We start from the raw sequence: 55,956 nt of genomic DNA, 5'->3' as shown, positions 1-55,956 counted from the left end.
ACACGCTGGGTGCAATCTAATCCATCCAATACAAGCGAGTCATAGATGGATTTGGCAATTTTAAGTTTCAATGTCTAAACACTGAGTTTTTGGGTTATTGGGATATTGGAAGCTTGGGGGATCGCTCATCGCCTCCCCTGAACCGCTCCTGTTTAAGCAATACCCATGTTGATTCTTTTCCCTCCGTGAATACCAAAAGGACCTTTTAATCATACCCATCATGGAGGAAATTGGACGGTGAAGGACGGTTCTAATCGGCCATGAAAAATTCCTGAGATTGTTCTTTCAAATTCGACCCCGGTTCCTCAGAGTGATAAAGTAACTCCTTAACCTCCTTATCAGGTCATCTAGTTTTTAGTCCTTCAGAAACTTACTCATATTTAATGATTTTTAAGATCAAGATAACTCTCCAGTGCCTGGAGGATCCGGATTCTAATTCTGATGTTTCATGATAAATTGGGTCAATTCTACGTTCTCCATCTTTTCTTCATATTTGATTTCATAGAGAATCAAATATATCCAAAAATATGTATTATTTCTACACCAATTAATTGGAGTAAGTGTTTCTGTATTAAAAAGTCACGTCAGTCTGCAACATCTTTAAACACGTGATTGCATCAAATGTAGCAAAACGATAAGCAATATCCAATGTCTATTAAAATTAATTAACTTAATGCATTTTGAAAATTGAGAATGTGCATAGCGTTTTTACGAAAATTCATCAGATTAAATTTAAAAATATAAAGGCTTCAACATGTGTATTGTTTCATAAGAATTTGAATAGTTCGAAACTTAGAATCAGCAATTCAGTTAATGTTCATTATAATAATGATCGGTATCACTGAATGGCCGATTTTGTTTCGAGGCATTTATTTCATAATGAACGTTATCAGCCTCTGAAAGATAAGCTGATGTCTATTTATGAACGAACCAGGATTGAATCTGGGCAGACTGAAAATCCCCAGTTTTTCAGGATGGTGTATCCTAGATATGTCACGCCCTGTTCCTCACTATCCATTGTGGACCTGGCCAAACCCACCATAGGCTTGAGAAAAAAGCCTTCTTGGTGTTCACAGAGTAGAAAGAGCAAGGAACAAAATAAACGACTTCCAACCATCAGCAAGAATATCTGGAAGAACATGCAGGAAAATTAAATGTGCAGAGAATAGATATACAGCATACATGACTACTTTTTATATTTATTAAAAATAAGAGTGGATCTGACTGATGCAAATCAACTATTTTTCTAAATAGTATAGATACAATGTGTTCATATTATTAACTGAATATTGTGTTCTTGTGTACACAATAATTATTATTAATTGTATCATATTAGATGATAATATTAAACTTACTAAACTTTGTGACATTTCAAGTTTTTCTATTACCATAGTAACGCAAGTCTCAATGTATCTAGATAATGTGACTGATAGTGATTCACTCCACACTCATTCTAGTCTTATAGCCAATCATTTACTTTGGTTCTACTGACACTTACTCTGATAACTTATCATTCACTCCTTGTCATAACTTGAAATTAATTTTAGTATTAAGCTTCACTTCACTCACTACTGTAAGGCCACAAAGTTTGCATAATTCACAATTTATGAAGTACTATGACCATTTTCATTGTGAAATCAGATAACTGATCTGACAAATTTATTCTTGCAGCCATTATTAATTTGTTATGGAATAGAAACCAATAGACTGATAATAAAATGGCTGACAACTTTCAAAAATTATTGCTGACAGTGTTATTTGATATAGAATACACATTAAAATATGTGACCTTTGATAAAGTAAACTGATATCCTTAAGGAATAATACATGAAACTACTGTCATGATTAGTTCTAAAATTGGTTTTATACTAAAGTTACAGAAAATTTTGGTTACAAGTTGTCATTTCAGTTTGTGGTTATTGATAATGAATACTAATTTATATAAATTATTCAAGCAATGAATACAAGAGTTTTTTCACTAAGATATTTACTCAGCATTACATATTGAAAAATATTTTATAAACCGAAGAGACAAAGTAATCATGTTTTTAAAAATTGTTCAATAAAAGCAGCCTACAACAAAAGGATTCTACATACTTAAGAATGAGTACAAAGCATTTTAACAAAAGTCAAATATGAAGTCAGAAAAAGAAAAAATCAATTATTATTATTATAATATGACTATATTGAACTTTTTATAATGGAGGAAAAATTGTGTAAAAATTAAGAATTTAAATTAATATACTGTATTTTTATGGATATAACCTGCAAAGATTTAATAGAACAAAAATAAAACCTTTACACAACCCATCCCATCATATACTTCTTGTCCAGGAGATTAGTCATTGCTCTATAGATGCAAGTTCTTGATTACCATTTAAAATTGACATATAACCTACATCATCTTTCAAATTGATTAGAAATGAATATAAGGAGTGAGTTATACAGTAATTTAAGTTCATTCTCATCTAACAACAGATTGCAATGTTTTGTGCAGCATGTTACATTTGCCATTTTCCACATCCATTACACACAGGGTGTCAAGAGGGAGTAGCTGGGGAATTTTTTTAACCCAGAAAGCCCTATAAAAGTAATGTTATTTTTATTAGCCAAAATAAAATCTTTGATCTTTTTTTATTAATAAAGCATTTATTTCATTAGTTCCAAAACAAAAGGCTAAATGGACTCACTAAGAGGTAAAAGGAACCCACTATACCCCCAGGCTCCAAAAAAGGTTGACTGCACTGATCACATATTTTCTTCCATCCTCTCCTCTTTGGTTATCATCAGCTTGTCATTGTTTCTTGTACTGGTTGTTCCCATATTACTAACAGCACAAAACCTTTCTCACTAATTTCTAGCCTTATTAACTGAAATTAGTGAGAAAGGTTTTGTGCTGTTAGTCTTAGAAATAGTTCTAGCTACATATGCATAGTAGTGTTCCCATATTCTTTCTGACCGCCATCTTTTTCCACAGTTCAGATTGACCTTTCCTAAAACTATTGTTTTTGCTCTTTTCTATAAGAAAAACTACTGTAAGATTAGTATTTGTATGAGTTTATAATATAGGCACATATTGCTACATTATTTTGTTTTGATTTGCATATTATAATTAAAAACATTAGGAATGTTATTAATATATATCATCATAATTAAACTGAATACAGTGAAACCTGCTAATGTGACCACTAAAGGGACCAGTTCAAAGTGGTCATATTAGCAGGTTTCATTGTACATTGCTTCAGTCAAACTTTCATTATCTTAATTCTGCTTATTTGGCTTGTAAAGTCACCCAGCAGAGACAGATGTGGAAGATAACATTCTAATCTTGCTATAAAAATTAGAAATATTTAAAAAAAGTCTTATCAGAGAACTCCACTTGTGCCCAGTTTCTGTTGTGAGCTAAGCTATACCACACAGTTTTAATGAACCTGATCATTTGATATTAAAATAATTTATCACAGGATCAAACAATAATTTCAACATTATAGCAGCATTAATACTTCAAAAAATACATCTAGTTGTAAGCTTCTTTCCTCTAATGAATTAAATAATTATCTCAAACTACCAATTGGTGATGTATGAGGCTTATCAAACTATTGGAGCTTTATTAGAAAAAAATTGAGATCATACTTTAGTAAATAAGTTAAAATATTACAGGTATCAATATTTATGTAATAATGGCTGAAGAGAGCCTAGTGAAGACCAAAATGCATCCAACTAATAAAGGTAGTCTTTTATTGATGTGATCTTGATTTTCTAATTCTCCAATAGTTTGATAAGCCTCATACATCACCGTTACCATAGTCTGATATAGTTATTTAATGTATACATCTTGTAATACAGAAACAATCATATATTTTTAACTTTGAAAACAGTCATTTAGAGCATCCTGCTTAAAACTGTTTTTAAGCTGATTATTTGTGTAAACATTTAAATTAAGGAAAATTAACTTAAAACAGTTCTATAGATTAAATATTCCTCATTATGAAAGAATATGTTATCCAACAAAATACAGATAATTAGTTTGTTTTTAGAATCACTTAAAAGATTTATATATCATCTTCAAAACAGAATATTTAAATATGAAAGTAATGCATTGTCTATATGGTTAGCCAGTCTCAAAGCTGTTTTACATTCGATTGTTATAAAACAGGATAAAAGAGTATACGACATATTTTCCTTTTTGCATAATTACAATAAAAATACCAATTAAACTTTTCCTGAAGCAATTTAAGTCCAAAATATGGCACAGGTATGCATTTTCTTAAATAAATTATTTCAATGCATTTTCTGTGTATATGTAAAAATAAAATTTTAACTTCTAGATAGTTTATGCAACACATTACATATGAAGCAACTAAAATCAAATCTTGGCAAATTATTCCAACATTGTGGGGGGGAAGTTGTCTTGCCTTTTAAACAAGTTAATTCCTTAAAAGATAAATTTAATATAAAACTGGACAAAGATTCATAACTGTTTAAATTAGAATAGCAATTGTGTGTTATACAGAAATTTTAGAAGTATAGTACATAAACTAGGATAGAAGAGTGCATAAACATGAAATGAACACTATCAAATGCCCAAAAGGACTTACACAGTAGCAGGTGGCTGCATGCTATATATTACATTAACTTTGTAGAGAAATTTGTTATTTATTTAAATATTTTTAAAAACTTAGAATAATTGAAATTGATCTTTCTAAATAAATTTAGAACATTAACCTGGCGACGATAGTTAAGTAACCAAAAACATTGGTTAATTAAATGAATTACACTAAGACACACACCTGATTTCTATTTGCTGAGTTTTTCCTTTATTCTGAACGTTTTCAACCTATTTGGATAGGCCATCTTCAGGCTTTACAATCATCGTTCCAATTTTGGAACGATGATTGTAAAGCCTGATTGAAAAAATTTTAGATCTTAGAATAATTATCCGAAGATTTGTAAGAGATTTTCATTTCTTTAGCTACATTCAATAGCCTAAGGATAGAAATCTATCATTTCACACACTGAAATGTCAAAGGAAAAATTCATGCAGAATATAACAATGCTAATTTGAACAGAAATGTATCACCATATCAGCTTCATTATAGCATTTTATATATTTCTTTAACAAGAATACAACACAAGATGTAACATTCTATATGGAAAAAATTTGAATCCTTTATATCGTTATTTAAAAGATGTGTTTTTCTATAACTATTTTAATGAAAGCTTTCTAGTTGACATTTACCCCACTGTCCATCACTTTTTAATAATTTTGCTGGAATTAATGTGGTTTTTATTTTATTTCCCAAAAACATTCAAATTATGCAACTTGTATGTTAAAAATAATTTACTGTAATTAGCAGCTCTCGTAAGTCTTTGTTGGAGTTAGGTATCTCAATTTATTCTATCAAGTATTTTTTTAACAAGTTTTTATAAGACCATTTTGGATTCAGCTAGATTAAAACAGGGACAACAGATGGCATCCCCACACAAATCTAGGTTTTTGAATCCCAATTTCGGCTTCCATATATTTGGAGCAGCAACATCTCTGCATAATGTATCGCACGTCTAACATTCGACCGAGTAGTTTTAAATGAAAATATAGCAAGAAAACAAATTAATTCCCAATCAACATTTTATTCTCATCCAAAGATGCTCTAATTGATACAGATTTAATCATCAGAGATATCAGTTTTCTCAGAAACATAAATACCATCTAAAAACTTTCTGATATCTTTCCTCTTCACTAACGTCGACTGTTGAATCCTTGCAGCGGAACGAGAAACCAATTCGATATCATTCCCACTGATGATCAATTCATCCTTTTGAGTTGAATTCTTACATGTGACTCCCGGTTGCATACCAACACGTCTGACGTACTTCTCTCCCAAGAAATTTCTGATTTCTACCACTTTGTTGTTATCCGTAGTGGTAACGTTAATGGGAAAATGAGCGTATACCGAACGCATTTTGTATTGGAACCCATTAGTTACACCTCTGATCATATTTTCGATGTGTGAACAAACGGTGCGAACCGTAGCCAACTCCTTTCGGTTACCGAACCATTTCTGAACTCGCAATTTATCTTTAGTAATGACTTCCATATCGACTTGAACGTGATGAAAGTCGCGACGTAGACGTCCACGCGGACCTTTCACGGTTACCTTTCGTGACTTCACTTTAACTTCTACACCTTTCGGTATTTTCACCGTCTGACTGGCAATTATAGTTTTCATCTTTCTTGATAAAAATGTTCGTTATAGTGTCGATGCACACAGATTGTTAAACGTCTACCGACACCTTCCGATCTCCTAACAAGATGGAGGATAACGCAAAATGTCGGATTGCTTCGAAAGAGGGCGACAAATACAGCCAAAAAATAGCACAAATATTTAAAAATTATCATTTACTATTTATACTTTATTAATTTTGAAAATAATTTTTTTTATCATTAAGCAATTTATTTCAAAATAATTTTAAATTTTCATAATGTGAGAATTCGGACTTAAGTGTGAATTTTCACACGTTGGTATAGTTTATTTTTATCACCCCGAGCGAACCGATGAGAAAGTCGATTTAAATGACCAAATAAGGCAATGATTTTTTCTGAGGGGTGAGATGTAGTCTGACATGAGTCACTCACGTCCATAAATCAGGTAGTTTGACAAATTTATGATGGGAAGATGTCAATTATTGGAAGGAAAGGATGGCGATAACATAAATACAGCTATACGCAAGTGGAGCTGGCGATTGCATCAGATTTTCTTCCCCCATGATTCCCCCTCCGAGATGAGTATAAAAAGGGATCGAACTTACACCTCCGGCGGACAACCGAAAAGGACCCCGCCAAATCAACACCCTCGGCGGACAGCCGAAGAGGACACCGCCAGGTAGCCACTCTCAGCGGACATCTCCATGCAGACCTCTACAGTCGGAGATCAACGGAGCGTACACCCACGTCGGATATAGCCGAGCGGACAGCAAGGGACGCCAGCTCCATACCGCCATACCGTCCATCGCTCCATATCGCCATCCACGGGAAACTACGATTAGGAACCTCCGATCCCAGTGCGTCCTACCAACGCCCTATACAACGAGATCGAACCCTTGACCGAAATTTGTCTATCACTCCAATACGTCTCTCTCATTCTTTAGTTTAGGATAGAACGTAGATAGAGAATAGAAACCTTTTATTATTTATACGTGTGTCATTTATGCTGTTTCCTTTGATATGTATAATCTCTTACAAGTTAGTTGTTTATTAAATGTGTTATTGTTGTTCAACCTGTGTAGTTATTCGGACACCTCGTCACGACATCACTACCCCTCCCACTCGATTTGCCCTCCTAAGCCATCCGACAAACCGAGAGCGGGTTTCACCAACCAGTGCAGAGTAAGTGGTCATTAGGGATCATCCCAGTAGTCCTCTGCTACCTTACAATAAGTTTCAAATCAAAATATTTTGTCTTCTAAAGGGTTAATTCTAAAGGGTTGAAGTAGTTGGAGTCTCAGAATGAGTAAATCTGCGAAGAAAAATTAAATTAATGATAAACTATATTTTAAAAATCAGAATAAGAATCAATAAACAACATATGAGTAAACCATGGTAATGGTTCTTGTATTTAACAATATAAAATTTATTTCATATCACATCGCACTTCGACATCATATTGTGGCCAAGCGATTCCGTTTCCTGAACACTGGTAATTCGGTCGTGGGTTCGTACCTCGCCAGGACGGGCTAGCCACGTTGGAGTTTTCCGAGTTTTCTGCACATCTCTAACGCCTAAATAGGGGCCAATTTCCCTTAGTACCCTTAAAAGATCTCTCGGAAAACATTTTCCTGGATCTTCGCGAGTAATTTCGTATGGTCAAGCAAAACACTTCGGCCGGCTCTTCGGAGGTTAACCTCCGAAGAGCTCGAAGGGCTCCGAAGAGTTATTAACCCCGACCATATTAACCCCGAAGAGAGACAGAGTTTGTTTGTTTGTTTAGTTAAGTTACGGCAACGTAACACTTCGGCGATCTGCTTAGGGGATGCCCTTCCGGGAGGTCTTTTTAAGAGTAACTAGCCCCTATTCAGGCGTTACAGACGTGGAGAAAACCCGGAAAACTCCACGTGGCCAGCCCGTCCTGGCGAGGCACGAACCAACGACCGAACCCTCAGTATTCAGGGAATGGAACTCTTAGCCACTGGTAGGCCTTAAGAAAGAAAGAAATAAGCAACTGGGCGATAGTCAACCAGACGCCGGACATTTGGGCGACAAAATAAGAGATCAATAGCAGACGAAATGCAAAATTTTTTGCTTTCTTTATTAAAATCACCGTTTTTTTTTATTGATCTCCTAGCAGGTAAATTTAAATAATGTTTTTTAAGTAACGAGTTAAACGATATAAAAGAACGATTTTGTAATGAACAAACTTATTTTACGCATGATACACATTTTATTTATTTACTGTATTTATTTTTACAAGTAAATAAAAAGTCTCGAAGGACGATTGATATCTATACTCAAAATTAACAAATATGCGTAAAAACGAAGACCGACAATTACATAAAATTAAAAATACATTACAATAAACATCAAATATAATATGCATTAAAACGAAAAGTATAAAAGTTCTTCGAAAGAATTTGTTTTCGAAGAACTGCTTTTCTTTGATATCCTTTAAATATCACGCTGGCATTTCTGTTTCGTTGATAGAAGAGTTTAGAAGTAACGCACGATCGGGCAAAATGAGCATCATGACCTCTTGATAACAATTCCAGAGTTTTTAAGTATACAGGTTTAACTTGTTTACATATATAATTTTGTTTTGAGCATTAAGGTCTTTCTTGTATGTTCATCAATGGTTAGGCCAGACTTACAATGGAGCAACTGAATGATGTGGGAGTTGGAACCTGACATATCCTGGTCAAACCACCAAGAAAATTTAAGGATCCAGTTCAGACTCCAAGAGCTAAAAGGAAAAAAAAGGATTCAGAGCGTTAACGCTTTTATCATCTCGATCTTAAACATGAAAACTATTGATACTTGTGAGATCTCAAAAATTATAGTGATTTCGAATTGTAACTATTTATTTATTTTTTTCGTTACAAAGTCATTGTCTTTCTTCTCGGAGACCGTTGCTCATCTTCCACGCAGACTGTTCTGGAAAAAATTCTAATTAAACGCACATATACGCTACCGTATCTCGAAAAAGAGCGAACCCATGAACAAGAAAAATACTTTCAAAATTTATTTAAAAAAAAAGAAATTGTTTAATAAACATTTTACTGCGAAAATAAGCTTTTTCCATGTATGACGTAAACCTTATCATGACGTGTTATTGCGTTTAAAACGTTAATGCGTCAAATTAATCTTATCTATCGTATCGCTGTTTATATTATCAATAATCACCTGAAAGTTTTTGATTCGATTCTATCTTTCCTCTTGACACCATTTCAATTAACATTTAACACAGTACTATCAAACATCCCTTATTACAATACGCGTATTCAGTGAAAATTATAATTAATATAGATACGTTCATAAATCTTGTAATACAATACAGTATCTTACAAAATTTATGAACGTATATATATGAATTATAACTTTCACTGAATTATTGTATTAATTACGAAGAAGACTTAAACAACAGTTATGCCAGATATGATTTTTTAAAAAACTCTTTCCTCTCTGTGGGCATTAGGAGGTCTTTTTCTTTAAGGAAATTATGGATTCGGCCAGATCCACAATGGTGGTGAAAGTAAGGGCCCGGCATATCCGAAACGGAACAACCCCGAAAATTTCCTAGGGTTTTTTCAGATATACAGGAGACTGACCAATCTCAAAAATTTCCGAACTTTTTTTATTCACCCGGGTTCGATTTAGAGTCTTCTATAGCAGTAGGCTGACACCTTAACCGCTCGGCCATTCGGCAGTGGATCGAATACGATAATATAACTAGAGTCGGTAGATTAATCTACCGACTCTGATATAACAAATTTGCGAATTGAACAAGAAATTATTTTTAAATGTTTTTAATAACAATTTTAATTCACCAATTTGTGTCGTTTTATTTTACTTTCATACATATTAAGAAAAAAAAGTAATAAATAGACATTTTTTTTAATCGTTGCAAATCACCAAGAGAAATGAACTGCGTAAATGACGTCGATGATTACAGATTAGAGATAACCACATTTCCACATTTTGAAATAAATTATTTATCCTTCTCTTTCCCGAGATAATAATTTTATCTTTACTTGTTGCGAAAATTTATTTAAAAAAAAAATAATAATAATAAAACGAATAAAAATAAAATTCGGTAAATAAAGAAACGACGGTAGCGCCTCTACCGGCGATAACGCCAAATCTTTTTTAGCAGAAGTAATTCGCTGGATGGGTTATGGTGGTAATCGTTTGCATCTCTCTTCGACGATAAATTGAAAATTACGACCAGTAACGACAATTAGTGATGTTAAGAGGATATTCTCCAGTGTATCAAGCATTTCTCGGCACTCTTTTCACATGGGGACTGACAGCTGCTGGAGCCTCTTTAGTTTTCTTCTTTAATTCCAAGCAAGTAAGATGCACTTTTCTATGTTTTTATATGTAATTAGCAGATATATGTTATCTCCTAAACACAGAATTGTTTCAAAATGTATTTATTAAAGTCACGAGTAACAGGAAATCGCACACTTATCCTGTTTCTCTTCCGTAAATCTTCAATTCTCTGCCTTACACAATTTCAAGTAACACAGCTATGTACCAATTACCGAAGAGTAACATATTTTCCTTGATTATTCAATCTGCTGGATAGGTACGGCTACACCTCTGAATGAGACAGTTGAGAGAAAGCAAAAAATTCAAAGGAACCATACATCTTTGTGACCCTTGGCAAGATATGGCCCCCCAAAATTGACTTGAACTGGGTTGCATGCTGTCAGGAGTCGTTCTGTTAAGACTGTTGCCTTTAACTATTTAGTCATGTTACTATGCCTGCTTGACTGTTTGTGGTGTACTTGATGTTTTATAGTTTTAGAGGAGTGTGGGGCTCATCCCCACATGGATGCTGAAGTGTTCGCTATCACATGCATCAAAGTAAATGATGTGAGATTGACGTCGGAGTGTTGGTCGAGATGAGAGACTGCAAGCCTTGACCGATGTGGAGTGTGGAAAATAGGCAGTAGTACTGGTATGTGATAAAAACTGATTTTTGGAGGCAAATATCTTGTTGAGGGTAGCATGTAGGGGTATGGTTCCTTTGACTTCTTTGCGTCTACAATTCTGAAGAGTGGGAAAACTGTGTGATAGTCTCTTCTTGCTGTTGCCTTTTCTATTTGAATAATCTATTCTTGCTTCACTCATTTTTTAGATCTTTTTCTCTTACTTTTCTCATCCTTCACAAGCTAAGCTGTGCTGGGTCAACATTTCTTTCTATTTTTGCCAATTCTCCTTTCTCCATTGGTTTCTCTCTCCCCAATAGTTTATATATATATATAGAAGCATATACATGATTCAAAAGTTTACAAAAAATACATTCTTAATATACAAAGCAAAATTTTCAAAATCTGTAGTGTCACTTTTAGTTATTATCCGGGCTTTATCAGATATGAAAATTAAATATGTCACTCAATTGTTTTACTTGTTTGTATGAAATAGATCTTTAATTAATGAACGTTACTCTATATAATCAAAAACATTAATTTTAGAGAAAAACTTATTTAAAAGACTAATTTCTTAATAAACAATATAGTACAAACTGACATAAATTAAAACATCAACAACTACTATCTGGCAATAAAATTTAAACTAATAAATATTTTTGAGTCAATAATGACTTGCCTTTGGATTCAAACATAGAATAGATCTTGTGTAGACATTCTATCAGATTTAAAAATATGCATTAACTCACAATTAATCAAAGTTCTTAAAAGGATAAATATATCTCAAAATTAAAAATAAATACAAATAATAGATATGGGAATGTATTATACTAATATATAGCATATGTAACATGAATAGCATATGCCAAACTGTTAGTGTTTCAAATCTGCATACCACACTAGGATAACGATACAATAAGACACTCCAACCAATAACTGGTGCAACGTATGGGTAAGCAAAAAATTACAAATGTTTTCATAACCCCTTCTGAGTTCTTCCTCAGGTTTTCTTAATTCTAAATAAGCTGGATGTTCCAAAATCATTCTCGAATATAAAATTTGAATATAAAATCAAACATAAGATGAAGAGTTTGCATAAAGGAAATTTTTGCACATGTGTTTTCTGTGTCATCTTTAAATATGATCTAATGCTAAATATCACTATAAAGTAATGATCAAGTATTGAGTAAGTACTGTACAATTGGTTTAGCAAATTGATTTGCTGATTGAACATATTGAACATTTTCATTTTCTACATTTTGTAGTGTAAATTAATTTTGCTAAGTGAATAAAAATTGTTTTTTGGTTTCTCATTCATTTTTGCTATTTGCCATCAGTGTGAACTAACTTTTAGAATGACTCTTCATTCTTCCAAGTGACTGGAGTTTCAACAGAAAACAACTGATGTCGGTTGCATACTGTACCACTATATGACAAGTTAATAAAGAAAAATGACAAAATACAAACAAATTGATCAATTTACAATACAAATACAAATGGTTATACTGCATTAATTTGTTTTATGTTGTACTTTTGTTACAATATACAACATTTTTTCATTTTCCATGAAAAGCATATAAACATGAGTTTGACTACATAGATTTGAGCCTGGATATGAGTTGTTAAGTGACTCAAAAAGATTTTAAAATTTTTATTGCTGGATAAATTAAAACTGGTTATTGTTGTACCAATTATTGAAAAATTTGATATAATTGCAATAGTCTATATTAATGTAACTTGAGGAAAACTTACAAAATACTGAAAATATTAATTAGTTTAAAAAATTTTTACATTCATCTTCTGTCTCTAAGTTTGATTTGTATTAATATTACAGTTGGTTAATGTATAAATTAATATTTCCTATAAATATTAGCATCAAAATAATATCCTAACTAAACAAGATTTCTCAAACAATTAATATTAATGTAATGATATATTTAGCTGCCATTATACAACTGCAAATGATCTGAATTATATCTTTAGCTAAATGCAAGTGCAAATTAGTGTGAATAGTAATTATGCAAATGAAGTAGATAAATGTGATGAAATATATGAGAATGCGCATGATTAAATAGTAGGCTGACTGTGTACAAACTAAACTTATAACATTGATTTTCATTGCTACATGATGATAAATTTTTGTAATAAAGCATTTCCTCGTTGAAGAAAATTAATTTCCATAGATTGCTGCATTAAAATACCAGTATAAATTTTTATAGTTTATTTTGTGCTTCTAGTTTTTACACAATTTTTGAAGTTTTTATTTGGTGCACAGTGCAACATGTAGTTATTCTTGTAAACTGAAAATAAAACTGTTTTATGCTTCGTAAATTACTTATCAATAAAATGAGGGAAAATTGTTGATTCGTAATTAAAAGTAAGTGTAAACACATCTCCGCTCGAGTGTAAAATAGGTTATAAAACAATACAGTTTGGATAAATAATGGTTTGATACTTTATTTCCTAGAAATTCTGTGTGTTACATACTGATTTTTTTAAAACTTAGTCTTGCATAACTAAGAGAAACATGACGGGAAACTCCAGATTGGCTGAGAAATTGCTAGAAGATAATTTATATTCTAAGAAGTTTTTAAAATAAATTTTTTCTTTACAAATTTACATCCTCTTGTACCAAAAATGTAAGTTACAAATGTGATTGTTAATACCAAAATCAGAATTTTAATGAATGACATGAGATACATTAAGGAAAATTCAATATATTTAACTAGTTTATTTTTTTTAATGCGCGAACAAATGCTTTTAACTTTTAGACTAATTGCCACTTTCATAGGCCGAGAGATACTTTTCATCAAAATAGTCATCATGAACCTCAAGTCCATAAACAAACCTCTTGACATAGAGCATGGGATTTGGGCTTCATATTAGGTGGAGCATAGAATGACAAAGTGCAGCAAGTAAATATTTTGGAGGAGTTGTATCATCCCAACATAGCAGTCAGTCATTAACCTTATTTTACCTAATTATCTTTTGCATGCAAAAGTTCTATTTGAACTTGATATTTTTAACCTTCTTAGAGGTTGTGACAGATTTAGATTGATGCTACTTGCATTGATCTCCTGCAACAGGAGCTAGTTCTCTTCATATAATGTCTTCTTTGGGTACCACATTTTTAAGTTCTCGAGTAAGAATTCATATACACTAAAGAGCCATATTTTCTGAATTGATATGGATACATCTTGTTGATCCAACATCAATTCAGAAATTTCAGCTTGGTTCTAGCATTATAAAGCTTTAAAATTAACTTTATAAATTGGTTAGCAAAGCTATATATATATTTATACAAACAATGGAGATGAAGTTTTGTTGAATACTTTTCCAATTTTATTTCTGCTGTTTATGAGAAATAAATTTATGTAGATAGACAAATTTTTTAATAATTTATCCAAATTATACACACAAAAAATTTTGTTGTAATTACATATACGGTACATAGAAAGATATAGAAGAATAAGTTGTGTTAGCAATAAATAGTACAGAATGAGTGATAAATATATGTGAAAGAATACTACAGTATATGTGATAAATAATTGTTAAAGTAAATACTTTAACAATTATTTATCACATATACTGTAAGTTTCTGAAATTAATTTCATAAATTGCCTACTCAAATTCTAAAAATATTTTTCTATCTGAGAAAAATTCACTTATCATAAAAATTGATTAGATATTTAACAGTTCTATATGCAATATTTGGATGAGTTGTTTGGGATGATGACTACCGATATTTATATATTAGTTGGTATTCTATTGAAATCATTATCAAGTTTAGATTTTATATGGTTAGCTGTTTCATTTTGATATATTTTTACCCTTGGCATCATCTTGATTTATGTTTTAATGCATGATTCACAGCATAATCATGAGTAATTAATCAACATAACTAGATTTTTTCGTGTAAATAGCTTTATTTTAATGTGAACATACTGGAATGACATTCTTTAGCAAATAATTTAAGACAAAATTGTGGTTCTGTAACTAATGTTTAATGTAATCATTACAGTAGCTTTAATGTAGTTTATAGCTTGTAAAATAATTACACAAAATTCAATTATACAACAAATAATACTATGTATTGTCATTTATATGTATAATTTCAGTTGAAAGAGTCTATTGTTTAATACAATGAGTGTAAATTTGAAGATGTGATTATGAGAATTCAGCAGTTTACAAGTTATTCTTTCTTGACCTCTTGTTAAAAGAACTAGATTTGCATTTATTTGCTACCTAATTCAGGTCTTCTCTAACAAAGAGATTGATTTGCACTTTAGAAAATGCTAAATCCTTTTAGAAGTGTGATAGATATTCCTTAATCTGTTAATATTACTTAATTTTTTTCAGTGTATAGTTAAATTAATTTTGAAGGATTTTGACCAACCAATTGTAACTAATATAGATACATGAAGGTCTGATTCTATGGCTGAGGAACAGAGTGGATGAGGCACGATTGGATCTTGATGGCAGCATGATTTGTGTAGGTTAGGTTTATCTAGGTTCTTTCCAATAGGTAATCTCTGGGAGTAAAATCTATATTGGTGTGAATTGGTTAATTAAGCTCATTAAATGCACTTAATAGAGAGGTTGTGGCTAGGGATTGCAATTGCTGGATCCAGCGCATTCTTTAGCCTGTTGGATTCAGCACAAGGTGCTGGATCCAGCGCTGCGGATCCGCAAATACTCAATTAACTTCCTAAATAATGGCACAAAAGTCTACGTTGTTGGCGTTGCCGCTTTGCTACGTGTGTTATCTCTCTGTGGCGAGAGTGACGTTGCCATTCAGTGCGGTACGTGCTACACCTCCTCTCTACACCGCACTGCCTGCCCTTTTATCTCTGCTGATCTAATTGCCAGTTGACTTTCCACTCTCATTAAATAAAGTGTCTTTGCACTAAATAAAATAAGTAACTCCTTTCCTAGTCCTGGTGCATAATTCTAATTTACAGTCAGTTGTGATGTCAATGAATCGCATGATGGAACGATTGCAGTTTAAACCTATGGGGAGCTGCAGCGTCGTGGCTTGTTCATGAAAACTAACTTCTCCCTCTGGAAGATGACCCCCCCTAGCTAATAGAAAACTTTTTATTTCAGCTCAATCGATATTTTACTGGAGAGAGAAAATAAGAAAGTTTTCATACTTTTTTCCGGCGATCGCGTGATGATAGGGAGTTGCGTAGCTCTCTCTGCTAAGTCTATCGTGTGTTTAACAGGCAGTTCGGCAGATATTGATGCTGACACATTCGCTGTCGCTCGTGGTCAGCTAGTACTATGCCTTTGAGGAATGGGAAGACCATCAAAATATAAACACCATTGTTGCCACTGATGGATCGAAAATCACCAACACCATGACTGCAGCTTTTGTTGACTCAAAAAACATCATCATGGCCCACTTCTCTCTCCACCCTGAGGCCTACACTTGACAACAGAATACGACTTTTAAAAAATCACCAACCAAAGATGATATGTTTTTGCAAAATATGTAAAAGAAGCAAAAGACAAAGAATCGAGTTTGATTCTTGACTGTTACACTAGGTGGAACAGTTTTCTCAGCATGCTGGAACGTTTCTACAGTGTGAAAGTGTGCATCGATAAAGCTTTAATAGACACTGGCTCAGACACTAAATTCTCTGCTTACAAGTGGTTACTAATCAATGAGTTGATCACCAGTCTTCAATTGATTAACTACTAGACTACTACAGTCGACCCCCCTATAATTACGGTCCCTATAGTTACGATTCCTATAAAACTACGAAAAAATTGCTACCGGTATCCGTAAAAAATAGTAAAAGTTCCCTATAAACACCTCAAACGTCATCGGGAAGCCGAACTACTTTCCCGCCGTCCGTAGCGCCACGCTACGGAGAGATTTCTATCGTCTGGACAGTATTATATAAATTATATATAAATTAGGTACTGTATATATAATTATATATTAACTTATTGTAACTTTGTTATAATTAAATATATAATTTCCGCCGTCTAGCGTGGCGCCACGCTACGGAGATTTTTACGCTAACTATCGTCTGTCAGTATGTAAATTAGGTACCGTAAGTCTAATACAGTACTGTAATTTTATACATTTCTTGTGAAAGAAACATTTCTTATTCAACGGCGATTAAAATTATTTATATTAATGATGTCTCCGAAGTTCTACGAAGTTTTCACAGAAAAATAAGTTGTTAGAAATCGGCCGCTCTTTGCTGAGCTGTTCCGCGACGAAAACAATGTTGAGCAATGGCAATGTCGAATGGTGACACTCGGTAAGTAATCCTACAATTTTTTGTTTATAGCGTAGTTTATACGGATTATTCCCAAAAAATATATACGTATTTTGGAAATGTTGAGTCGGAATCGATTAATTTTATGGAAGAAAATCTTTCAAACAGCCGTAGTCCGTAAACTTGACACGTGTCGGGTTGTGATTGGAAGGATTCGTAAGAAAGCGGATTCCTAGAGAATGGAACGTATCTCTATCTTATAGGGGGGTCGACTGTACTAATTACTTACTCACTACTTTACTAACGCTAATAATTAAATTACTTATAAATAACTACAGACTGATATGTAGCCTAGAGTCTATATAATAAAACTGGTAAGACTGATAGCCACTTAGCCACTGATTATCCGTCCTTACATTATTATAATATATTACATTAATATAAATTAATTAGTAGAATTACCTTTGCTATTATTTAACTTAAAGATTACATTATAGTTATAATCTAACTAAACATTTAAAGTTAATTATCTCTATCTCAAGTGTTAAACTGAACCAAAGTTAAGTTTACTAACTAAATGTGTAAGAAGTTTTACTGATTTATAGTGACCAGTTTAAATAATAAAAGTTTCTTAAGCATTTAAAAAAAAAATGTTATTAAAAAACCCATAAATTTTTGGCTAGATAGATAGACAGATAACACTTTATTGCACCAAAAATACATCTGCGCTGGATTCAGCCAGAATGATGTTGGTCCAGCAAAAATCCAGCTGGATTAAAAACACTACTGGATTGCAATCCCTAGTTGTGGCCAAACTTTTCAACACAAAAACGTGAACATCAGACATTTAGCACCACCTTCCTGTAGCCTAGAAGTTTGACAATGGTCAAACTTCTAGGCTACAGGAAGGTGGTTCTAGGCTTACTTGATTCCATTGAATGTTCCAAATGCCATTGTCAAACTTCTAGATTTACAGGAAGGTGGCACTGAATGTCCAACATTCATGTTTTTGTGTTAAAAACTTTGACTGCAATTTCTCTATTAACTTATAGATTTCTGACAAATTCAAATGGAGAGAGCTTATTTGGTAAAATATTATCAATAATATCTGTTTAAATAACAGTGCTATTTAGTCATTAGATAATACATATATTTTAGCATCATTATTGAGACCGAAGAGTATTTTAACATAAATAAAACTTTGGGTTTTATAATTCCATTTCTAAATTTAAAGTATACATTACATTTAATGACCTCATTGATTTCTAATATAGTATAGTGAAGTAGAAAGTTCTACTTTCACAAGCTCAGCATCATAAATAGAGATTACATTCCCAAAAAATAGTTTTAACTGTTTTTTCAGGAATGGTACTTAAACATTGCATTTTATATAGTTGCAATGGAAAATTTATAGTGTTTCTAAAGGTAGAGATTATAAAGTGTGATTGGTAAGAGGTCTGTTACATTCAAAATGGGAATGGTCGTTTAATCAGATTTAATTAATTAAATTTCTAAATTTATTAGAAGATTCAGAAGCATTCCTAAAGAGTTACGACTGTTTCTCTGTCATTATATATAGAAATTTAGCTGAACCGATACAAAGTAAACTTATTGATCGAGAAATTTTTCTTGATTGTAACAACTTGATAAATCTTTTGCATTATATTAAAATGGTTTGTGTCATTCTAAATTAAATGTTCTTAAACTTTTGGATCTTTTGACACTTTTTTAGGAGTATTATCTTGTAAAATAGTGTCTTAGAAGATAAATCCAAAACATTTGAGTAAGATGTTATTTTTACAAGATGATACCCCTTAAGAGAGGTCAAAGATCCAAAATATCAGGAGAAAAGTTTAGAAAGGTATATTAATAAGAATTTCCTCTCTAATTTAAAATATTTCTTTAAAATCAAAGATTCCATTATGGACTAGAAATTAATTAATTTATGACTTATAAATGACTTGGAAGGAATTTAGTGATGTTCTGGCCTTTAAAAGAATTAAATTTTCAAAGATACAGGTTTAACTGGTTTAAAAATTATTAATAATTGATTTACCTAAAAATTATTATTGGAGTTTATCTTGTTGGACAAACTTCAGTTATCTTTATCTTATATTTTATCACCTATGATATTGTTTTTCTTCTATTGTTGTGTTTACTCAGATGTCGTCCTTTCCGAGCAAGGTATTAATCATTTACTAAATAGTTAAATAGATTAAAGAGTAAAGGAACCAAATTGTAATTAGAATTGCTATTTTATAGATAAATTTTTAAAATCAAATCTAATGGAATTGATGCAATATTTTCTAAAAATTATCAAGTAAGTATGACTGTGTTACTTTTAATTACTTATTTATGATGAAACTAACTTGATTTCACATTTGAATAATTTGAGGTTGCTTGCTTTTGATTATAAACATTTATTTAATAGTGCATTAATAATTATTTTGTATATATATATTATCACAAAGTGTGTCAAAAATCTTTTTAGTTGGGATGATAATTTAAACTGGAGTGTTTGATATGTTTGTTTTTGATTTGAATTACTGGTTCAGATTTCTTTAGATATATTTTTGGGTTTTTCTAAATTTAAATTATTTTAAATTAGGTAAAAGGTAGAATATAATTAAATTTGTGGCATAATTTATAAAAGGTCTTCTCAAATAGCACAATACTTAGGGTGTGTAATTCCTTATACATCCACGTACCTGACAAATGCAGATAGTGCTACAATTACAAACATGATGTATAGCTGTAGTAAAATGACTACGCTACGAGATAAGACTGTAGTCTGTTCTGCAATCATAAATAATTGTCTTTTGTATTATTCAATAATGTAAACTAAGCTCAAATTTTATTGAAGTTTGAAAGTAGTGATAGGAAATAAATTCAAAATTAAAGCAAGTGAATGATTTATGCAATGCATGAGACTACAGAAGTAAATAATGCAAACTTTAATTATTTGTTATTTAAAAACAATTCCTTGTTTTTTGGTGCCTAATATATTGACTTTATTTGTATAGTTAATGTTGCTTATGATAAAAAAAAAATTATACAGGGTGATCATAATTAAACAGTAGGTGTTTAGAGCTCTGTGTTGAAAGAATTATTGGGCAAATCTCAAGTGAATTTTGTATACTGTACATATTGTTCCAGGGTATGTAGTTTCTGTTTTCAAGAAAAATTTTTATTTTGAAATTCAGCTACTAGGGAAAAATTTGGTTCTGACATCCACTTAATTGCAAAAGTTGTATCTCCTCAGAACATAAAATTATTTTCTTAAGATTCTGAATAGTTAGGGGACCTTTTAAGTGTCGAGCCGGCATTCCTATTCCATCAATAGAAAAGTTTATCAAATAGTGTGCACTCGAACAAAGCAAGCATCAAGACTGTTTGCCTGTCAAAGAATTGAGAATGTTTTGTGACTTGTTTTATACTTGAAATTCATTAGAAAATGTTTTATGTAACTGGGGAAAGTAAAATTTTTTCCAAAAGTTGAAACTGCATACTCAGGACAGTATGTATACTAAATTTGGTTGATATTTTTCTGATATTTCTTTTTACAGAGTTCTGAACACCCTCTCTTTAGTTATGATCACTTAATATTTTTACAGCTAAATTCTATAAACATTGTATATGCATATACTGTACCGGTACATTGCAGTAACTAAACCGTGAACATTTAAACTACAGATAAACTGACAAAGGAAAGTAAACCAAACAACCTCCTGATTTGGACAAATGCAACTTGCCTTTTCCTCAAAAATTAAATTAAAATGAAATTTTAAAAATTCTAAAAAATTAGGGTATTAACCCAGAACAGCTGTGGGATATGCACTCATAGGCTGGAATGTAACTGCTACACCACTGACTGTCACAAGCATGTTTGCGCTAGAGGCTATAAATTTAATAGCTTAAAATTGGTTCCTTTTATTCTCAAAACTGCTTAGAATCAAGGATTTTTGACTTAAAATATTAAAAATTTGCAATTTGAATAAACTAAAATTTAATAGTTATGTAATATTTTATTGTTATATGAATAGAGTTATATTCACAATAATAATTAAATTTAGAAATTTTGAGTTGTAAATGCTTTTATAACAATTTTTTATTTATGGTCTGTCTTGTAAGAACTTTTTAATATGATTCTCATGAGACAACTTTGCTGTTTTTTCAACTAAATTTCAAAATAAATATATATCTGGCTTAGAAATTGTGCAGAACATTAGCAATGTTTGGTTACTTGATTCAGTGTTGCTTCCAAGCTGATTAGATTAATGAATAATACATAATTTGAGAGGTTGTTAATTACTGAGTGTGCATTTGAAATTAAATTGAATCATTGTCATTTAGTCATGTTTTGGAATTGTCATTCGGTACTCTTGTTCCCTTTAAAAATATTTTATTACTTTCAAGGAAACTTCAAGTATAAATCTCCAAAATAAACTTTTTATATGAAACTATAAACATAAGATCAATATAAAGATCGACAGAAAACATTTTCAGAGAAGTCGTAAATTTAATTATATATAAAATTACATTCGGTAGATTTATTACTTTCAGCAGCTGATGTTTTGTAATAAATTTTTAAAATTAAATTTTGTTTAATAATAAATTAAATGTGTGACTAAATTTTATAAAATTTTGAAGTTTTTGTGGAGAATTATTTAAACATTTTATTGACAGCTAAATTTAGAATAAAACAATCATTTTTTAATGATAATTAAATATAAGTATTATGTAATATTTAAGTGTAAAAAATTTGTTTTATGCTGTTAATTTTATTAATTTTAAAGACCTTTAATTGACTTACACTTAATTTTTTTTGTTTAGCAAAGAATTCTGGATTGCAGCCTCGGTTTTGCTGCGGGGGTAAGTCCATAATAAAACTGCATCAATATTTTATCTTCTCTTTATCTTAACTACTTGATACAATATTAGTATTAAAAATAGTTTGGTAAACTTGTCAACTGATATATAATTACATGCAAATGTTTATTTTAAGTTTAGGAAGCTGATAACACTGTTTGAGTTCTATAAAACCTGAATTATAACCTATACTCTAGGATATTTTTTTAACAAATAGACAATATCTATTACAGTTACATTGCCAAAAAAATAAATGAATTTGGAATGATTGGTTACATTAAATTCATTATAAATTTGAAGGTAACCAATTTCCATTTGAGAGATTACAATTGATAATTTTAAAACAATAACAGATTTTGTGTCACAGTAAGAACAATGAAGCTGGGGAAAAGGATTGCACAACAAAGGAAGTATTAAGAAATATTTTTGATGATTTGAAGTTTGAGTCCTGCTTGCTAAACAGTTTTTAAAAAGTTTTGTGTATATAATGAACTTATAAATTAATTTTATTGATTAAAAAACAAACAGCTGATTTCATTTTCAGCCTGAAATCATTTAATTTTGATCTTCCTCTGTCTTATTCTAAAGTTTGATAATAGTTTAACATCTCTCGAAATAGCAACAATTCTATACTGAATAGATGACTCAAGGTCTTTCAAACCAACTCAATCTTTCAGTTATCTGTGTGAAAAGAAGTTTCAAAGATTCAAATGTAAAGAATATGCAGGCCAGTTAATTCCTTTCCATGCTGTTTTCAATTATGCAAAAATTATTGACATTAAGGAAAAGCATGTCAAACACATTATAATATAAATAGCTGAGTAAAATTTATATATTGTGTTATTTATTTGTAATAAGACATTAAATTTGGTAGTAGGTTTCAAACCAACATGTGTCACTTACTGTTATATAATGAAGTATAGAATGTGAATGAATTATATATTTATTAATCAAATATTTGTTTATTGGCACTATAGGTAATGATTGCTGCATCTTACTGGTCTCTGTTGGAACCTGCCATAGAAATTGCGGAGAAGAGTGGAGATTACGGAGCTCACGGTGAGTGGGCTTTCGTACCTGTGGCAGTAGGTTTTCTGTTCGGAGCGTTCTTTGTCTATGCGGCCGATGTCTGCCTGACTCATCTAGTAAGTATAATTTTCTGTCTTATTAATTAGAAATTTTCAATATATTGTTACATTTCTTGTCTTCCAAATGCAGTTTGCAATGAGAATATTTTTCAAAAAGCACCAAATTGTTCTTACTTTAATGCATAATGCAAATGCAATCATTCTACTCACTCAAAAACTCCTTTTAATGAAGTGTGTATATATATATATTATAAGAGTATTATATTATATATATATATATATAATACTCTTTTAATGAAGTAATGAAGTGTATATATACTTCATTGAAAGGTTTTTGAGTGAGTATTATATAAAAGTGCAGTTAAGAAAGGAGTAAATAACAATCCATTGTAAAATACTGATGCAACTGTTGCATGTTTTTTTGTTTTAAGAAAAGGATTAAACAATCCCATTTGTTTATTTTATAGTATCTGATAAATTCTTACAGAATTTTTACTCATTATAATACCAAATAGAATTAAAGGTTTAACCATAAAATTTAAACTAAGTTGCTTTTGATGGTGACATAACAGAAGATAGAAGAAGAATGAAAACAGAATGCAGTTAAACCTCAATTTAATGGATTTGTTCATGCAAGGAGTGAAAGTCCATTATATAATGAAGTAGGTTTTTCCAAATGTGCATGTTAAAAAATTGACAAATTAGTTAATCTGTTTTTATTTATGTTGATATTTTTGTATGTATGAGAAGTTTAATTTCACAAATTTTTTCTATATGTATTATTTTTTATTTACATACCATAATTTCTGAGATCATAATAAACAAGTATATTATGTAAATTGAAATAAACAATTTTTGGAAAATAAAATATAATTGTATTTAACTACATGCATATCGAACAACATAAAAGAAGACCAAGTTTAAATATATTTTTTATGGTTTGCTAATTTCTACTAAATGAAAATGTGTTTGAAGCATAACATATATTAGTGTCTAAGCATACATATTCTAGTGCAATATTTTCCATACAGTAATGCCAGAATAATCTTTAAAAATATTAAAATGAATTGTTGAAAGTAATTATATTTTGATGGCTATCTATTTACAGAAAAGCATTCACTATTGAAAATTATTAATCATCAAAAACAATGTATGCAGGCTACAATTCACTGACTTCAAACATATTAATAATGTTAAACTAGGCTTATTTGATCTTAACTCCTTTAGATCTTAATGAGCCAAATTTGGATAGAATTAATATCATAAAATTGGGTCTTTCTTCATTGATTTAATAGAATCTTTTATACTTGAAATTATACTGAAGTGTTATACTGTTATTTGTTGCTTAAATTGTGAACAGTATAATAATTTATATTCTATAATTACAATGCAGTCTCGTTGATCTGAACCTGCACTAATCTAAAATTTGCTTATTCTGAACCAATTTTATTTCTCTAGAAAATGTTCAAGTGAAAAATAAAAGAAATTAATTATAAATTTTTTGTGTTTTTTAAAAATAAAATTAATATCTACTAAATATTTAGCATAAATATATATACCAAATATAGTATAAAAAATTTTTTAAAATATGTATATTTGTCTATATTTCTTGACTTTACACACAAACCCTGCTAATCCAAACAAGATTAGTGATAGTGCACCATGTTTAAATAAAACAAACTAGATTTTGAAATCTGCATATTTTAAGAAATATTTGTGAAAAAATCCTTTAAAAACTTAACATGAAATTATTTTAAGTTCCAGTAGTGAAAATTAATAAATAAGTTTGAAATATTGTTCAGATTCTATGAATTCAAATTAATTAAGGTGTAAGAACATAACTCTGTTCTAATTTTAGGAAATTCGTAAATTATAATAAATATTATTATATTCAAATCAATTTTAATTCATTATAAATTTGTTTAAAATTATTATATTCTTAAAACCTTTAAAAATTCTTTTGAAGTATACTTATTTAATTAGAACCTTATCTACACAAATTTTAACAGAAATACTTTATTCTTCTTATTTCTATTACAATTGTGAGAGCCCGGACTTGACAAAAATTTTGCAGGTGAAAATTTAATTTTGAAAGGAAACCTTGCTATAATTTTTCCCACGATTGTAAAAAATTAAAGGATATGATTTTATCCCTCTGTGGAGTCACTTCCCTTTCAAGATGAGACATCAAATGTGCCACCAGGAACTTGATGAAGAGAATTTGCTATTGGACATAGTCTTTGTAACATTGCCAAAAAAAGGGCAATGTAGAAAAGAGGGAGGACCCCCAATAAAAGGAAATGACTGATGACGACAGGAGTTCGTTTGTCTGATCGAGAAGTCCATGATCATTGAAAGTTCATCCTTGCCAAAGTTGCCCAAGCACTCGAATACTTTACCTACCTAGGTGACTTTCCTCCCACCAATGATTCATCCGTATAATTGAACTCCATCAATCTGTGGTATTGACAATGCATTCTTAGATCTTTTACCAGGTATCTATGTAAACACTATGTAAACTCTCTCTCTCCAACGTAGAACTTGCAAATTAGTTAATATCGTGGACACAACCCTTATTACAAAATATTAACTGTACTTGTATAACTTGTCAATAGCTTAATAAACGGATATTTGTTTTTATTAAAATTGTGTATTGTGCACTTCCTGGATCCGTGCCATCTCTTGTGTCACCTCCATTGGATCCAAGCGCCTACAATGTGACTGCTCACACAAGAAACAAAATTAGCAGCCATCAAGGTTTCTGTGCCTGTCTCAGTCATTGCAAACACGATGTCAACTCTGGTACCGTGGTACCAAAGCATGGGGGGGGGTGCTTTGTGCATTGTCACACATTTAGTGAGTATTATATAAAAGTGCAGTTAAGAAAGGAGTAAATAACAATCCATTGTAAAATACTGATGCAACTGTTGCATGTTTTTTTGTTTTAAGAAAAGGATTAAACAATCCCATTTGTTTATTTTATAGTATCTGATAAATTCTTACAGAATTTTTACTCATTATAATACCAAATAGAATTAAAGGTTTAACCATAAAATTTAAACTAAGTTGCTTTTGATGGTGACATAACAGAAGATAGAAGAAGAATGAAAACAGAATGCAGTTAAACCTCAATTTAATGGATTTGTTCATGCAAGGAGTGAAAGTCCATTATATAATGAAGTAGGTTTTTCCAAATGTGCATGTTAAAAAATTGACAAATTAGTTAATCTGTTTTTATTTATGTTGATATTTTTGTATGTATGAGAAGTTTAATTTCACAAATTTTTTCTATATGTATTATTTTTTATTTACATACCATAATTTCTGAGATCATAATAAACAAGTATATTATGTAAATTGAAATAAACAATTTTTGGAAAATAAAATATAATTGTATTTAACTACATGCATATCGAACAACATAAAAGAAGACCAAGTTTAAATATATTTTTTATGGTTTGCTAATTTCTACTAAATGAAAATGTGTTTGAAGCATAACATATATTAGTGTCTAAGCATACATATTCTAGTGCAATATTTTCCATACAGTAATGCCAGAATAATCTTTAAAAATATTAAAATGAATTGTTGAAAGTAATTATATTTTGATGGCTATCTATTTACAGAAAAGCATTCACTATTGAAAATTATTAATCATCAAAAACAATGTATGCAGGCTACAATTCACTGACTTCAAACATATTAATAATGTTAAACTAGGCTTATTTGATCTTAACTCCTTTAGATCTTAATGAGCCAAATTTGGATAGAATTAATATCATANTTTTAAATTACTATTATAATTATTAGCTGTACAATTTATAATCTGTTATTTGTGGGTAGTGTATTAGATATATAACATCTATGTACAGTACCTTGCATAGAAAATAATTCCTTCTTGATTCTTAATACTTATTTATGTCATTGATATGTCTGTTAATTTTGGTCCTATGACTATTCCCATGCTTATTCTTTCTGTTCAAGTGTAATATTTTCCATCTACTTGAAAAAAATTATTTTTTTATGAATATTCTATCAGTTCTATGATCTAAGGTGAAAGGTTATTCTTCAACAATGCTTCCTGTATTATTGACTAGGTTATTGAAGGGTATACGGATACTACATCAAGACTTGTCATTCTGTATTCCTGTTTTATTTCAATTTTGTTCATCTGTCGACGAGTTTGTCTGCATTTTTTATGCTAAATTATGAATGATTAATAATTATTAGTTTTTCTTTTAAAAAATTTCTAAATTATACAATGCTGAATTTATAAAATCTACAAGATAATGACATTTCTCAACCTGTTTTTTTTTTTTTAAATCATATTCAATATTGGTGTTCTAACTTTGTTTAAAATAAGTTACTTTTTGTTTTTGTGTACAGTGCACCAATTCACCTTTGTGCAATTTATTCATTTTCTTTTCAAGTTACTTCTTCATATTTTCTGTTAGTTGTATCTTGAAATTCACTCTTCAATATTATTTTTAATTTGTTGTTCTTTTTCTGGTCTTTCGTCACCTAAACAATTTTTGTTTTGTCTACTTTAATAATAATGCATTTTATTAAATTTTTTAATTTGCTTATATTGTTTCTTACCTTTGCTAGTAGAAACTAATGCTTCCCTATTATGATCCATATATTTATATTTTTTAATTTTGTTAATTACTTCATGTCTTATCTTTTCTTCCATCTGTAAATTCAAATTGTTTATTTCATATTCTTAATCTGTTGTATTTATTTATTTATCAGATATTTATTGTAACACAAGTGATTTGTGTTACAATAAATATCTGAAAAACAATTGTCATCCTCTAGTTTTGTGCACTCTTCTCTTTGATGTAAAAAGTCTTTAAATGAAGTAAGGTTCTTGTAAATGTTTTTTCTACAGTATGATAATAAAGTTGTCTTTTGAGTAAAATCTGTCCTGTTAAATTTGGTATAGCTAAACACAAAAAATCCTTTAAAAAGATTCCTCAAGACAATACGTACAAATGTGTCTTTATTCTAATCCAGTCCTTTCAAATACACATTTGAGGAATTAGCAAATTTCATGGTGGAATCGACCTTTCTTTATAGGCTGCTCACCTGCCTCTAAATGTAAAGCAGTTAAAATATTCCTCTGGCGGTGGTACTTCATATAAAATTGATATAGATAAAGTTCTGATAGGTTGAGTATACCTTAAAAGAATTTAAAAAAAAATAAATTTGTTTGTTTAATCATTGTGTTCATTAGCAACAAAACAATCTTTAAATATTTATTATATTTTTGCAATATCTGATAACTTGATTGTTATGATATAAAAACAAAATGTAGATCAGATTATTTTCTAGTTTGTTTTTGTAATTAGATCAATAGATTGAAACTTTAGTTTTGAAATTTGGTTACCTAAAATTATAAACATGATTATTCTTTATTTTGATTTATTTTGCTAAGAAAATTAGATGTTATATGTACGTCGCACTATAAAACAGAATTTTATACAGAATTTATAATAAGATATTAAACTTTTTTTTACAATACAAAAAGTCTTTTTCTTCTATTGGTTGGTCTTTTTTGTAATTTTTTTGTTTTTAGTTTTTGAACTTTAAAACAAAATTAACAAGTGGTTAACTCAATTTAAGAATATTTATAATTGTAACTGTATGAAAAATATATTTTTATTATTATTGTGCTTATTAAATTTCTTTTTATCTGATACTTTAGTTTCCAATTACTGTAGAATTTAGATAACTTAAGGTTTGACATAAATTGTTTGTTTAGATTGATATTGGATAATCTAATCAGCATTACAAGGCATAACTAAACAATTTAAAACAAGTAATTTGACACAGCATTACTTTTAAATTTTTTAATAACCTGAAAATTTGTTTTAATAAACATTTTAAAATTTTATATATATATATTTTTTTACAAGATATTTAATGAAAAAGTAAATATTTTTAATAACTTATATATGTAGATAACATAGGTTGTGTAAGAAGAAATAATTTAGATTATCATTTGTCGATTTTAATTACATATAACATTTATAAATAATCACAGAAAATTTTTTACTTGAATAAGAATTAATTTAAACATGGTTGACATTTATAAAATAGAAGGGCAACCAAATAATTTTGTATTAATTGTATGTCTACCATAAAATCATAAAGATATAATTCTTATTTTTGAGTAAATATTGAGGTTGTTTTACTTGCTTTAGTACAATAAATAGTTTTATGTAATTTTCAGATGAGAAAAATTCTATTTTGATATGTTTTCCTGCTGTAACATATTTTATGGCTTATTGCTAGTATATTGATTTTCATAACCCTAATTGTTTGTTTACAGATTTTAAAGTATCAGTTGTTTTGTAAGTGTTGCATGGCAAAGTAATATAATGCAGTCAATATCTGATTCTATTTTCAAAATATGCAATCAGTTTAGTCATATTTTGTTTCGTGGATGATAGTGCTTTAAAAAACTTGATTTTAATTTACGACCAAAGTTCATATGAATCCAGAAATCAGGAAAAACCTGGAAAAATCAGAATATTTACATTTCATTGGTATAAATACTTTACCTCTGTAATTTTTCGTTTGATGGAAAATTATTGTTTAATAAAAATTGAAAACCAAAAACTGCTCAAAAGGGATCACCATTTATTCTTTGTGTTCCAAGACTGTACACTTTTTTGGCACCTGACCTTTCTCTGTAGGCTGCTTGTTGCCGGAAAATTACAAAGAGTCCTTTTAAAAAACACAAAACACTTCTAATTAAAATTATAAAAATTTTTGAAAAAGGAACTGGTGACATACAGTTGTCTTGCTTACATCTATCTATACCTTCTTTGGGGGTTTTTTGATTGGATGAAAAACGACAGAAGAAAATTGTACATGTATCATCATCAGGGGGCAGCTTTTTTAAAAATCTACATTTTCCAGTGCCAGTTTCCAGTAGATAAAAAGCAGTCAGTGTTTTGTGTTTTTTAGAAGGACTCTGTAATTTTCCGGCAACAAGCAACCTACAAAGAAAGGTCAGTTGCTGAAAAAGTGTATGGTCTTGGAACACAAAGAATAAATGGTGATCCCTTTTTGGGGCAGTTTTTGTCTTCAATTTTTATTAAATTATAAATACTTTATTTAATATTAGCAAGTGCATGGCACACACTTACTGCTAATATATTGGAACTGGATGTGCTGTCATTATTGTTGTCTGGAATAGGAATAATTTTTGTCTGAAACACAATAAATATGAAATTAATAAGAAAAGTATTTAATAAATATGTAGGTAATAACAAATTATAGGAAGTTTACAATGAAATTTTAAAACCAAATGTGCTGTAAATACTTGAAATCCTTGATTAAATCTTTGAAATAAGAGAAAAATAATGGACTGTGATGTTTCGTACGATTGGCAGAATATAGATCTCATATCATATTTGAAACTACAGTAGAGCATCAATTATCCAAATAAATTGGGGACTGGGGTTGTTTGGAAAATTGATTTTTTGGATAACTAATTATGTATGAAAAAATATATTAATGTTTCCCATGTTGACCTTCGTTCAAATTGTGACACATCCTTAAGTACCCTCTCATGGTTGCGCCAGTGCTGCCAGCTAAAACATGCACACCAACAAAAATAATATTGGAGTATCCCAAGACATGCCAAAGATTGCAGTGCCACAGCACTAGCAGAAATTTAAATTTGCCGACTGGAAAGCTTTTGGTTAATTGACATTTCGGTTGATCAATATTTGGATAATCAATGCTCTACCATAATTTGATTGACTGAGTGTGATATTTTTCGACACTTATTCCTTTACATAGAGCTAAAGTTTGCAAATTGGATTAAGCCGGAAATTCAGATGATTAGGCTTATTGTCACTAGCAGTGACAATAAGCCTAATCAAGCTATTGTACTTTCACTTACTGTGATTAATAGATGCTTGAATCTGGAATATTTCCAAATGGTTGAACAAAGTCTAGAAAGGTGCAACATCTGCCCAGTGTTTACATAAAATACCTTCTCGTGGTAATATGGATAGAAAAGCTATCGCCAGTTATGCCAGTTCTGTAAAGCATTTGAAAGTATTGTTACTTGTGACATCACAATTGCCTGTGATCTCAATTTTTCTCAAGATCATCAATTCCTAATTGGCAGTCTACTCAGCAACCTGTTTCATAATCTGTTTCAGAACCTATTGTGCAACATGACTCCCAGCCTTCTTATCCTAGTTCACAATCTGTTTCTTCATTAGTATGCAGTCTTACTTTTCTCAGCCCTTCCTATGCAATAGGTGTTTATGAATTTATACAATTAATTTTATAAGAAACAAAGTTTAAATTGTAAACTTTTAACAGCTTTACACAATGACAAATAATATAGCCTACAAATATATATTTTTAAAGTTAGTTTTAATTTATGCTTCCTTATTTCTCTCAGACACTGTATTGGGAAGAAACAGAAAAGAATATTCATGTGCTAATAGTCTTGTGTCTCAAAAAGCATATGGATATTCATTGTTTTTATTGGCATGGCATGATATATTCATCATAGTTACAAGTAGATTTGTTTCTGTGGGTCATTTAACAGCTGAAGACATGTTTAAAAAGTTTAGGAAAAGACTGTGTAAAATTAATATTACTAACATTCAAAGTGTCATTTGGTTGTCTATGGAAGACCCTGCTGTAAATTGGAAGTTTCTAGGAATGCTGCAAAAGGATATTCAAGATGAAGATCCAAAGTTAAAACTATTGCAGTTAGGAAACTGTGAGTTGCATTCTATACAAGGAGAATTTGCAAATGGTGAAAAAACTGGCAGAAATAACAAAACTTTTACAACAAAAGACCTTGCTTATGTAGTCTTGCGATTGGAGTTTTTTAAAGTCATTTTCAAACAAATAAATCCTTACCTCCTTTATGAAGCAGTGCATGAAATATTAAGATCATTAATTACAAAAATTATAAAAACATCTATTTTAACCACTGCTTAAAAAGTGGAAATTTGAGATAATCAAGAACAGTATATATTGAGTTTAATGCTTCAAAAAAATATAAAAATGAAAATGAGCTAAGCTAGTGAATTATAGAAGAAAAATTTTTAAATGGTTATTATTTAAAGTTCATAAAGAATTAAATCACTTAAAGTATGGACTTGTACTTCCTGTTTTATGTTTATGATCCATTGTGGTTATTTAAAATCCTAGTATTGCTGCTAAACATATGCAGGGTGAATAGAACTTACCTATGATAGTGGCTGCATTATGGCTTCGTGTGCAATGACTATAAAACTTGGCATGAAAAAATGGTGTTTTTCTATGTTTATAAACAACTGAATCAAATAATGATTTCACAAATCTCTGGTTGGTGATTAAAATGATTCTTGTGGGATATCATGGCAATACAACAGTTGAATCTGGATTCTTGGTAAATACGGACATATCAGTTCAGAACGTAAGATTCAAGATTCATTAGTGGCTCAAATATCAACATACAGTGGAATCAGTCAAGCTGAAGGAATCGATGAAATTGAAATAATTAGGTTTATGATTCAATATGTAAGAAGATATGACAAAACTCTGAAGATATTAAAGAGAACATTATTAAAAATAAGATACAAAAGGTAATAACTGGAATTAAGATAGGAAGCTAAAAAGAAACATCTAGCAATAGAAATGAAAGACATTCAGATAGATGACTAAATTTGTACTTTAAAATAAAACAAATTCACAACTCATAAAACTTCAATTAGAAAACATACTATAAGCTGTAATTTTAATGTTTATACACTGGTATAAAAAGTTCATTTCTTTTAATGAAAGAATTACAGTAGTTTGTATTTTTGTCAGAGAAATTCTGAGATTTTTATCTAGAAAACCTGGAAATGTCAGGAAATTAAAATTGTGAAGATAGGTAGGAATCCTCCACAATTTTAATTTCTTGATATTTCTTGACATTGAAAGTTAAGGTGTCATCAGGTGTGTGAAATGGGTTCTATCTTCACAAATCTGATGATATCTTAACTTGAAAATGTTACATACAATCTATTGTGCTTATAATAAAATGTTTACATTTATACTTAGTGTGGCAGTTTATGATAGATTTACTATTTTGATTTCAATCAAAATTACACTTGACTGAAATCAATAAAAATAAGATCTATTCTAAACTTGATTTACTTTGCTTCTTTGACTAGTAACCAGACACACATGTTGACAAAAAAAAAGTTATGCACTAAGGAATATTTGAATCAAATAAAACTAGTAGTGTGAACATAACTGATTACAATATCATAGCAAAGGGAGAATTTACTGTGTAAAAATGATACAATTTAAAGGAATTGTTAGTACCTTGTAGGACCTCCTTTTGCCTGGATACATATAATGATACTGGATTTATATTTTATCCTGCAACAGATTTGTCCACAGATGTTGCAACTGCCAGTCCATCCTTTAAACTTGTAGATGACCAAAGCTGGCTTCTCATCTGGGGTTCCACAAATGCTCAATGGGAGATGAGTCCAGAGAATGAGCAGGTTGAAGAAGTGTAGCAACATGATGGTCTCATTCTTGGGAAAATTTAGCTGTATGTGGCCAAAAAATGGCTGTTTGAGGCCCTGCCACAAAAAGCAATGCAGGATTTTCTGAATATATTGCTGTACTGTGAATGTCCCTCATGCCACACTAGGGGTTCTTGACTGTCATACCAGATGGCTTCCTAAACCAGAACACCAGCAGTGAAGTAGTGTGTTGCTTAATAGTAAAGACAGGATTGAATGCTTATTAGTGGTTTTCCACAAGCTAATAAAGCTAATATGATGGTCATACATTTCCAAACAAAACCAGGATTTATTACTAAGAAGATATGCTTCTTGTTCATAGCAATTCATCCTTTGTTGTGGCACCACTGCAAATGAAGCTGATGAAGTTGCAATGCAAATGGCAGGATCTATAGTGGTCTCTGTATTTGTAAATTTGCTTATACCAGTCACCAGTCCATATGGGAAAAGAGAAGATTCTGTAATGAGAGTTCCATCTGACAAAGACACTGTTGCAGCTGTTTGTTACAATCAATTCTCTCTCCTGGTGGTCTGTTTGGGGCATCCAGAGCCATGTATGTACATGTGCCATCGCACATTCACTGTTCCAATATTTGCTCGCTCGGGTGGAAATGGCCAAATGGCAGGCAATTTGACAAACTAGCCATTCTGCTTCTCAGCTCAGTGATATGGTGTTTGTCAAAATTCATTACACAGTGTACCTGTTGTATGAAGTCTTCTGACATTAGGCTTGCCTGGTTTCAGTACTCCATATAATGGGCTTGCTGAAAATTTTGAAGATGGTAAGCTTCTGCGGGCCATTTTTAGGATACCGAAATGGTGTTTTTAATGTACTCTGGTGCGCATTACCTGTCATGCAATTAGATCACAACATGTCTGAGACATGGTTGTGTGTTGAGCTTTTATACCTGGGGCATAACTTTTTGTCAATTAGCATATTTGATCTTTTATAGAGTCTAAGTGGAGTGATCTCATTATTTGTCCACTCAGAGGTTTGCATTTTGTCCAAAGTTTCCTTTTTCTACTTTTTAAACAACTAACTTTCATCTATAATTATTAGAGATATAAGATGATTTTTTTCTATGACTGTTATCAAATTTCATTTGGAAGTTAATTTATTGTAATTTAGTATATATAAAGAAAAAAAAAATTAGTACAATCTGCAGCTTTAATTATCATTTAACTATTTTCTGAATTTTTATGTAATTTTACTGTTATACAAGTTAATAAAATGAAAGTATAATTCACAAACATTACAAAGAATTTGATGATGCTGTAAATCGTACTCGACAACGACGTGAGCTGGCATTTCAAAAACTATGTCTGGTTCACACACTGCCAAATTCAAATTGCAGCGTTGCCATACTCCTTGTGCTACTTTTACAAATTCTACTTTTGTTTTACATGTACACATCTATTCTGTATTAGATGTGTACATGTATAATGTTATAGAATTTGTTTCGTAGCATTTGTATATATCACTCACCGTTTTCTTTATGTTGATTTACAGAATGGACATTCACCTTACATTGCCTTAGCTCTTAAAGAAGACATAAGTCAGCAGAAGGAGAAAACAAAATGCTATCAGAATCATGAACTAGAATCAGTTGTATATAAACCTTTGACAGGTAAGTTTTTAATACTTTTAATGTTTTTGGTAATTTGAATTATATGAATAAATATATAACATACAAGATTGAAATTTAAAAGTTTACATTTAAAATGTCACTAGAATTATATACAGTCGACCCCCTATAACGTGGGTTCCTATAACAGAAATTCCTATAACATAGCGAAAAAATTGTAGTAGTATTCATATAAAGTGACTCGTAAAACGTCGTCGCCGACTCCTGTCGCGACAAGATTGGTCGAATCTGGACCAATAATGGACGAGCAGCCGAACTACTTTCCGCCGTCTAGTGCCACGCTACGGAGAGTTTAGGCTAGTAAGTTGAGTTTATTATCGTCTGTACAGTATGTAAATTAGGGTACTGTAAGTCTAATACAGTACTGTAATTTTATACATTTCTTGTGAAAGAAACATTTCTTATTCAACGGCCATAAAAATTATTTATATTAATGATGTCTCCAAAGGTCAAGTTATTTTTCTGCAAAAAGTTTGTTATCAGAAATCGCGGTTGCTGTTTCGTGCACTGTTCTGCGACAAAAACAAGCTTGAGCAACGACATAGTCGAATGGTGCACACTCGGTAAGTAATCCTACAATTTTTTGTTTATAGCATAGTTTATATGGATTATTCCCAAAAAATTATACGTGTTTTGGAAATGTTGAGTGGAATTAGTCTAGAATCGGTTAATTTTATAGAAGAAAACCTTTCAAACAGCCTTAAGCCGTAAACTTCACACGTAGATAAGTGATAANTGCACACATGCGGCGCGGCAAGGAAAAGCGGCAGAATGACGTCACTTTTTCTCGCCGCAGAAGTCGATTTTGTGCCGCTTTTCTCGTGCCGCAAAAGTTGGTTGAATTCTATCTTTTGCGGCAACGCCGCCAAGACGCGTTTCTATCAGCCAATAACAGTTTGTCTCGTAGTCACGTGAGAAAATACAATCACGTGGTGTTTTAATGGCGGAAAGTTCGAGGCGGTTAACCGAGATAACTAAAATCAGAATAAAGAGGAAAGGATAACAAATTTAAAACAAATTCTACACAAATAATCATATATAATTTAATTCAAAGAACAAAACAACCGAATCTTACTCGAAATAGTATTCTTTATCGAGAGATCTTGATCCACGAATAAGTCTATTTTGTACACCAGTTCTTTCTCGATCCAAAAAAGTATCTCTAAAATTCAAATCTTCGACAAAATCATTTAGCTAAATAAAGCGAGCCGTACAAAACAAAATTTGTAAACACGTGGATAGGGACAGTGTGTAAGCACGTGGATATCGTTCGCCATCTTGAATACTGAACGCATGCGCCGAAATGTAAACGGATTGCCGCTTGTGTGGTTGTGCTGCCGCGCGGCGAAGATGCGTTTGCGTCACCGCTTTTCCTTGCCGCGCCGCATGTGTGCATCCGGCTTTAGTCCGTAAACTTCACACGTGTCGGGCTGCGATTGGCTCATGTATTTAATTTAATGATTCCTACAATGTAAAATTTGAATAACGTGGAACATATCTAAGCGTTATAGGGGGGTCTACTGTACTGTATTCGTGTTTTGATGTATTATAGCCATGGTGGCCAAACTGTAGCTCATCTAGACTCTTATTGCAGCTTCCATATATCATCAGACAATTTCTTCATACTGGCATTTTTTTTTCTATTTGTTACATTGTGACCTGTGTCTATAATGTGTTTTGGCTTAATGTATTACTTTTAATGGACATATCTACTGTGTTAACTGAGAATTGTGTGTATACGAAAACATCAAAATCCAGAATTGTGTAGTTCATTATAAAATTAATAGACAAGTTACTATATTGTTTGAATAGCACTGGGAATATTGAATGGTGTGTAGAGATGGTCTTTACAACAGACAATGAAATACAAGGTGGACATAAATAGTTTCTCTGTTCAGAGCAGTATGTAGCTATAACCAATAAGCAGATTGACACCAGAATTTGTATACAGACTATGCAAGGAATGCAGAGAAGGATTTTGTAAAAAAAAATTCAGTTCAAAAACTTCTGCTGGGGGGCTTTGTCATATACAGTTCATCATGGAAATGTTGCAGCTTTCGCAGACTTAAAGGATTGTATTACACTGCACTTGCAAAGTGTCACTGGAGAGCAGTTATGGTAAGCTGTTCATGGCCTTGAAACTTTACACCTAAACAATGGGACACACATCAAGTAACATTCCTTACATCAGCAAACAGCTCTGCACAATGAATAAATGTGGTGTTTTTGTTTTGCTTCATGTATTTTCCTGTAAAGTGTCCCTAGTGAAAGTTTTTGAACTAAACCTTTTTTTTTTTTTTTTTTCCTAAAATATTTTTTTGTATCATATGCATAGTCTGCATACAAATTTTGGCATCAATCTGCTTATTGGTTACAGCTGTAGAGTGCTCTGAATAGTGAAATTTTAATTATGGCTATCCAGTATTTTTACATTTCAATTTTCTGACGAAAGAAATATTAAAAAAAAAATTGAAAATATTCAAAACAAATTTGAGAAATTGTTTTTATATACTTTTGAGAAGCACTCGGTCTTTACTTGTGCCTATTCTTATTCCATTTTGTAACCATTAGCTTTGGAATAAACTGTAATAGTTTGTTGGAATTATAAGCTGCAGATTTTCCTTCCTCTATTACTGTAGAGGAAAGAAAGTCTGCAGTACCTTGTATACATTACTAAATACAGTACCATGTATGTAAATTCTAATTGTTGAAGATAATAGATTCTGTCTATTTCTCTAGTCATGTTCTTTTGATAATTGGTCATATCAATAATATAATTAATTCAGAATACTTTTAACAGTTTTTATTTAAATTACTTTATCCATATTTCTGACATACAATTATTTTTTGAAGTATTGCATTTAGTAGAAGGATAATACGTATTTCAAACACAGTTTGGAAGTAAAATATTGTCCTTAGTTATTATAATCAAGTTAATAGAAGCTCCTGAGTACTACTGACCAATTTAATACAAAGACGTTTTTTATATTTCTTATTAGACTATCAAAACAAATCGTTACATCACAGAAGCATTACTACTAAATTAAATTCAACACCAGTCATTAACGGAGTGGTACCTGAAGAGAAACAAGAAAAATGCTGGCAGAGAATCCTTTTATTAATTTTAGCTATTACTGTACATAACATACCAGGTAGGTCAAACAGAATGTTTAAAAATTTATTGGATGTTTTAAACTCAAATGGTTAAAAATTGATTGGTGTTTATAGAAGGATTAGCTGTCGGAGTGGGATTCGGTGCTGTTAATAAAACACAATCTGCCACTTTTGAAAGTGCAAGGTAAGTGCTTTAAATAAGCAAAATCATTTATATGTTGCAATTTTACAATAATAAAGTGATCCTTATTTAATCTTCATGTAGTAAAATTACATTAACTTACATTTGTCATTTGTTTGTTGTTATTTTAGTGTGTATTGAGATAAATTATTTTTTTTTTTACCAATCTTTCTATCTAGATATTATGTTATTGCTCTTAATGTGCTTGAAACTTTTGTGTCTTAAAAATATGTTAAATGTACTTAGATTCATTATAAAATATGTATAAAGATTCGCAAACTAAATTATAAAAAAAATTGGCTTCGTTACTTTTAATTCTAGAACAAATTTTGTGAATTATATAATATGAGATTACACTTATGACAAAATAGTTCATTAATGATGAAAAGCATCATCTTTCAGCAAACCTTTCCTTGCAAGATAATACTAAAACCTGGAATTTTATTTCCTCTATGATAAAACTTCTTAAGGATAAAAACCATCTTTCAGCAGATTGTTTTTGACTACTGAACAATGATGCTTTTCATCATTAACCAACTATTTTGTCAAAAGTGTGATCTTGTATTACATAATTTACAAAATTCCTGTTTTGGACATTTATTGTCTCTTGTATTGATACAGAGAAAATTTTGTAGATACTGTATTTATTTATTGATATTTTTATATTATGAAATAAAAGCCTGGACTGTTTAATAGCAAAATGATATTAAGTTGTCAAATGAATACAGCCGACTATAGGGGACATTTTTTTAAATTCACAAAAATTGACTAAATAATTAACATAATTTTGTGCACATAATCTGTGAGGACATAACCTGTGCTAGCATATAACCCTACAAAAAATTATTAAAGGGAAATAAAATCTTTACATAACTGACACAATTGTATCCCTGGCATATCAGAATGCTTTCTGGCATGCAGTTTAGAAGATCTTATCTCAAATATTCCATTTTTGTCCCCTCTCTTTTTTTTTAATTTTTACCAGCAGTTTATTATGGATGTAATTATGAATAAGTGAAACTGAACAAATCCTGAATGATAAAGAACTGCCTAATCTGTATTAATTGTTGAAAATAAAAATGGCTGCTAACAACCTCAAAAAGAATTAAATGGAAAAATGATTTTTTTTTTTGGAAAAATGACTTTTGTAAAAGCATCATATCCTCAAATAAAAGGCTGATGTTTGATATTGTTTTTAACTTTGTGAATTTTTACCTATTATTATTTGTTTTTTAATGAAGTTTTTCTTCCATCCAATGTAACTGTTACTTCTATGGTTGTGTTAAAGGATAAATGGATAGACTTGAAAATGTATATTTTTGTAAATAGTCTTAACTTCAAAGTTAAATTGGAAAAATGATGACAATGACAATATCCATAGTATACTTGATGTTTAGTGTGTCACCCATATTCGACGAGTCTAGAGGGGGATGTAGCCAGCATGGCTCTCAATAGTAATGATTAATTATATTACCAGATGTGAGTTAAATAAGAAGTAAATAAAGTAATTGCCACTCTGAATTAGACACTGAAAAATCTAAATTGGGACCATCACACTATTTACTGTGATAGGCCACAAGATATACAGATTCATTTTGAGTGCGCCACATTTCTTTATATACATTGCATAATGCTAACATGCATATTATTATTATTATTATTTTTAAATTCATTACCATAAAAAGGATTTGGATGCAGTCACTATTTCACAAGCAACTATACAAACTATACAGCCAACTTTAATATAAATTTAATATTAATATGTGTGAGTATATTATGCTAAATGTGTAAATTTTTTTGTAAAATATAGTAATTGGAGAAGAAAAAAAAATTAAAACAAAACTACTTCAAACTACTCTGCAAACTATTAAACTGCAAATAATTTCACAGAAGGGCAATTACAATTATTTGTATTGCCAGATAACCCACGTTATCATTCAACCTGTATCTATTTTTAAATTGACTTTTTGATTATCAATGTAAAATTATAGTGATTATATTTATTTAAATATTGTTAAGGTTAGAATTGTATGGCTTATTATTCTAGTGCATTTGAAATTGTATGTGTGGTTGTCATTTTTTTTACTAGTCTGTTTGTTCTGTTTTTTTTTTTTTACACTTAACTGTGACAGTTTCATCATGAATGTGAGTTAGTAGTCAGTTGTTTGTGTTGTGTATTGCTCTATATTATTGTATTCAGTTTATTTTTTTGTTATAAAAACAACAAAGATTGGTATTGTATTTGTGCATAGCCGACTTAAGGGCAATAAATATACTTGAGTTTTCAACATATTCAAGTGTAATAAGTGTATTTGTCTAACAAATGTCTTACCTTCATTAATGTTATCGAATGTGGTGAATATTTTCCTTTTGTGCTTTTTAAAATGAAAAATTTACTAATATTATGTTAAAAAATAACAATTATATATTGAAAATTTACTAAATTAATAAATAAATTTTGCAGGAACGTAATATCATTTCTTGCTTTGTAAGTAGAGTAAAATGTTTTTGTTATATTTTTAAATAAATATGTTTAATTAAAATAATTAAAAAATGAAATTGTACAATAATTGTTGATTCCTTTTTGTGTGCTTTGCAATTGTCATTGCACATTTATAATAATTATAATTTGATGATAAAATTAATTTATGTAATGCAGTTGATAGATTTCACCGTATTCTCAATCCACAGGTAAAATTACTATAACTTTAAAGGCAGATTTTTCTGTAGAATTGAATGTTTACATTTAAGATTAATTGAAGTGACTGTAATTAATAATAAAATCATAATAAAATTAATTGTAAATTGTAATTATCTTAAAATACGATGATTTATAAATAAAGAAGAGTAATCTATCAATAGATAGATCAATTTATTCATTGTGTATAATGTAGGATTAATTGAAAAGTCATTGACAGTTTTACTTCTTTTCTTATTAACAACAATTTTTATGGCAGAAAAATGTTATCAAATAAAAATGTGATTAAAAACGCAGTAATATTTACATCTTGGTACAAGTTGGAAGATCTATTGCACAAGCTATCGCCCAGATCAATGAATGTACATTAGAGGTAGCATGATGTGAATTTAATTGTCACATCAACACATGAGGTTACAGAGTTTGTATCATAAAGTAATGTGATTTTGATTTAATTTGAAATAAAATGTCAAGTCCATTGACATTATTTTCACTAACTCTACAGATTAATTAATCCCTGTTGATGGATAATTCCTTTTTTCCCCGGATTTACAGTTAATGAATTTTACAAATAATAGGCTTTACTCATAAAATTTATGACTTTGTGAAAAAGAAATGATATTTACAAACACAGATTCTAGACTGAAATGAGAAATTGTCAATTAAGATGTTTTTGAGGTAGGTTTTGGCAATGATCATTATTGTCTAGAAATAATCTTTTCTTCTGATTTCATTATCATCAACATATACACTTTTTTATGTAACTTAAATATCATTTTATATGTTATGAAATTCATTCTCTAATTGATGAAATTAATGTACTTCATTTAACCCGGCGTGAGTGAGGTCGGGTATGTTATACCCGAGATTTTAAACGCAGATTATTTAATGTTATTGTTGCCATGCAAATCCCATTCTCACAGTAGTTGGAGGTAAGGGAGTGGGGGGCAAGGTGCAGTGTTGAGTTTAGTGTTCCGCTGGTGTCGGCGGGCAATACACATGAGCAAAGATGGCTGGGGTACGTCACACCCGACCTCATAGTCGGTGTTACATTTTTGAGTTGACAGTAAGTTTATGAGTTATAGTTATTTACAGTATTTTTAGATTTATTTCTAGATTTCTCAAATGATAGTCTTCGCATTAGGCAAAAAGACACATCTTCCAAGGGAAACTCAAAAAGTGATTACTGATCAACTTGGAGAATCTTCATTACCTGTTTCCAAAAAAATGGCTAATAAATATGTCAGGTGTGGTGAGTGTACTAAAATACAGATCGAACAGCAATGTTTTGTTTTCCTAAGTGTGAGAAGCCAAAATGTATGAAGCATGCGATTTTTGTGTGTGGAGATTGTGCTGATTTGTAGGTGTAATGTTGTGCAAATTGATCTTATAAGATCTTTTTATTTTTTTTTTTATTTTTATAATTTGAAGATACTATAGTTATGTTGATTAACCAAAGTAGTTGTAATTTTGTTAGGATTTTATACGAAAAAATGTTAAACTACCAAAACTTGTACTTTTTCAAAGAAAATATAGACACTTTGTTATTTCAATTAAAAAAAAAATGCTTTTCAATCTTAAACATAATATTTTATTTACTCATCTTGTTGAATAGATACTATTCTTATTATCCCAAGTGAAAAAATACTTTATACACAATTATATCAATAGTATAAAAAATTCGGCATCAAAGTTTCGGGTATCTCCTACCCACCTCATAGCTGGTGTAACAATTTCTCACCTCATTCACACCGGGTTAAATAAAATTCTCTAATGGTAATCAAATTCTAAGGCTGTAATGAAGGGACTATGGTTTTCCTTCCTTGAATATTATTAAATTTATTACTAAATGTGATTTGTAAGATTGACGTGTTTGTTAATGGAAAATATGGTCAGTGCAGGTTTAATGTGGTAAGCACATTAAACCAGCACTGTTTTGTTAGTGTGCCTTCTTTGAGGGGTGCTGAAATAAGTAGGAAAAATAAAATAATTTTAAAGTAATGTTTATTAAACATAGATATATCTAAATCTATTATAATAAATACTGTGATTTTTAATACCTTTTATATATATATATAAACCTCCCAAAGCCTAATGTATTAATACTAAACCAAACAATTGCATAATTAATCAGGCTATTTTTTGCTAAAGTAGATAGCAAAAAATAACTAGATTAATTATGGCAATCATTTGGTTTAGTGCAGTGGTTCTTAACCTTTTAGTGATGGGGAACCATTTATCAAAATTTTTGTCTTGTCATGGACCACGAGCTGTTTGGCAGTAATATAGGTTCTTATAAGGTTGTTCTATAAATTAAACACATAGAAAATTATTCGGAACCAAGAGTATTATATTATTTGCGAAAGTGTTACATTAATTACATTATTTTAGTGCGATTTTTGTGACTGCATACTGTTTACCAACTGCTGAATTCTTGGTTCAGTGCTACTCAAAGGAAATGCATGTCGGCACTGGCATCCAACCGATTTCGATGTTTATTTTTAATTATCAAAAGCACTGAGAATCCTTGCTCGCATAAATATGTGGTTGAAAATAAAGTTAGGCACTGTAAAGCAATTTCTCGAATTTTAGGGAAAGCAATAGCTTTTTGGCTCCAAAAATCTTTAAGATTAATTCCTGTCTCGAATGTATCCTTGCAGTTACTATCATGTTGCATTTCAATTAACTCTTCTTGTATTTCATCCGGCACCTCAGAAATGTTGACTATGAAAGGATTGCAAATCAGTTTCCGAATACCTTTGTCCTTGCAGTCAGGAAAATAGCGATTGAATTCATTTTTCAAGCTTTGCAAATGGAATGTAATGTTCTTTTGTATTTGTCCTTTAATCTCAGCACACTGTCAATCAATAATTGGGTTCAATGTATCAAACGCAGAAAAATTCTCTCTTTCGACTTTGCTGATCCATAGGTCGATTTTAGCGATAAACGCACTGATTTTATCTTCAAATGCAAATTTATTGCTAGTGACTTCCAATTTCATATTTTCTGACCACGCACCATACCCCAGCCCAGTCAGCTATCGGCTTATCTTGACGTACTGCATATTGTCATCAACGCGTCGTCATTTATTTAATAATTTTGGGATAACTTTCGCGGACCACTTTGGATGCTTTCAGGGACCACAGGTTAAGAACCACTGGTTTAGTGTTTGTGTTTAACTTAATGCCTGAGGGCACTGTGAGGGCCTTTTTGTTTTATTTAGCAGACCCTATAGGGATTTTGCTAAGTCCACAATAGAATGGCCGAGAGGTGAGGGACAGGGCTCCTCATATCCTGACGGACCACTCCAAAAAAATTCCTGGGGATTTTCCACACATCCAGATTTGATTCTGTCATAGGTTCATGCCTTGCTGGTGGGCTGACCCTATAGAGTTTTCCTGGTGTCCATCACATGTCTAACACTTAAGTTTGGACCAGTTTCCATAGGAAAAGTCTATCCAGGAGGCATTCCTCTTGGCAGTTCATGAAGACTGGTGGTGAAGAAAAAGATATTCGTGTCATCATTTTTCAAATATGCAAATGATTTAGAAATCATTCTTTATATTAATTTAAGTATCTTTTTGAATATATTTGACACTTCCGGTTTCAATGCAAGTGGCAAATGCTCTTTTTCAAGTTCAAGGCTAATTAAAACTAAGATCTAGTATTTCACACAGACTGGTCAGATTGCCAATGATTGCAATAGAAAGTGATCTGTGAGAATCTAGAAAAGAGTGAAATTTTAGGTATCTAATTCTCATATATATGCATTTTTGCGTGTATATTTTTAATTAAAAATGTGTTTGTATTGAGTTTTTAATTTCTAAATTTTAATTATATGAAAAAAAAAAAAGTAAGGAGATGCACAACTCAAAATTGCCTCGGGCTAGCCAGGACTCGTATACCCTAGTATATTTATATTTTTTTATATCATTACCATATAAATGTTTTTGTTATGGTTAAATATCCTGCATTTCAAGAATGTAAATGATCTAATTTATTTATTATTGATGGCCGATTTAATTCTCCAGTAAACTAAACCCAAAATTATAAATTAATCAAACAATAATGGTAGATTCATCTTTTGATGAGCAAAAACATCTCTCTGATCTGTTTCTTCCCCATTAAAAGTTGGCCATTCATGCCGATAAGATGTTATATTTAAGGACAAAGCAAATTGTTTTACGACAGTGATTGAAAGGCATTGGTGTGAAGGCAAGTCATGCCTAAATCCCAAATACAAAATTAAATCTTCTGGACTGGATGATAATTTGACATAAACACTTTCCAAAGCTTGAATTGGCCCAGCAAAAGGATCCCAAATATTTTAACCCAATGGAGATTTTATGATACATCCAAAACCGACTTGTGATATCACCAAATCTACTCCTCAGTAAATTTTTTATTTTATGTAATCTTTTTTATTATTTTTAATACTTGTATCTTGGAAATTAATTTTTTTTCTTGTCTGTTAACTTCTTGGCCTGTTGGACAACAGTATTTGAGGTTTTGGCCTATACCTCTGGGGGACCTGGGAATGAATTCTGTTGGGCAAAAACTTTTGAAATTTTTTGGGGGTATAGAGTGGTCTGTTCCTCCGCCACTCTAATGTGGGCCTGATAATTGTCCTCTTGGTACTCATGGGGCAGAAAGTCAAAAACAACTGTTGCTGGTTATCTAAATATATAAAATTACTTGTCCTGACTGAGTGATTGACTGATTCATCATCGCCCAGAGCAAACTGCTGAACCTAGAGGTGAAATTTTGTACACAGTTAGGGTATGTCATGAAAACGGACACTAAGAAGGAATTTTTTCGAAATTCCCGTGGGGAGGAAGAGGATTAAGGCTTAACCTGAAGAACTGCTTCTACTGTACTATTTTAGATGCGATTGTTTGTTTTCAACTACATTTAGTCTTCATTGAGTACTTAGGTATATTAAATTGATAACACTTCAGACATTGTTATAAATATTTTTATCTATTTTGATTTTACAAATGTTCGAACCGTTTTAAATTCAAATTTGTTATTGCATATTGGTTTGATTATAGAACGATTGTAAACGTTCCAGAAAATTGATCAAATAGAAAATAGTTTGTTTGATTCTTGGCAATTCTCATCATTCTCAGCAGTAGGTGTTATATAACAATTACTATGGTTGTTGAAATACTGAATATAAATGGGGTTTGCTTGCAAAACCCCTGCGGGCAAAGTCGCGGGTAACAGCTAGTATATCATAAATGCATTTTAAAATCCCAATTATAGGCTTTAATAGATTAATTTCATATTCAAATAATGAATGTAAATAAATGATAGTATATATGAGATAAATTTCATACATACATACATACATACATACATACATACATACATACATACATACATAATACCTATAAAACTGTTCAATGAAGTCCTATTAGTGATTCTCAAGTCAATTATAATTCCTCAGCTGTCATGTTTCTAGTCAATACTAACAATGTAAGACATTTGTGTCTTAGTGTGATTCTAATATGCTATCTACATATCAATTCAATGTCCATCAAAATATGTATGGCCATCCTTAAGTGCGGGAGGAGTCGAGGAAAAATCAAACAAATCTATAGATTATCAGCTTGTTGTCATAAACTGGCCTTTCCTGTAAGAATGCAGATGGTAAAGGTCTGCTTGATGGTATCTGCATCTAATCTAACCTTATTGGAATAATGAGAGAATCAGGCAGATAGTGTTTGATGATTTTTCATTCATGAGGCAGGCAAGACATATATTTTGGAATAGTTGCCAAAAAAGAGTAAGAGCAATCCCCATGAAGAAATGGATCTGGTAGATGGAACTACAGATGAATTGATGATGGATAGTTATGGCAATAGAACAACTGAGGTGCTATGAGTCAGGAATGTTTATGAATGTGGAGAATCAACGATGTCCTACATCGTTGATTCTCCAATAATGCAGGTCAAATAATGTATAAATAAGAAATATCCCTGTAATCTGTGTTGGTCAGACAACCACATAGTAATGCATTCTATTCTATTGTCAATAGATGACAATAGATGCATGGGTTTAAATCCTATAAAAGGATTTAAACCTTATGTTACTAGTGCAGAATTTCATATTCTGCATGAGTAGTAAAGTGTTGTTTTTTTGTCTCCTGTCTGTTAGTTTTGTCCATGGACAAAACTGTAGTTAGCTACAGATTTTCCAATTTATTAATTTCTTATGTTAGATAAAGTATACTATATTATGCTGAAATGTTAGAGGGTGTGGAATAGTGGAATATAGATGATTTGTGTTGGTAGGCTGAATTGAAAAAATAAAAGAGACTGTAAAGGAATAATGGAAAAAATAAAAAGGAGAATAAAGGAATAAAAAGGATGGTAAAGGAATAGTGATATTGGTGTTGCCTGACATATGGTTACAATGTGTGTACTAACTGGAAGGGGACAGTTGCAAAAAAAGAATACTCTTGACAGAGTTTGTTTTTTAAAAAAAAGAATATTTTGTGGAAGATTTTGAAGAATTGTGTGTAAAATATAGTTCATATATGTTAATTTTGGATATTTTAATCATATTTTTTATATAATAATGTAAAAAATAAGGGAGATTGAAAAAAGTAAAATTGTGTGTCAGTTGAAAGGGTTGTAGAATTAAAACCAGCTGAGGAGGACGGCAATGTTTTTTGTTGTTGAAATGTATACTAGTCTTTTGCATGTCAAATAGGCTAGTATATAAGGTTGTGTTTGAACCAAATGTTTAATTCATTATCTAAAATGAAGACAAAAGCATTTGATGTATGAATATACTAAAACATTCATAATTATCATTTATTAACATGTTTATCAGTCATAATTTGATGGATCATAGAGAATTTTTGAAATCCAGATTGTCCGGTTGTTTGTCATACTGTGTCATAAGTTTAGTGGTGTCGGAAAGATTAATAGTATTGGCTGTTAGTAAAATGGTGATGTACGTGTTTCTGGGAAAGTAGTTATGTTTGGAATATGTGTGACTCAAACTTTTGACTGTTCGGAGTTCCCTTATGGGAAAGAAAAAAATGGAGGAACAAAGAAAGGAGGAGAGTTGAACTTGAGCAGTGAAGCTACAAGATCCAATAAGAACTCTATTTGATTGCTGTACCTTGAGTCAAAGGGTCCATTGGAGATATTACCTTTTGATTTGCAGCCTGAATTTTGTAAGAGTTTTGATGAAGAGTTGGAAGTGTTTCTGAGAAAACTTAGTTTATGCTAATGTAATGGTATTGTGTAGTTGGTAAATTTGCTGCTAACGCAGGCATGTTGCAAACTGTTTGTTCCATTTCATCCTGTAAATGATCAGGTTTGTGCCATCAACATGAGTCTGGATTCATTGAACCTCGTAACATTTTTCTACTTCTTAACTTCCCAGTACTTATCATCATCATATCCACTAGTCTGTTCATTCGATCTTTCTGGTCTCGACTAACAGCCAAGATACTTATGAACATCCACGGCTACAATGTTTTAGTTTGTTCTTCTATTTAGATGTTATTATGTATGAAAATGCCAGGAAAAATACTGTTTTTGAAATACTGGAGCTGGTCTGTCTAGTATCAATGATCATACTATGCTCAATTTGCCAACTTATTTTTATTTAATATTCTGCTATTGCAACAAACAAATCTGTGAATGTGAGAAAAGGGTCATCTTAATATCTTAATAAAAGATTTAAAAAAGAAATAAAATGCACCTTTAAAATGAAATAATTATTCATATGATTAACATATCTGAAGGCAGTTTCATATTAAAATTTAATGTTGCTTTTTTTTATTAAATTATTTAAATAATCTTCAAAAATGAATTCCAAAATTAATGTAATATAACAAAAGTAATTACTTTGAATTTGAAGATTACAAATCAAATGAAATTGAATTTCTGCTGACCAACTAATTCTTTGTTTTATTTATTTGTTGAAACCGTGCCTTCTTCTTGTTGTTTTGCTTGGTTCAATGTCACGACTTGGTGAATTTATTGACACTTGGCAAATAATTTCATCATCAACTTTTAATCTATATAGATACGCATTTCGGACATGTGGCACTCTGGGGAGGTGAGATTGTTTCATGTTGCAAGGCATGCAGGGGAGGCCATCAAGTCGGAAGGGAAGTGGGAAGATGTAGTGCAGAAGGTGCCTGACAGATGTCCACAAGATACAACCTATGTAACAGACTGAAGAGGAGTGAAAGCCTGAAATGCGTATCTATATGGATTAAAAGTTGATGATGAAATTATTTGCCAAGTGTCAATAAATCCACCAAGTCGTGACATTGAACCAAAATAATTCTTTATTATGGTATGTTTGTGCTAATTTGGCAAGCCTCCTGGTGTGATTACCTATGGACTTCCATTACCATGAAAATGTCAGTCGTCACAAGTCCTAAATTTACTCAAGTTTTGTTTCTGTGTGCATGTGTGCGTGTGTCCAAAAATTGGTACCAAAGGGCAATGGGCGTTTTGACACCCACTTAATGGTTGCATTGACGAGCTTTTGAGGCAACCATGGCAAAGAAGCCACCTAATAAAAAATACATATATACACAATTTATAATCTTATAATCGGATTCCTTATTGTTTGTCATTATTGGCAATAATTTATGAAATATTTTGTTACTATATTTTGAAAATGGGTATTTTTAAACTGATCACATTTATCCATTTGGTTGTCTTATTTTGAAAGTATCCTGGTGATGTGTACATTGATACAAACACTAAGTGTAGCTGTGTATTGACTAACTTCAAACTTTGCATTGCAGAACTGCTGTTCTTACAACATTTGTAATCAGATATTGTAAAATATTTATTGTAGTATTCTTTCATGCATTTTTTTTATTTTACTATTCGAAATAATAGTTTTCTAAAGTAAAACTTTTGGCCAAGTTTCCTTTCTAGAAGAGAACAATTCAATTTTTAATTGTTTTTGTAATTTTAATGAAGTTGAATTGTTTTGAATTAGTTTCATACAGCTTATCATATTGGAATTTTTTTATAATTAAGTAGTCAAAGAACTTTTCTAAAATATTACATTTCTAAAGTTACAGAAAACAATTATATAAAGGTATTAATGTTATTCCTATAAACTTTGCTATATGTTAGGCTATATTATTAATTTATGTTTTTAAGAAAAATATTTGACTATTTAGATTAGGGGTCCCCATAGTGGTCGATATCAACCCCAAGGGGTCGATTAATACCAAACAGGATCAATTAAACTGTCTAGGAAAAAGATAGAATATTCCAATAAAAATTTGAAATACGGATATGCTCAACAACATTACTGACTACCCTAGTTATAACTTGAGTTTTGCTTTAGTCTATGCCACTTTAAGTATGTGTTACTCTATTTTCACACATCTGGCCACTGTACTAGTGTTGCAAACATGTTATGAACTCTAATAGTTTATTATACACAGACATACGTTGAACTGTTACACTCTAGTAGGGTTGACACACTAAGTATTTTATATCTAAATGTAGATATTTTGTCCTTTACAGAGAAAATATTGTAATATATCTAAAATCATTAATATAGTACAGAAGCGTTTGCAAGAATAAACGTTACAGTTTTTCACGCTTGAACAATGCAAGCAAGTAAATTTCAAGCAAGTAAAAATGGAGCTATTTAAATCTTCACTGGCATGATCCAATTTTAAATATTTTTCAAACTTGCAAGTACTAAAAGAAAATGAAAAGATTTCCGACCGTAATTTGGAAATATATATTAAACATCTTGATAAATTAAGATACTTTAAAGCACGTTTTGAAGACTTGAGAATATGCATGTTCCTGAATGGTTTGCTAATCCATTTGATGTAAAAATAGATAATGAAGGTAGTGAATCTAGCTTAGAAGATGAACTGAGTGAAATATGTGTAGATTTCAAAGCTAAAGCATTGTTTAAAAATAAAAACCTCAGTGAATTTTGGAGCAATAACAATATTGCCCTAAATATCCCAAGCTCAGAGCAGAAGCCGAACCTTTCTTACTTGCATTCCCAACTTCATACATGGTTGAAGCTGGTTTTAGCCACACAAATGCAATTTTGACAAAACGGAGGAACAGATTGAAATTGGAAAGCTATGGTGATTTGCGACTATAACTTACCAATTTTCAACTGCATATCAATAATCTTGCTGCTTCTCTTCAGACTCATCCATCTCACTAATATCAACTATTTTAATAAAAAGGCATGTCAATATATTTTTAAGGAATTCAGTAGTAGTCGCAAAATAACAGTAAGAGGTTTTTTTCATCCAATATAACTTATGTTTTCAAAGATAAGTGTGTATTTTACATATTATGACACGTACAGTTTAAGAACTATAGGCAAATTTCCATCTATCCATAATTTTGCTATTATTTTTTAAGATCATAAATCAGTGAAAATGATCTCCTTTTTCTGTTAATGTTATTGAAAGTATTTTATAAGATATGGGAACTATAAATTCTTTTGTTGGGTTGTTATGCAGGACTTTTTATCGCTTAACATTAGAAATGCAAAAATGACTTAATGTTTTTGTTAAATACTTAATCTGGGGATCGATAAGAAGGCAAATATTCTATAAAGGGGTCGACAGGATAAAAAGTTTGGGGACCCCTAATTTAGATGAATGTGTTGCTTAAATTTAATAAAAATCTTAAGTGTTTAGCCATATCTTTATGTTGTAGTATACCAAGGCTGCCCAAATCCAGGCCCACAGGCCACTTTGTGGCCCGCCAACGTATTTGAATTTGCCCCCCCACAGTAGTGGTAGGCTGTCACCATGCATGATGTCGTGCTACCAATAATGCCAACCTCCATGTGATTGGTCAATTGCGGAATGAACTTTGACTTGAGTCACCGCCAAACCGCTGTTAATACCTAACATATGCATTTATTACACTTGTTCTATTAGTTTTGAGTCAACTTTTGTGTATTAAAATTAAATTTTTGCCACCAAATATTGAAAAATTATTAGCTAATAAGCTCCTTCATAGGTCTCATTGATGTATTTTTTATTAGGTATTATTAAAACTTGTGCAACTTAAAGTTTTGTTTGATTCAAATACCTATCCATTTATAGAAGAATCATGAGTGTAAGCAAGTATGATTCCCTAGGTGGCTGACATGTAATTGAAATTATAGCCCGCCTCCGAAATGAATTGGGCAGCCCTGCAGTATACAAATATTTTTTTAATGCATTGAACAAAACTGTGAATAGCTCTAAAAGAGAATATCCAGAGAAAGAGATTTGTTTTTAAAATATATACAGTCTATTGTATTCTTAATTTCAAATTAAGATCCTCAAATACTATGCTTCATGTATTCTTAACATAAGTTACTTTGGTACATGGTTTGTTGGAGTGTTACTAGATCATAATATGTTAATTTAATTAGAAAGTAATATAAAGCTACATTGCTGCCAAATTTGATTCGTTTTCAATTTCTTAATGCATTATTGTATTTCACATAAGAATTAGTATGAATTACATGCTGTAGAAACTATACACAGCATTTAAATTCAATATTTTAAAAGAGAATGATAAAAGTGTATATAAATCTGTTTCTCATTGCTGCATATATACATAAAATTAATGCAATGTGGATTGTTTTCTTGTAATTACTTCATCATTTGATAATTATATATAAGTTTAATTTCTATGTATGAACATTTACACCTTTCACTTATTAGTTATTGTAAGGCTCATATTGTAGTTCAGAGTGTGATTTGTTGTTGTGAAATAATTAGTTTTTGCTGTAAAGAACGATTGGGTTTGTATCAGTAAAGGCCCTAAATTGTTTGTATCTTGGAGAGTATTTGTCTCCTTCCTACACGAGAAAATATTGTTTCATTTCCAAGATTTCGATGCAAGATTCTGTTAGGCGTGTTGAGAAAATCTCCCATCCGGGCCATTAAAATTTGATGATTAGCAGTAACACTTGGTAGACACGTGGTCGGGAACTTCTAATAAGCATTTTTTGAGTTTATAACTACATAAAACTTGGAATATTTTTACAAAAATACACTATTTTGACACGTTTTAACCCTTATTTACTATCAGAACTTTCACGTTTGTAGTAAACGCGAAAAAATGTGCGTAATTTTTCGGCTAACGCCCAAACCTCTTTTACTCATGGGCGGCGCCATTGCGACCGCAACGCCCACTACGATTAAAAAAATATTTCGAACGTGACGTCACCAATCTAAAATTTAAAAAAATTAATTTATTTAGATGTTGTTTTTATTTATTTACAGAAACTTAGCGATAGGAATAGGAATTCAGAACTTTCCCGAAGGATTGGCCGTTAGTTTACCCCTAAGAGCGGTTGGTGTTTCTTCGTGGAAGAGTTTCTGGTGAGTGTGTTTTGTTTGTTACGGTTTTCTCCGAATTCGTTCCGTCTGTCTGTCCGTTAGTAACTATTGTACTCTTTACAGGTTCGGCCAGCTCAGCGGATTAGTAGAACCCGTAGCGGGAGTAATCGGCGCTATAGGTGTTACGCTGGTAGAACCGGCGTTACCGTACGCTCTAGCTTTTGCAGCGGGTGCCATGATATATGTAGTGATAGACGACATCATACCGGAAGCGCAAATATCGTAAGTAACACGTTACGCGTTATTTTTGGATCATGGCTTTCTAACCTACATCTTCGGCGACTTTCGAAGTCGGGTGGGGGTATTTTTTGTGCGCGCGCGTGTTTGGAGGTCGGAGCGTGAGAACCTCAGAGTGTGGGATGGGAGAACGCGTAACCAGACGATTCCATCGGCTTCCCCTCCTTCCCCGTTCCAGGAAAAAAGGGAAAGAAAAAGCTTCGACAATTGACCCCGCTCCCCTCGTATCACCTGGAGTAAAAACAGGACGAATGCCGAAATAGAATCGTGTTTATATATAGAATGAGAGCCTTATATAGAAGAATTCTAGTGGGGCGTGGGAGGATGCACGCGCATCTAATCGCTCCCCAACAATTTATGAGGGTAAGAAGCTGGAGATAATATATTTTTAGGGTTTCTGACGTTAGCAAGATCGGCGATTATACCTGTATGTGGAGCATCATGTACTCGGTTCTTTATTCACGCGTCACGATACGATGTGGGGGTTAAAAGTAGGACACTCTTAAAGCGATAAATGCGACGAAAAATTCAAATACTCTTGGATAGCTAACCTTATATATATATATATAAACATAAAGAGGCAGCCAAAATGGCGTGGAATGTATTTAGAATCTCGATTGTTGGGGCGTTTACAGCCGGAATTTTTCGAGTTTAGAGCATTATCCAATTAAGAAATTTTATTTTCTTCCCCTTTAAGATGCAGAATGACTGAAATGACGAGAAATCTTTCTTTTCTTTCAGTGGCAATACAAAGTTAGCGTCTTGGTCATCCGTCTTGGGTTTCCTGATAATGATGGCGTTGGACGTGGGTCTGGGTTAAAAACCCTTTTACCTACGACGGGTTATTTCCCTCTTTGCTGTGTCCTCCCCCAAGGTCGACGGTTGTGAACCTGCCGCTGCCGGAAATGATAGTTGTATTGTCGTTTTGTGCATTGCCTCTGCGGAACGAGAGAGAGAGGACTTTGCTCTGTCAAAGTGTAAATATGTGGACCCGTAGACTGCGAAACATGGGGGAATTTTTTTGTTCTTTCCCCTCTTTTCTTATAAAACAGGTGGACTCTAAGCATTCCTCGACAGTTGGATCTCCCCGTTCTCTTCAACACGTTTATTGGGTGTGATTATTATTTTTATGTTTAGTAATGAGAAATTTTGATACCATAATCTGTGTGTGTGTGTGTGTGTACTTAGTTGCGGTTTAAAGCATTTTACAGAACGTATATACATGTATATTATTTTAAACGACCAGTCTGTGTTCGTGTTAAGTATTTTTACACATGATTTTTTTGTGGTAAAGTATTTAAATATTTAAAAAATGACTCGATTTATTTAAATATATTAAAAAAGCTTAATTGTTTATCTGTATAAAGGATTAAAGAATCATCATTGGATGACGATGGATTTTTTTCATGAAATTAAATGTTTTTGTTAGAATTTTTTTAGCTGAAATAGCTAGTTTAGTCTGTATTTTTACTGTAAAAAATGCATATTTTAGCAATGAAATTGTTTTCATTTAGTAAATTTTGGTACCTTTTTTTAAAAAAATCGTTTAGAATACAGTATTAAATTTAGTGATAATTTTTAAATTATTTTAAAATTAAACGGATAATTTATATTATATAAGTAATTAAAACATATTATTTAATTATTAAATAAAGAGTGTGTGTTAATATCACCGCCTGTATTTTTTAACTGTAGGGATTTTTCGTTTAGAATTAGGGAAATTCGAGAAAGTAAAAGTTGTAATAATAGCTGGAAATCTATTTATTTACGATTTTTTAGGTGGAAATAAACATGGTAAGAGCCTCGAAGTGCAATT

The 55,956-nt window shown here is 31.1% G+C and overlaps 2 protein-coding genes across 2 annotated transcripts; one reads left to right on the top strand and one right to left on the bottom strand.

The window, feature by feature from the left end:
• Nucleotides 1-5,611: 5,611 nt before the first annotated feature.
• On the bottom strand, nt 5,612-6,352 carry LOC111617172 (60S ribosomal protein L9-like). Its single transcript, XM_023358504.1, has one exon. It carries the CDS (start codon nt 6,228-6,230, stop codon nt 5,667-5,669), a length of 564 nt encoding a protein of 187 aa, XP_023214272.1. The 5' UTR covers nt 6,231-6,352; the 3' UTR covers nt 5,612-5,666.
• A 3,984-nt stretch (nt 6,353-10,336) lies between these two features.
• On the top strand, nt 10,337-55,676 carry LOC111617162 (zinc transporter ZIP11-like). Its single transcript, XM_023358496.1, has 9 exons — nt 10,337-10,562; nt 22,212-22,250; nt 23,225-23,392; nt 35,393-35,510; nt 38,528-38,680; nt 38,757-38,826; nt 53,787-53,885; nt 53,967-54,125; nt 54,882-55,676. The coding sequence occupies exons 1-9, from the start codon at nt 10,455-10,457 to the stop codon at nt 54,958-54,960; spliced, it is 993 nt and encodes a 330-aa protein (XP_023214264.1). The 5' UTR covers nt 10,337-10,454; the 3' UTR covers nt 54,961-55,676.
• Nucleotides 55,677-55,956: the final 280 nt, after the last annotated feature.

The sequence above is a fragment of the Centruroides sculpturatus genome, unplaced genomic scaffold (genome assembly GCF_000671375.1).
Source record: "Centruroides sculpturatus isolate CEXI.00-Female unplaced genomic scaffold, Cexi_2.0 scaffold96, whole genome shotgun sequence".
NCBI lineage: Eukaryota > Metazoa > Arthropoda > Arachnida > Scorpiones > Buthidae > Centruroides > Centruroides sculpturatus.
This window is presented reverse-complemented; position numbering and strand designations above follow the sequence as displayed.

Excerpts from the sequence above, each read along its gene's own strand:
- LOC111617172 (XM_023358504.1), bottom strand. The coding sequence starts at position 6,230 with ATGAAAACTATAATTGCCAGTCAGACGGTGAAAATACCGAAAGGTGTA.
- LOC111617162 (XM_023358496.1), top strand. The coding sequence starts at position 10,455 with ATGTTAAGAGGATATTCTCCAGTGTATCAAGCATTTCTCGGCACTCTT. Across the intron at positions 23,393-35,392 it reads ATGTCTGCCTGACTCATCTA|AATGGACATTCACCTTACAT; the intron begins GTAAGTATAATT and ends GTTGATTTACAG. Across the intron at positions 38,681-38,756 it reads TACTGTACATAACATACCAG|AAGGATTAGCTGTCGGAGTG; the intron begins GTAGGTCAAACA and ends TGGTGTTTATAG.